This window comes from Mirounga leonina, unplaced genomic scaffold (assembly GCF_011800145.1).
Source record: "Mirounga leonina isolate KUSES-001 unplaced genomic scaffold, KU_Mleo_1.0 Mir_488, whole genome shotgun sequence".
Taxonomy (NCBI): domain Eukaryota; kingdom Metazoa; phylum Chordata; class Mammalia; order Carnivora; family Phocidae; genus Mirounga; species Mirounga leonina.
Window position 1 is genome coordinate 12541336 of NW_023270777.1, and position 70035 is coordinate 12611370.

The 70035-nt window shown below is 57.2% G+C and overlaps 1 protein-coding gene across 6 annotated transcripts; it reads left to right on the forward strand.

Annotated features, from left to right (window-relative positions):
• Positions 1–14258: 14258 nt before the first annotated feature.
• KCNJ12 (potassium inwardly rectifying channel subfamily J member 12) lies at positions 14259–58250 on the forward strand. Of its 6 annotated transcripts, XM_034989789.1 has the most exons (4): positions 14259–14599; positions 47009–47130; positions 52954–53043; positions 53156–58250. In XM_034989789.1, exons 3-4 carry the CDS (start codon positions 53025–53027, stop codon positions 54496–54498), a joined length of 1362 nt encoding a protein of 453 aa, XP_034845680.1. In that variant the 5' UTR covers positions 14259–14599; positions 47009–47130; positions 52954–53024; the 3' UTR covers positions 54499–58250. The 6 variants fall into 6 exon arrangements, with proteins under 6 accessions (XP_034845680.1, XP_034845683.1, XP_034845682.1 ...); XM_034989792.1 differs by lacking the exon at positions 52954–53043; XM_034989791.1 differs by lacking the exon at positions 47009–47130.
• The last annotated feature ends 11785 nt before the right edge of the window (positions 58251–70035 follow it).

Genomic DNA, 70035 nt, shown 5'->3' on the forward strand with positions numbered 1-70035 from the left:
GGGGACAATGGGACAGAAACAGGCTCTGCCCTTAAGCCCCTTCAGTCAGCTTGGGGAAGCAGACACCTTCCAGAATTAATCCACGATTACAGCCACCAGCCACCCCAGGGTCTTGGGGGAGGAGCGAATGGGGCTTGCTGGGCAGGCTCACTTATTTGCTCCAGAGGCCTCTCCTGGCTCCCTTTTGAAACCTAAGTCGGCTCAGGTCACCTCCCTGTTCAAAACCTTCCCATGGCTCCCCTGCTCTAGGAGAGAAAGACAAAAGTCTCCCAAAGGCCTCAAGGCTCCCCATGACCCCCTGACATGAGCTTCCATCCCTCTTGCCTTTGCTTTCTCTGCTCAACTACATGGGCTTCTCCTGGAACTCACTAATTAAGTCCTACCTCAGGGCCTTTGTACATGCTGTTGCTGCTGCCCGGACCACTGTTTCTCCAGATATCCTCATGGCTCCTTCTTCACCCGCCTCAGGTCTTTTCTCAGTGAAACTTTTGTGGCCCAACCAAAAATTGCACCCCCCCATCCCACCCCTTCACCCTGGTTTATTTTTCTCCATAACACCTGATATTCTGATTCCCCACTTAGCTTGTTTATTCCATCTCCTGCGCTAGGCCCCAGCTGCACAAGGGCAAGGATGCTGTCTGTTTTGTTGACTGCTCTGTTTCTGCAGGTGGGGCAGTGACTGGCACACGGGGGGCGCCCGACACATATTACCCGACTGAATGAGTGATTCACTGGTTGCCTGCAGGGCACTGTGCTCCCATGTTGCCAGTCTAGGCTCTGCTGGAGAGGAGCGGGAAGGGGTGAGGGTGGGCAGCTGCCCTCCTCTTCCAGCACATGAGCCCCAAGGACTCTGCTGGGTCCAGTGTAGAGGGTGAAGACCCAGCTAAGTTGGAAGCTGGGGTCTGACTCTGTCAGCAGCGGGAGGCAGCGCGAGGGTTTGTACTGGGAAGGTTGGGGTCAGATGCTAGAAAAATCTCTGGAGATGAGAGATGAGGGAAAATGTTGATGCTATAAATAGTGTAGAAAGGAAACAGTTGGGTAGAAGGATGAACGAGGAGGCAGATGGATGGAAGGATGATGGAGGGATGGATGGATGGATGGATGGATGGCGGGTGGATCAGTGGACAGATGGGTGGGCAGGTGGGAAGCGAGCTGATGCAGGGATGGAGCCATGGGTCAGTCCCTGGGGGATGGACGGCTGGCACGACAGTGCTGTGCTGCTGTGGCTGAGGGCTGAGTGCTTGCCCTGCGCGTACCGAGTGCTCCCGGCGTGCTCCGCCTGCGCATCATGGAATCAATCTCATTTCATTCCTGTTACCACCAAATGAGCGGAGCATTTATGTCCCCATTTAACAGAGGGAAAAACTGAGTTTCAGGGACATGAAATGAGTTACTAAGGCCTCACTGCTGAGGAGAGGTTGAAGCCAGATTTGTACCCAGATCAGCATAGGCTTCAGGGCACCCCTGTTGTTCAGGACGAGGTTCCCACCACATGAGGGGGCACCCTCTGGGAGCAGGCAAACCCTCTGTTGCATCTCTGAAGATCCCACCGGCTGGCCTCTGGAGAAGGAGGTTTCTGTGAAGATCTGTTGGGTCCCGTCTGATGTTTATAGATATGTTGGGCCCCAGAGAAGTGAGGACAAGAGCAGCTCACCCAAGGTCCTCCACACGCCACTGGCGCCCGGCAGCCCCGCTATGGGGCAGGGGTCTGGGTGGGAGGCAGGCTGGCATGACTCATTGCAGACAAAGGGGGCCCGTTCCAGCCAGCACCATGAACCCCAGGCCTATGGTCCGGCCAGCTCTGCAGACCCAGGCCTCACTGCTCCGGGTCTTGGTGCCTGATAGGGGAGATGGGGATCCTCATCCCCAGAGAGATGATGAATGTGAAGTGCTTGGCACATGGCAGGGTAGGTAGCTTCTGTTGATGATATTCCAACCAGGTCTGCCTTGTCCCTACGGGGTCACTGCTCTGAGCCTCAGTTCCCTTCTCTTTAAGTAGGCTTCATGCCCAGCACGGAGCCCAATCTGGGGCCCGAACTCATGACCCTGAGATCAAGATCTGAGCTGAGATCGAGAGTCAGACGCCTAACTGGCTGAGTCACCCCGGCACCCCAGTTCCCTTCTCTTTGAAATGGGAAAGCAGATGCCTACCTTGCAGCTTTGCTAGAGAGATTCTATTCTTCAAACAAAGATTTATTTTCCCGGGCACGGTATATGCGCTAGGGAGACAGCAGTGCGAGAAACTGGCAAACAGTCCTGTCTTCGGGGAGAGACAATTAACATAACAAATAAGTAAATTACAGACCCTAGCAAGTGAAGAGAAGTGATAGAAAAGTAAATCTGGGAAAGGATGGACAAGAGGGGGGTACAATTTAAAGTAAGGTGCCCAGAAAAGCGTATCCCTGAGAAGAGATCTTTGAACAAACACCTGAGGTTAGTGACAAAGTGAGCCTTGCAGAGATCTGGGGGAAGAGCATTCCAGCAAAGGGAGAGGCAAGTGCAAGCACCCTGGGGTGGGTAGGACCTGGTGTGTTTGAGGAATAGCAAGGAGGCTGAGGAGAGGGATGGGAGATAAGGTGAGAGGTGATGGGGGGGCCTTGAGGCTGTGGCTCAGCGGGAGGCATGGGAGGGTTTAGAGCAGAGGGTTTTAACAGGCTCCCCAAACTGTGATGGGGGAGGAAGGGGCACATTTGTTTTTCTCCCCAGGGGAGCAGCCCCTCTCCTGGGCCCTTAGTGACTGAGCCCTGCCCCCCCACTCTTCTCCCTCTCCCGCGCCCCCCCACCCGGGGCCCCTGTGGAGACTGCAGGGAGCCGGCGCTTCCGTGTACCAGGCCTCAGGCCAGAGCTGCATTAGGAGCCCAGGGGCACGTGGGGGGCCAGCTGGCAGACAGTGTCTCTGTCAGCACCCAGCTTGGGACCTGACACCCCACACCTGGGCTCCGAGTTCCAAAGCAAGAGGGCTACTGAGGGTGCATCCAAGGCACGTGCCAGGAAGTGCGTCCACAGCCGCACCAAGCCGCCAGCACGGCCGACGTCACTTTTAGAGACTTTCTCGTTTCCATCTGGAAGCGGGCTGTGGTCTAAGTTTTCCCCAAGGCGGAAACCCTGTGCACAGCATACCCTGACGTCAACTGAAATCGTTTCAAAAGCAAAATGATGAAAGTCCTTTGTCAGCCTCCCGCTGCCCTCCCCAAACAATGCTGGGGGGTCGCAGTGTGTCCAACCTTCAGAGCCCCTGAGACGGGAGAGGTTGAGAGGGGGCCGCCCTGGGATGGGGGGCCTGGGCGGGAGGGGTGGCGCCTGCCTCACCCAGCAACAGCTATGTGCTGACACAAAGCCCCGAATTCCCCATCTTGCTTCCCTCACTGCACCCATTTTGTGCCTAAGCCCTGGCTAGGCCGAAGGCCCAGGAGGGATCCCGGGACAATGGTGCCCCAGCTCCGGGCACTGACCTCGGGGCCATGCCTGGACGGGCCTGATCTCTGGCACACCCCCCCCCCACCTCACACACCCAGGACAAGCTGACCAGAGCCCCTGCCCAGACATCCCAGGCCTGCTACCCAGGAACAGACGCGTTCTGGTACTTGGACACCTCTTGCGATGTGGTGCTCACTACCTTCCAGGGCCGCTGGGTTTGGCTTTGAGCTGCCGGAACGGTAGGAAAAGTTATTTTTTCTTCTGCACCAGTGCAGAAAGAGGCTGACCTTTGGCCTCCAAGAGACCTCGGTTCCACTGGCCACACACACCCCTGGTCCCTCCCCCAGCCCTTTGTCTTTGCGGCGCCCCCTGCCCTGAATGCCCTCCCTGCCCCCATGCTTACTGTAATGTGGACCGTTAGGCGCCAGAGATCTAGGAGGAACTTGAACCCAGAAACTGCTTTCCCCCGGGGAAGGGAGCACAGCGCCGCGGTTACGAGAGTCAGCCACTTCGTGGCTATGTGACCTTGGACCAAGTTCTGTGACTCTTTTTCCTTCACCTGTAAAATGGCAAAAAATGGTCTAACGGGTACGGACATGTGGGTAGAGAGGACGCCTAGGGACTTGAGTGCGTCGGTCCCGGGGATGAGCTGAAACACGCTGAGGTCTTTAAGAGCCTGGGGGCGCCGGGGCCCCGTGTTCAGCCGAGCTACCAGCTCGGGGATGCGAGGAATGGCCGCTTTCTCCACAAGACCTGCGTTGCCCGTGGGAGAGCCCCGTGCTGTGGACAGCCTGGCCCCGCCCCGCCCTGCCCTTCCAGCCTCCTCCCAGCCAGCTCTTGCTGTCACCTCCTCCCCATCTTCTGCGTGACAGTTGCAGAGGTCAGAGAGATCAGGGGCCCGCAGGGGCCTCTTGGTTGGCCAGAGGCAGTGGGAGGCTGAGCCAGGATTCTGGGGAGGGACTGAGGCCTGCAGATGGCAGGGACAGGACCCTCCAGGCAGATGTGGAAATCACAGCTCCAGGGGGAATGTATGCGGCCTCTCGGGGCACACGGGGAGGGGCCCCCAACTACAATACCCCTTTTCAGACCCCTGGCCCAGAGCTGACACACCCCCTTCTTGGTCTGCGCCCCCCGAAGTGTTGTAAGACACCAGAGCTCATGCACACAGATGTGCAAGGCCCCAAGCGAGGAAGAGCTGCTGTGGGGACGCATGGCAGGTGCTGACAGGACGCTGACAGGTGCTGGGGTCCTGGGGTCTCTGCAGGAGGGGGCCGTGGGTCGGTGGGCCTAGCACCACGATGGTGTCATCCCTCTAGGGGCCTCTGGCCCTTTTCTGTGCCTTGCACCCTTCCTCCGAATTCTGGTCTTCCATGCATCCAGTAACACACAGGACCCCAAAGGGGCCACTTACCACAATAGTTAGAAAGCACTTCTGTGATTTGGTAAATATGTGCTTCCTTAGGAATATGCATTGATGATAAAGTTGAATGGCTCCTTTAATCCCAACCATACTTTCAGGCCAGAGATGAGCATCTCTGATATTGGGAATGGTCTGCAAGCCCGGGAGAGGGATTTGAACAAATCTGTGGCTTTCCTTGGGGGCAAAAATCGCAGGCGCTACGGATTCCAGGGTTTGCCGCCTCAATGTCCAGTTGCAGGAAACACTACATTTCAGCTGGAGGTTGGAGAAAATAGTGAGACTTCCCCCATTCACATACACGAATGGGGAGTTCCTCCTCATTTCATCTGCTCCTGCATTCCCTGGCAGGACAAGTAAGAGCAGCGACACCAATTCGAGTTCAGTGAATAACGGTGACAAATGACCATCAGTGCTCTTTATGGAGGCTTGGCACCGTGCTAGACACGGGGTGACAACTTTCCCCATATCTGATCCTTACACAGCCCTGCAAGGCAGGCACTAGTGCGGTTCCCATTGTGCAGGGAATAAACTGAGGCACAGAGAAGGTAAGTAGTTTGCTCCAAGTCACACAGCACCTGAGTGTTGGTGTCAGGATTTGAACCCAAGTCTGTCTGACCCCAGAGCTTGCGCTGTCCACCCCCGCACCCAGTAGAAGGCCTGGCATACACTTGGGGGTTCGTAGATGTTTGGCTCATTTGAAGGGTCGTTGTTGAATCCTCTGTGATCAGGAGGGACATTCCCTGGGGCTAGGCTTGGTTCTCTGGATTTACAATTGGTTCTATATTTATCATCCCCATCCCTAGGCAGGTTAATGGATTTTAAATGCAGTCAGTACTAATTGCCCCCATGCTGTGGATAGGCCTGCCCAGGGGGGAGAGTCTCCTCCAGCTCTAGGACCAAATTCCTTGACATAGAATAGCACCAGACCTATAGTGAGGATTTAAATAGGCCAAAATGGGAGCAGGGAGGGCACCCAGGGCCAAGGAAACAGCGTGGACAAAGGCATGGTGGCAGGACTCTCTACACCTCCAGGGGAACCAGGCAGGCCTCTCATTCCAGCAGGTCCTCCCGGTCCACGGGCACAAGGTGAGGCCGTCCCCGAGGAGCTTCTGTGAGATTCAGGTCATCATGGAGTGTTTATTAATCACCACAGACAGGATAGGGTCAGGCAGCTCCACGGGGAGTCCAGAGCAAGAAGGAATTGGTCAGCATGGAAAAATTGAAGGGAGCCATTCAGGACAGCTTTCTGGACCAGGCTTCCAGGGCAATGGGGAGCCCCAGAAGAGGAAAGTCTCCCTTTTCCCTCAGCTTTGGGCTATCTTAAAAATTAGTGACTCTGGGGAGGGACATTGGAATCCTTGAACATGGTATAAAGATACAACAGAGTTACAGAGAACGATCCACCTCCTTCCTGCCCCCCCAACCCCCAGGTCTCCTCCCAATAGCCAGTTTCTGGTGTCTCTTTCCAGAACATTCTACCAAACACTCCTGTGCATGCATGTGTGTGTGTGTGTGTGTGTGTGTGTATCTACTAAAAAAAAAAATCTCGGTGATTACATCCATCCCCTCTCTTCTACATCATGCTTTCTCACTCTGTCTTAAAGAACTTTCCCCATTAGATTCATTCGACAAATATTTCTGGAGCTAAGTGCTCTCATGTGGCCAACCAGGCCAGACCCTTGTCCTCATGGGGTCTGGGTCCTTGCTTTCCCATAGCCATGCACTGCCCTGCCACACTCATGTGCTATGTTGGGTTTTTTTCCCTGGGGATGCCACGAAGCCTGTCACTATTGCAAGGTGAGCAACTTTGGACATACATCTTGGTACCCGGGTGCAAGCAGATCAGAGGGATACATTCCTAGATGTGGAATTCCTAGGATAAAGGGATGTATCTTCTTAACTTGGCCATCTATCACCAGATTGTGGTTGAAATGTCAGGGTCTCACTTGCAGGCAGGAAAGTGGTGCTGATGTGGATAGAGAGGGAGACTCGGGAGCCAGAGGTGGGATGTGCTTGGGGAGGGAGAGGAGAGAAGCCCGCTCTGCCTTCAAGGAGCCCCCAATTTGAGGGAGAGGCAGGATTGGTGAGGCACAAGGGTCCAGGAGAGCTGTGATGGGGAAGCCCGGGAGGTTGTGGGTACCTCAAGGAGGCGTAGGACCCGGCCTCAGAGCGTGGGGCGTCCAGGGAGGAGGTCTTTTCACTGAGCACCTGCTGTGTGTCTGTTGCTGTGCTGGGCCCTTTCGGGGAGCTATCCCCCCAGAGAGCTACCTCATCCATCACTCATCCAACGAATAACCAGCGGACCTCCTAGGTGCTGGGTACGGTATTACGGGAGCGTCATGCCCTTTCTACAGCTGAGGAAACTGAGGCTCAGGGGGAGGAGGCAAGAGCTGAAGCTCCAGGAATGCAGTCTCACGACCCTTCTCCGCCCTGTCCCAGAGAACTGCCCAGGTTGTAGGTGCTCTTTAAATAGGAGCATCTGGGGCACTGGGGTGGCTCAGTTGGTTAGGCTACTGCCTTCGGCTCAGGTCATGATCCTGGAGTCCCAGGATCGAGTCCCGCATCAGGCTCCCTGCTCAGCGGGGAGTCCGCTTCTCCCTCTGACCCTCCCCTCTCTTGTGCTCTCTCTCTTTCGTTCTCTCTCTCAAATAAATAAATAAAATCTTTAAAAATAAATAAATAAATAAATAAATAGGAGCATCTGGGCCCGGCTGATTCCCGGGAAAGGACCTCAGGACCCCAGGAATGTTGTCCACCCTGTGGCTGGGTTGTCAGGCTTTATTACATTGATGAGATAATTTAACTTAAAAAAAAATGCTTTCTGTACAAAATTTGAACAAAACAGACCCGATGTCGTCCAATGAGCCCACGTGTCACACACGTGCAACCTACTCTCATTCCTCAGAATGGAGGCTGAGCTCCTGCTGAGGGGCAGGGACCCCGCCAGGTGGGCCTGAGTCCAGAGCACTCGGGAAGCAGGTATAGACATTTGCCTCCACACGAAAGTGAATGAGGAACAAGGCCCCCTCCTCACAGGGCACCCCACCAGCAGTTTCACCAGATTTTTTGCTTTGCAAATGCAGAAGTATCTGTAGTTTTTCTTAACATAAATAGGATCTTCTGCCTCTTGATTCCTTTTGTGGCAGGGCGGCGAGGGGAGAGAGTGTGGCATGGCCAGTGAGCTCCCCATCGTCAGGCCCTACAGATCTCTTTCGGTTTCGGAGTCAAGCCCAATTCAGAGAAGAGGAAACTGAGTTCCTGGGCTCAAGTCCTGCTCCCTTGCTGAGGGCAAGGGGGCTGGTCATGGGGGCAGGGAGTAATGGCCCCACGTGGGGACTGCAATGGGGGGGGGCGGCGCACAGGGAAGAGGCAGACAGTGCCCACCAGGGTGGAGGGGCCGGGTAATTGGCTGGATTATCCCAGCAGGGAGGCCTCCTTGGGGGAAGCTATTTTTAACTCTGAGAGCCTGAAGAGACTTCCCTCCCTCCCTTTCTTGCCCTTTATTCTTGTCATACGGGGCCTGCAGGCCTTGCCCGCCTTCCTGTCCCTTTGGGGGAAGGGAGGGAGAAAACAGTGTGCCTCCACCTGCGTGCTTGTCCCCCACGTGGTTCTGCCAGGTGACTCTCAAGCACCCTGCGTTAGAGAGGAGGAAAGAGGTTCAGAAGGTTCGAGGGACATTTTGGAGGCCTTGTTGGTCTTTCAACCCACCACCTCCACCAGCAGCCCCTTGAGGCCATGGAGAAGAGTATTAGAATCCATCTCAAAAATCTCTCAAGTGACGAAAGGGATTATTTCAAAACCAATTCAGAACTCAAAAGTCCAGGGGTGGATGTAAAGGCCCCAGAGGAGCATGTCTGGAATCTTTTCTCTCAAGAGCTCAGCTCTGCCTTCCTCTGGGCGGGTCTCCTTTCAGGTGGCTCGCCCATGCAGGGGCAAAGTGGCCCCGAGGAGGTCCTGGGAACCGGGGCTCCTTGTCCAGCTTAGCCAGCCAAAGTCCTAGGGCCAGTTCTCATTGGTTGACGTTGATCACATGTCTGTCCTCAACCAATCACAGTAAAGCTCCCAGTCAGGGCTGGGTCACTGGCTCACCTTGGGCCCCGGGGACGGTCTCAGCCTCCGAGAAGCACGTGGTAGAGGGTATGGGGCGTGGGTGGGTGGGTGGCTCCCCGAAGAGAACGGTTCCCAGAAGAGGGGCCCAAACCGTGGGAGGACGTGGACCGCGGATGCCTCTAAAGTCTCGTCGCCAGGACGGAAACCGCCCGATGCCCGGCAGATGCGGGAGGAGCGTGGCCCGGAGTCCAGGCGCTGTCTCCCTGGCCTTCATTAGCGCATCCTCCCGACAGCTGCAGCTCCAGGGGAGGCCGGGAGGAGGGGCCGGGGGGGTGGCCAGGGCGAGTGTCGTCAGAGCCTGTGCAGGAGGGGAATAAGTCAGCCAGGCCGAGCGGATCAATGCCTGCTTCCTGATGGCTGGGACGGACTCAGTGTCTTGTTTCCAGGGCCGCCATCGGTTCCTGAAGTTCTGCTTTCCTCAGATCAATGCTGCGGGGTCAGCCCGGGGCCTGCGGGTGCCTGGGGACTGCGAGGGCGCAGGGGAGTCACTTCCTCGACCTCTCTGACAGGCACCATCACCCCTCCCCAGCCCCCCCCCCCCCAACGGGCCGTGGCCTGCATGCCTCCGGGCTGAGCAGCTCACAGCCACCCCAAGCAATGCCTTCCTCCGACCTGTCTGGGCGTCATTTCTGCATCTACCAGCTGGAGGGGGTGGGGGCATCTATCTGCCCATCGATGGGGTAATAACGACATGGTCCTTCATAGTAAGTCCGTGCACGTGGGCATTTAACCCACAGCGTGGCCCAGGCTAAGAGTATAATCAGTGGCAGCCATCGTCACCATCATTGTTATTATCACGGTGATGTCTTAGGGACTAAGGCACTGAGGGAGGAGCCTGGGTTGAAGACAGGACTCCCAGGTCCTGGCTCTGCCCTGCTGCTCACTGCCTGAGTGGTCGGGGGCCTCTCCTTCTCCCACGGCTCTGGCAGAATGCAATCCTGTGCTTCTTGACCTCCAGCCAGGGCCTTGTGCATCCCACAAGAAATGTAGATACTGGACCGGCTAGGCCCTGGTCTCTCCGCCTTCTCAGGGGTTGCCGTGGGAGGCAGGATGAGCCCAGGGCCCTGGCCACCTGCCTGGAGGAGGAGGCAAGGCTTCTGCTGAGAGCCATCCTGTGATCGTCTGGGTCTCTCCATCCTGTGTCCCTTCGTTCTCCTTTTGCAGACCTTTACTATACACCCACTCTGTGCCAGGCCCTGGGCTCTGAACATGCCAGGGAGACATTGTCCCTGTCCTCATGAAATGACAAACCTCGGAGGAGGCCCGTAGTAAACAAGATGTCTCAGACAGCAGCCAGACAGGATGAAGGTAAATGGGGGATGGTAGTAAAGAGGAGATGAGGGACTCTGGTGGGCCTCCCCAGGAGGTACCGCCTGAGCTGCCCCTGGAGGAAGAGTAGTATGGGGAGGGAGCCCAGTGAGAGAATCAAGCTGGTGGCATCTAAGAGCTCGGATGGCTGGCCAGTGTGTCTGGAACAGGGAGGCCGAGGGGCGTGGGTGAGGTGGGGTGGCAGGTCCTGGGCCTTTGGGACGTTGGTCCTCACACCTGCTCTAAGGGAGGGACTAAACTGGCCATACAATGAGTCCATTTTATATTTCAGGGGTCTCCTGACTTGGGGGTTGGGGCTGGGCCAAATTCTAGGTGGGGCAGGAGAAAGCCGGGCAGGCTTCTGGGAGGAGGCAACCCTCAGGAGGCAAAGATGCTAGGAGGATTCTGGGGAGCACTGGTGCTGCTGCCCTGCTGAGGGACAGTCTAGTTTTCACATCTCAGTTGATAATCAATTTATGACGGACTCAAATGCATCAGCGTTGTTAGATTAAGACGTGAATATCACAAGACCTGGCAGCCCTGAGCCTGCTGCCCACCCGGACCAGTAAACCCCAGCCAGTGGGGTGCTTCCTGCTCCTGTCACCCCCTCCCATGGCTTTGTGGCTTTGGATTCAACCTCGCCTCTGCGGGCCTCACCTTCCTCAAATGAAGGAGTGATTGTAAATGTGTCGAGGGGCTCTTTGGCCTCTGGCCTGTGGCTCCCAGGATGCCCCGGTGAGCAAATATGTGTTGAACGGCTACTATATGGCACGTCCAGGGCTGGGAGGGCCTGCCCCACCTGCCGGAAAGAAAGAATTTCAGATTAAGGCAAAGCGGGACATGTTCAAAGGGCGTTGCCCATGTTGCCCGAAGTCCTACTGTGTGCAGGGCACCGATCTCCCATTCATCTCATTGGCTTCTCTCACGGCCACGTGAAAGGGGGTTATGTTACGGAGACCTCAGCAAGGGATGTGTCCACAGTCCCTCTACGCAGCCCTGCTTGGCCCCCTTCGACGCCAGAGGGAGGCATGGCATGATCCGCGACCCCTCCTGCAACATACTGCCCCGGCTATGGGCGGTGCCCTGGTAGGGCCAGGAGCCGCTCTGCCCACAGACAAGGAAGCTCTGGGGTAGGTGTGTGAGCTGCTTAGAGAGGAGATACCCCCCCATATGCCCCTGTTCTTCTGTGCCTCAGTCCGGGCATCTGGATCATGGTTGTGTGCACCGTAAGGAGGCTGAGGCCCCACGTTGCCCAGCAAAGGCCTGGGTGTCAGGGGGCATAACAGCGGCTTCTCGGATATGATTAAGAACTGAAGTCCAGGGCGCCTGGGTGGCTCAGTCGTTAAGCGTCTGCCTTCGGCTCAGGTCATGATCCCAGGGTCCTGGGATCGAGTCCCACACCGGGCTCCCTGTTCCGCGGGAAGCCTGCTTCTCCCTCTCCCATTCCCCCTGCTTGTGTTCCTGCTCTCGCTATGTCTCTCTCTGTCAAATAAATAAATAAAATCTTTAAAAAAAGAAAAGAACTGAAGTCCATTCCAGCAGGTAGGTGGGGAGGGTGGGATACGGACCCTAAAAGCAGTGGCCTGGGGAGTCAGGCTTTCGCCTTTGTCGGACGTTCTCTCCTGGATGACCCTGCGGAAAAGACACTTGCTGTCTCTGTGAAATGGGTCTGATAATGGCTCTGGGCAAGGCTTGGGATCCAGGGACAAGACCCCACTTGGTCAGCATCTAGGTGGGGACTGTGTGTGGAGGGAGCCTTCTAGGGTTGAGGATGCTCTGGTGGTAATCCTTGTCCCAGGAACTGTCAGAATCCTCGACACAGAGGTGCCCCAAGATGTTCCCATCCATCCCCTAGCCAAGATCTTTTGCTGGAACTGTCTCCCAGCTGAGGGGCATCCCGGCTCCTCTGTGGGCCCACGGTGGAGCCTCATGGGAGGAGTGCCTTGGGGCCCATTCCTCCCGGGGTGGAACTGTGGCCTCTCCTCTGGGAAACTGGGCAGGGGACAGTGGGGAGCTTTAAGGGAGAAGGAGGAAAAGTTTCCTGAGCGATTTTGGTCCTCTGGGAGGCTGGTCTCCGAGGAGGAGGCGAAAACCAGGACACTGTGTCCAAGTGAGGGCAGGGCGGGGCGTTGGGCCGGCATCTCCTGGGCTGGTCCTTCTCTCCACAGCAGCCCTTAGCAGCCGTCAAGGCGAGGGGGCAACGGCTCTCGTTCTGGGGACGGGTCTGGCTCTGAGTCCTGGCTCTACCTTCATGAAAGCCCTGTGACAAACAAGTGACCTCTCTGTGCCTCAGCTCCTTCACCTGTGAAATAGGGCCTGTGAGTGTACGCACCCCATCGTTGCGGTGACAACGAAATCATTCGAGCTGGGTCCTCAGCACAGAGCCCCCCGCATCGTGACTTCTCAATGACTGGTGGTTGGTTTCCCAAGCCAGAAGCTGCACTAAGGGCTTGAGGTAGACTTGTATCCATTTAATCGTCACTGCAGCTCCATGAGGTAGGAATTGCTACTATCCGCATTTGATGACGTGACCGGGAGAGCAAGGCCCAGAGAGGCGCAATGACCTGCCTCCACAGCTGGTCAGTACAGTTGGTGGATTTCAAACCCTAGACGGCCTGAGGTCGGTGAGTTTTCTGGGTGGCTTAGACCAGGCGGCACCTACCAGCTGCCAGGGGCCCGGAGCCTGGGGCCGCGAGCCTGGGGCTGGTGGGGCCTGCAGACCGCTCTGTCTGAGCCGCCAGCAATCTGGGCGGTGGCCAGAGAGCCATCCTCCTTGGTTAGAATCCTGCAGCCAGTCTCCCTGCTGTGCAGACACATAATTATATTTCACATTAAAGGGGAAGCTGGAAGCCAAGGGGGCCAGGGAGCCCTTTGAGGCTTGTGCTCTGGGCACAGACCTGCCTCCTTGGCCCTATTCTGTGGCCCCAAGGCTGAGCAAGGGGTCAGACTGGTGATAAAATGGGGTCTTCCTGGGCCAAGGCCCAGCCAGGCAGGTCTGTCTGCCAGGATGAAAGGCCTGGGCCTGGCGGGAGGCTGAGAGATCTGAGGCCCAGACAATAGGCCCCAGGAGGCTGGGAGGGTAGGGCGAGTGGGGACAGGCTAGGAAGAAAGCCTGAGCCTTGCAGGGGTGGCAAGAGAAGAGGGTCACATGGGGGTCAAGTCAGCAGAGAGAGAGAGAGAGAGAAAGAGAGAGGGGGGGAGAGAGAGAGAGAGAGAGAGAGGAGGGGGGGGGAGCACAGAGGAGAAAGCAGGAGATGGGAGAAGCCAAACAGAGCACAAGATGGGGAGGAGAGAGATGCTATTAAAGAGGGGGAAATGATGTATGTATACGAGTGTGCATGCCTGGCGTGCAAAGAGAGGGGATTCCATGGGAGTGATGTACACGCCAGGATGTGCGTGCACATACGCGCACGTGCAGATACGGCCCCGCACGCACCCATAGCAGTGTGTATGCACCTGTGCACCTGCGACCGTCATGCCCGGCAGGGGATCATCACCTCGCCTGCTTGTGTGCCGACGCCTGAGCATGTGTACCCGGCTGTGTGCACGCGTGTGTGCAAGATTCCCTTGCTTGTGTGTGCGCCGGCCACGCACCTGTGTGTGCGCGTGTCCCTGGAGGACATGCCTCTGTGTGTGAGTCTGTGTGTGCGCGCGCGCGCCCCATTGCGCAAGTGGCTGGCGGTGGGGGGGGGGGCGGCCCGGGGCTGGGGGCGCTCTGGGCCAGGCTAGGGCCCGGGTGGGCGGGGGCAGCGGCGGCGCGGCGCGGGGCGGGCGTGCTCTCGGCGGAGAGTTAGAGGAGTTGCCGAGCCGGGTTCTGGTGGCAGCGGGGCGCGGAGCTGGGTGCGCGCCGAGCTTCTGCCTCCAGCCGCCTCCTCGCCCTCCATTCCTCTCTCCCCGCCTTCCCCGGGGCCTTGCCGCCGCCACCGCCTGCCTGGGAACGGTAGCCGGGGGCGAGGGGCTGGCGCGGCCGGAGCGGGCGGGGAGGCGCGGGGCGCCGGGGCGTACAGGGGAGCGCGCCCGGCCCTGCCCGGGATCGGATAACAGCCGGCGGGGGAGGGGGTGGGCCGGCCGCGCTCCCAGCCGGACGGAGGGACGGACGCCAGCCGCGCCGGCCGGAGCGAGCGCCCCGCGGCCGGGGGCGCCGTCCAGGCGCGCGCCCCCGACCCGTGGCTGAACTGGAGAGATCGGCGCCCCAGACCCACGCGCCCCTCGGCATGGAGCGCCCCCGGGGGCTGCCCTGAGGCGGCGGCGGCGATGCAGCCAGCGCGGCGGCTGCCGGGGCCAGGAGCGGCCGCCCGGAGCTCGGAGGACGCGGAGCGCGCCGCGCCCGGGGCACTGACCGAGGTAAGTGCGCGGCCGCCGGGCGCCCGGCCCCCCGGGGGCCCGACTCCGGCTCCCCGAAGGCCTCTCCCCGGCCCGGAGCGAGCACGAGGTGGTGCTGCAACAGGGAAGGTGGGGCGGGAGGGTTTTTTCTTCCTCTCGTTTTCTGGGGTTTTTTTTTTTTTTTTTTCCTCCCTTGGTGAGCCATCGGAGGAAATGCTGACTGCGAGCTTTTCTTCCCCTGCCATGTCTCCGGCTACTGCCACCAGGGAACTTTGCTCCTTGCTAACCTTCGTCCTGGGGGCGCTCCGGGAAACTTTGAGGCGCCCTCGGTCCCCCTCTGGCCGACTAGCACATGGGGGTCGGGAGGGAGCGTGGGGAGGCACTTTCGCGCGCGGCATCAGTCCTACGCGTGACCTTCCCGGAGACCCCAGGATTAGACTGGGGGTGCAGAGGGGGGCTCAGTCTAGGAGCGGCCCCGAAACTGCCCCCAGGCCCCAGATCTCCGGGTCTTTGGAGCCGTTTCTCTTTCCCACCTCCTGTGCTCTAATGGAGTAAAAATATTCTGGAAATGGTGTTTTCCGCTAGCCAGCGAGCCTGCAACTCCGGCCGCACCTTTTTGCTTTTAGAAGTCGGCCTTGATCGCGGAGGGGATGACCCCTCAGCTGAGAAGCCCCCAGGGTTTCAGGGCAGAAGTCCCCTCTACATGCTCACCTCTGCTCTGGATGGCCTATGGGAAAGCGGGGTGGGGAACCAGGGGGCTCAGTGGAGTGGCACCTCGGGTGGGGAGCTGCTGGGGGGGTGATGCTTCGCATGGGAGTTGAGGCCCCAGCGCATATCTGTGCTGCCTGTTCTGATCGAGTGTGCACTGGTCATGTGAATATTTTAAAACCTGTCACAGCAAAGTGTGTCTTTGGAGGTGGTCTTCTGTTCTGAGAGGTTCTCCGGCCCCCTCACAGCCTGGAGTTGCTGGGACTTGGGGCCATCCTGTCACCCAGTTCCTAGGGGGTGTACCCATCTAGGAGCTCTGCACTGCCTGTGACCGTTTCTATTTTATCCTTTGCTCCCTGTGCCCAGGTTGGAGCCCTGGGATAAAGTGCTGGGGACCTCGTGCCCCCCATATGCACCTCCCGGAACCCAGGTTCACAGGCTCTGTCTCCCAGGAGCGTGGAGGCGCCCACATGCCGCCGCTGAAATCAGCAGCCGCCTCCTCGAAGGTAGAACCCAGAAGGCGTTAGCCTCCGGCCTACCCCTCACTCCTCCCTTAGGTGCCAAAGTACGTCGCCGCGACCCCGGGCTCACTTTGTGCTAGGTTGCTTCTTTGTGGCCCCTCACTGGGGCCTCCTCCATGGGCCACTGCCAGAGGGCCAGAGAGGGCCAGGGAGGAGATGCCAATCCTGGGCCCACTGGAGGCTTATGGTCTTGTGTGTGTGTGTGTGTGTGTGTGTGTGGAATACACTCTCCCCTCTTCTGAGAAAATCACCTCCCTCCTCATGCTGGGACCCCAAAGAGAATCCTCAGAGAAGTCTGCCCTCGGCCTTCTGGTGGTCCCTTCCCTCCAGCCAAGGGACTGGAGGCTGGCAGCTCTAAGAAGGGGACCGTGGAAGGGCTCCCTTCAGGTGGGGTCAAGACTCCTTAGGGAGAGTAGGGTGCAAAGGGGAGGGACTTGCTTGAGCACTCCCGGGGACCAGCACGGGTGCTCGGGTGTGCCAGACGGCAGTGGGGTGCACCGCTGAAGAGGGGGTACTCTGTAAATGCTAGGGGTTGGCACAGCTCTGATGTCCCTGGACCCCCCCTCCCCACCATGCCCAGCTGCCACATCAGACCACCCTAGGGCTTCCAGGTTGCTCAGGAGGGAGACATGGTGCGCGTCGGTGCCTGGTGGAGGGATGTCCGGTGAGCTGTGCTGTGCTGGAAGAAAGATATGCCCAGAGAGGGGCAGGGTCTTGCCCAAAGCCACACAGCTAGTCGGGGGTTTGAGCAGAGCCCTCCGTCTCGCTCTTCGCAACCCAGAGGCTGCCCCTGTCAGGCCTCTTGTCCCAGGGCCACGGTGTCTGCCTGAGGCCGAACAGGGTAGCGTTGGTGGCCCTGCGGCAGGGAGATAGTAGGGACAGCAGTGAGGAGAGCAGTAACAGTAAGGGCGACAGCAGTGCCCTGTGGGTATGCAGGACTGGGCCTGACTCTGCCTGCGGGCACTCTCGGCGGGCCGGCCAGCCCTCCGGGGCCCCGGGCCACAGTTCGCAGCACCAGGCATGGCACCCGGGGGCCTTGGCGCACGTCCGGGGCAGAAGCCACTGCGTCGTCAGTCCTGGCAACGTCTGTGGTCCTTGCCCAGCCCCGGGCTTCAGGCTGCCGGTGCCCCCTCGGAGCCCACCTGATGCCCACTCTTAGTCTCGCCGCTCCCAGGCCTGGCTCGGGGCCGGACCGGCCTTCTGACAGGTGCACCTGGTATGTGTTGCTGGGCCCCCGCCAGGGCTTTGCCGTGAGTGACATGCGGGCACACCTGCCCCTCCTGTGGGGCCTGCAACTGGAGCCCTGCCACAGGCTGGCAGAGAGGAGGCCGGGAGGGAGGCAGCTCAGGGGCAGCAGGAGGGGTGGAGGCTGGGCTGGCCACTCGAAGGTGCGGTGGCTGTGGGCTCATTCCCCAGGCCGGCTGCACCAGGGGAATTGGCTGCGTGATAGGAAGACAGCAAAGGCCGAAGATAAAAGAAAGCAAGCCGGCTGGAAACTGGGCCGCAGGCAGGGCAGGGAGGTTGGAGGCTTCAGAGGAGGCTTGGGGGTGGGGGTGGGGGGCTGGGCTGAGGCAGGCGGATTTTCTAGAGGAGCTGGGGCCGCAGGCAGGACTGGAGCCCTCAGTGGGCACTGGCTGAGGGCCCAGCGCTCTGCCACCTGATTTAATTTCCTAATGGGCTGCCAGTGCAGAGGGTAACATTAGCTCCATTGTACAGACAGGAGATCTGAGGCCCAGGGAGGCACTGGGAGGGACTGGAGCCTGTGTCCCTCGGATCGTGAGCCCTGGCGCTCTCCTGGGGACAGGGCTGCGCCTTCCCTCGCTCCACAGACACCCTGCCCGGCTGCCTCCGTGTGCCAGGCTGGCCGTCCCCGTGCCCTGGGATGTGTGCCACTGTCTCCCTGGGACCTAGTGAAGGCCTGGGCCTGCAGTAGGTGCTCAGGAAATGCTTGGTGGCTCTGTGTCTGGGCTGCTTTCTCTGGCCGCAGAGAAAGGCCAGGGGGGCGTCAGGGGGACTCTCTCCTCGCTGTGGTGCCCTGAGCTGTGGCAGGCTCTGAGCTCTAGGGGTGGAGACCCTGGCTGGGGCCCCGATGTGGTGTCTGGCATACAGAAGGTGCTTAATAAACTGGTGTTGGATAGAGGCAGACCCGGCCCCTGGTCTCGAGAATCTCACTGTTTGGGAGGAGCCAAGGTGAGTGAGGCCTGTGGTGTGACCGTGGCTGAGTCCCTTCTCTTCGTGTTCAGTTGATCATCTGTCAAGTGGGACCAAAGCCTCAGCTGGGGAGTCTCCTGAGGAACACCTGGGAGGGGACAGTAGAAATGGGAGCTTCTGGGTGGAGGGGGGATCTGAGCAGAAATGGGAGTGTGGAAAGGGAACTCCACGAAGGGGGGGGAATGTGAGCATTTGTGGTGCCAGAGTCTTGAGAATCTGTCATTCCGGGGTGGCCTTTCCTTGGACGTGTGGGGAGCTGAGGCCTAGGGAGGGCTGCAGCAGGAGAGGGCCTCAGACACCGGCCTCCTGCTCGTGCTGTGTGCCCCTCCCCCCTTCGCTCCCCGCACCCCCACTGATGTGCCACAGCTCGGGTCTTCCTGCCCAGGGCTGAAGTGGCAGCTGCGGAGGCAGCGTGAGGCTGAGGGGACCCGGGGGGACCCCTGGTCCAGCCCCCTCATTGGCCTTCAGCCCTGTAACACCAGACAGAGTACCGTTTGCATGGCCAGATAGGAGCGGGAGCCCCTTTCTCAGTGATCCCAGGGAGCAGGTTTGCCCTGGCCCTGCACTGATGCTGCCCCGGAGTCAGTGGGAGCAGCCTCCTGGCTCCTGCCAAGGCCCTGTCCCCCTCAACCAGCCTGGACAGAGCTCTCCCACGCCCTTGGGCAGCTGAAGCCTCCCCCTCCTTCACTCTCCTGTGGTCTGGATCTCTTTAGAGGACTCAGGCTTGGAGAGGATCTAGGGAATGAGAAATCAAGCCTTCAGAGTGGCCATGGCTGCTTGAACACCTACTGTGGACTTGATACAATCTGGGGGGTTTCGTCTCCACATTGGGCTCAGGATCCTCCCGTGGTCCTTTCCCTCCCCGCCCCAGCTCAGAATAAAAGCTGCACTCCTCACTGTGGCCCACAGGGGCCCGCACAGTCTGATCTTCGGTACTACTCTTCCCACCACTGCCTTCCTCTCCTCAGGCCACCCTGCCTTTCTCCATGCTGCGCCTCCAACACAGGACCTGCTCCTGCCCCAGGGCCTTTGCACGTGCCGCTCCCTCTGCTTGAAACACTCTTCCCCAGATTGCCACACAGCCTCCTCCCTCACCACCTTCCGGTCTTGTCCAAGTGCCACCCCTTCCATGAAGCCTCTCCTGGATAACACTGTGGCCTCCGTCTACCCACAAGCCCTCCCCTGCTTTTTTCCTCCGTAGAATTTAACGCCACCTGCCACATTATGTTTTATTTGCTTATCTTGTTTATTGCCTGTCTCCCCCACTGGGATGTAAGCTCCTTGGCTTCAGTTTGTTCACAACTGTGTCCCCCGTGCCTCCAGCAGCACTCAGTGAGGAGTAGATGCTTGGCAAACATGTGGGCAGTGAATGCGTTGGTTCAGTCATGCATGGTGCTTGATACACCGTGGTGCTCTGCAGTAGTGGGAGCCGGAATTATTGGCCCATTCTGCAGATAAGAAAACCGAGCCTCGGAGAGGTGTGACATCACTGGCCCGGAATTGTGGGGCTCGTGAGGGGCAAGCCAGTTTTCAGACCTTTTCTCTGAGCCCTTGGCCTACCATCTGTCTGTGTGGGGGGAGGGAGTTGGAATGTATTTCGGGCCCCGACTCTGCATTGAGCTCTTTTTGTCTCACCTTACCCGCTTCGAGCTCTGAACCTTGCTGTGTCCCCAGCCCTGGGCTTGCTTCCAGCCTAGGAGGTCTCCCACCCCAACTCCGTGAGGGGCAGAAGCCCATTGCAGATCTAAGCAAACTGAGGTGCAGAGAGTCGGGGCCACTCGGTCCAGCGCTTCTCTTTTCGTTTGTGCATCTTCGAGCCTTCCTTCCGTAAGATGTGTGGCGGGCGGCCGGCTGCAGGGGCTGGGGGCGGCCGACTGCAGGGGCTGGGGGTGGCCGAGGGGACAGTGTCTCCATTTCTTGCCCAGTTGAGCATTTTCACACGCCCGTTGGCTGTTCGTGTTTTGTGTCTGTGTTTTACCTCCTTCGCCCCGTCTCTGAGCACAACACCCAGGTTTAAAAATTTCTTTCTTTTCTTTATGTTTCAAGATTTGCCACTATCAACTTTAGCAGCTTCCCAGTTGTAAAAAGAACCTACAAGCGTTGTAGTTGGCAAAGCGCAGCTCCTTCCGTTCCCCCGGATCGTCCCGCTGCCTCTGCCAAGCTCGGGCTTCCATCCCTTCCGAGGACGAGCAGACAGGTTCCTCCGACGGGCTGGGCCTCGGCCAGGGCTGCTTAGCTCCACCAGGCGCCCACCAGGCTGTTGGGCCAGATGTGCCCCGGGCGGGGCGCTGTCTCCCGACACCCACCCTCTGGGGCAGGAAAGGGATCAGGTCCTAAGGAGCAGCCGAGCTATCTCCAGATTGCCTGTGACTGTCAACAGCCTCTGACCTGCCCCCCCACCCGGCCCTGCGAGTGGGTGTCCTAGGGAAAGGGTGCAAGAGGACCTCCCCGGGGAGTGGGCAGGCTGAGGCCCAGAGGGGGACAGCCCCAGCCTGAGGTGCTACAGCTCCTTAGAAGCAAGGTGGGGGGTAGTGATCGAGACTCTCTGTCCCCCAAAGCCTCCTTGCAGCTGTTTGGAGACACTGAGGAGAGCTGGGGGCCAGGAGGAGGGAGCGTGTGGAGATGGGGAGGTGCTGAGCTGTGCGTGAGTGTGTGTGCGTGTGTGTGCACGCGTGTGCATGTCTGATGGAGAGGCGGAGAGGCTGAGAGGCTGAGGGCAAGAGAGGTCAGGGAGGGGCTGTGCAGCCCCCACCTCCTGCCCACCTCCCTCTCCTTCCAGCTGCAGCCTGAGCCCCCCGAGCCGGCGGCTCCAGCCCTGCAATTCTCCAGCACTTAAAGCAAAAATACATCACCGCCAGCAGCTGGCGTTCTGGGTGGTAGCAGCCGCCTCCCTCCTGCCCCCGACCCTGCGCCTCTGGGCTCTTGGTTCCAGGCCAAGGCCAGACCGGGCTTCCTTTCAGGCCTGTGGGGGCCTGCCGAGGACTGGAGGGCGCCGAGGGGAGCAGGCCCCATCCCTTCACAGGACTAGAGCTTGCAAGGCGCAGAGAGCGTGGGGCCTGTCTGGGTCACATGGAGGGCAGAGGTGCGGGCGCTGTCGGGGCTCCCAGGGGTGCGGGGCGCTGGGGGCAGGTGGGGAGCTCCGGGCTGGGGCTTCCTAGAGGCCTTGGCCGTGGCTTGTGGAGGCAGGGTGTGGGCAGGGCCCGGGAAGCCCCCTTATGGGCCGCCCCCAGGACCGGCCCCTGGCGTCCCTTCCGTTCCCTTCCCTGAGAGGTCTCGCCGCTCGGATGTGAGTGCGCGGGCTTGGGCCGGACGGACTCTGGGCGCCACTCATGCTCTGCACATCTCGCTCCTGAGCGAGTACGGAGCACTGCGCCCCGTGTCTGCGATGGCGGCTGATGTCTGGGTGGGTGGAAGGACCATAAAAGAAACCAGCGAACAAACACGGGAGGCACCGTAGACTGTGTCCTCTTTTCTCATTAATCGTTATGGTTGTTAATTACCTGAGTGTCAGAGGCTCGTGGCAAAGCATGAAACCCGCGGAAGGGTGGAAAGTGAGTTCCTCCTTCCCAAACCCTGTCTCCGCCTCACCCCACCCACCCCACCCCACAGCTTTATGTTCTTGAGGTGACCATTATTAGAGAACTTTCTGGATTGTCTGAGTGCTTACGCAAACATGCGAAGGTAGTTATATAAACATGCCGACATCTACAGTTCCCTTTCTTCCTTTCCTCCTGTCTTGCTTTCTGTTTTTTTTTTCCCGTGGGATCATTCCATACCTGCTGTCCCTGCTGGTGCCCCAGCGCTCCAGACCCAGAGATTTCGTCCTCTCTCCTTTGATGGGCTTTGGGTTGAGGGCTGAGTCACAGAGTCTCCAGATCATAGAGTCTTAGCTGTGGAGTCTTTGAATGTACAGAGCCACCCAAGTGCATGGGTCACGGGTTCTTTGAGTTGTGAAGTTGTAGCCTCTTTGAGACAGAGAACCTAGAATTGCAGAATTGGTGCATCTTAGCCCTGGGAGAGGTGCCGAATCCTCGATGGGGTACCTCCTTCCTCAGAACTCTCTGGGAGCACTGGGAGAATCCAGATCTCCTGGCTCCAGCCCCAGAAATTCTGGTTCGGAGGGTCTGGGGTGGAGCCTGGGAATCTGCACTTTCCAATCTCCCTGAAGGCGCAGCCCCCAGCCCAGCCCCCCGCGGGGAAGTCACTGTGCTGCAGTGAAACTCCCAGACCCGGGGTAGAGTCCACCTGCTCGGGGTCCTAGGGACCATTGCGCCGACCCAGCTCTCGCTCAGCACAGCCTGAACAGCATGGGGAGGGTGCTCGCTGCCATCACTTGCTTCTTCACGGTCCTCATGGCGAGGGCGGGGCAGGGGGGGGGCCTCTGTTCAGGGAATTAGTCACCCCTGATTCATCTCCGAGCTGCTCCATCTCGGGTGTCCACCATCTGCTTGGCCAGCCCTGTCATTCCCCTAACCTGGTTTGAGCCCACATCTGAAGGACAGCACCTGCCTTATTCCACTGAGGGCCCCTGGTAGGGAGGATCTGCTAGCCCAAGTCCAAGAGAGGTGTGAATCACCCCTGCTGCTCTTCTACCCGAAGCCTCAGTTTCCCCATTTACAGAATGGGCATGAATGCCATGACCACATCTGGGCATCCACTTTTTCACCCCCTCTTGGGTTTGGCTCTGTGGTCAAGGCAGGGCAGCTTCTGCCGTCACCCCCCTCCACCCCCCCAGCCGCCCCGCCCGCTTGCCTTTTGCCGTTCGGGCCGGAGACTCAGCCATGCCCATTTTCTTGGCCTGCTGAGCTTCAAGCTGTCGGCAGCACCTGCCTGGCTGGGGTGGCCAGGCCCCCTGCCAGGCCCTGCGAGCCTTCAGGACCACTGGAGGGGGTGTCCGCAGCAGTACGTGGGGAAGCTGCAGAGTGGTCCTGCCCTTCCCTGGGGCCTGCATAGTAAAGAGACCCTGGCCGCCCTCTTCCTTTCCTCTGCTGACCCTGCCAGCCACAGCCTCACGGGCACCCATGGGGCCTGGCCCTAATCCTGCAGCAGATGCTCTAGCCCTGAAGCTCCAGGCCCAGGTGACCAGGCTTCGGGCCCCATCCTGACCCAGCTACCTTCCTGGTGGTCGCAGGACCAGCCATGGGTGAGCGGGCTCCAGGGGTCCTCTGGAGCTGTGACCCAAACCAGTGGGTTCAGTTTCTTCATCTGTGAAATGGGAACACTAGGGGAAATGGTTGAATGGATCCATATACTTGCAATTGTGTCTGGCTTGTGGAAGGAGCGCAGAGGCAGCAGTCCAGAGGGGACAATTGGCCAGGTCCAGAAAAGAGAATAGACCCGGGGGCAGTGGGGAGCAGATTGCACCTTGTATTAGTTTCCCGTGGCTGCCATAACAAACTACCCCAGGCAGAGTGGCTTACAATGACACAGACTTATTATATCCCAATTCTGGAGGCCAGAAGTCGGAAATCAAGATGTCGGCCAACTTGCTTCCTACTGGAGGCTCCGAGGGAGAATTCTTCCAGGCCTCTCCCAGCTTCCGTAGCTGCTAGCAAGCCTCGGGGTTCTTTGCCTTTTAGATACATCCCTCTGATCTCTGCCTGGGTCTGGTCTTGTCATGTCTTCTCTTCTAAAGACACTTGTTGTTGGATTTAGAGCCCATCCTAATCTAGAATGATCTCATTTCCAGATCCTTAATTTAATTATGTTTGCAAAAATTATCTAAAGAAGGTCACATTCACAGGTTCTGGATGGACATATCTTTCGGGGGGGCTGTCATTCAACCCACTACACATGGCCAACCGGGATACGCTATCCTGTATCTTGATTTTTTCTTTTTTAAGAAAAATACTCTATTTTAGCTGTGTATTTTGGAGTCACAGAGCATTGGGGTAACCTGCTTGGTCTCTGCTACTTACCAGCTGTGTGTCCCTGGGCAAATTTTACTCGACTGTTCTGTGTCTCAGTTTGTTCACCTGCAAAATGGGCATATTAATGGTCCTTCCTCCCATCAGGCTGTTGGGAGCAGTCAGAGGAAACACGCAGCCCTGGGATGGGGTGGGTGTGGTAGATGACACCTTTTGTTAGTACGTCAGTCATTGAAATGGTTATGAAATCTAACTGTCATTCCCCACGTGAGGCTGAATTTCCATTTAGTTAGCCTGCCTCATTCTGATGCACGTCTGTCTCCGCCCAACGCCGGGAGTAGGGGGGGTGGGGTGGGGGGTGGGGGGCTGTTACTGCCAGAGCGAAACCCAGATACTTAGCTCCTCATGCCTGGGTTGTCCAAAAGTTCCAAAAATAGCTCTGTGGGGTCCGAGGGCCTGTGCCTTTGTGACTTTGAGAGCTATCACTGCTGGGCCCTCCACCCGGTCATCCCAGTGCCCCCAGGTCTCAGCAGAGTTGAGTGTGTCACCAGCGTCGCCTGTCACCCAGACCCTGCCGGTCCTGGCCGTGAAGAGTGCAGCTTCCTCCCCAGCTGCTCCATTTGTCTTCTGCGTGTTCTAGAGCCAGGTGGAGCAGTTTTCACGTCAAAACACCTTCCCGGCTCAGGTCATGATCCCAGGGTCCTGGGATCGAGCCCCGCATGGGGCTCCCTGCTCGGCGGGAAGCCTGCTTCTCCCTCTCCCTCTCTCCCCCTGCTTGTGTTCCTTCTCTCACTGTGTCTCTTTCTATCAAATAAATAAATAAAATCTTTAAAAAAAAAAAAACACCTTCCCGTAGGTTTGCTGGGCTCTACCTGCTCCTGCAAAGAGGTTATATTCCTGCGCCTCTTCCTTCCGCCAGGCTGAGGTCCCTGGGAGTCAGGTGGAGTGCCCGTGCCGTGCCGGGAGCCCTGTCTCATCCCCGCGGCTCTTCAGGGCTAACCCCAGGGACAGGAGGCGGTTGCCTCACTTCACAGATGGCAGAATTGAGGCTCAGAGCACAGCCCCTCATGGCTCTGACCACCCAGTCTGTGCCTGGAGCCTGAGCGGGGGCTCCTCAGGGTCCCCAGCCCCTGAGGGCCTGAAGTGGCCGGAGGGAGGGGGCTGCGCTCCATTCCTGCCGCCCCCCCACCCCCACCGCGGGCCACCAAGCGGTGTCCCTGTGGAGATGGCCCTGGTGCTGACGAAGCGCTGCAGTGCGTGGTCCGGTGCCACGTGGCCCGCAGAGCCTGGGTGTCCTCAGCCCCTTCCCTTGGCTTCTGGTGGCCGTCAGGGTATTTTGGGGGCTTTAGCAAAACGCCTGCCCTGGTGGTGAAAGCAGCAGTCCATGGTGTCACCAGGAAGTGGCGTGACGTTTCGCCGAGACTTGGCACCCAAAAATCATAATGAAAATGACTGCTTACCGGGTGTCTTCTGGTGCCAGGTGCTGTGCTCAGTGCTTTCCCGAACATTATCTCATTTAATTCTTAAAATGTCCTGGCCAGGCGGGGGGAGTAGGGCTTGAGAGATGAGCCACTGAGGGATGTAGATGGCCAAACAGCATTTGAATGCAGCCCGAGATGTCCTATGAGTGGGCCTCAGTTTCTCTCCAAGGGCATGAAGTCTTTTAGGGATGCCACAGGTCCTCCCGGGCTCTCCCCTGAGGGGGCGGAGATGCCCTGGGCCAACGATCCGGGAAATGCAATGTTGGGCATGCGCCAGGTTGGCCTGGATTCAAATGGGGCTGTCCCCTTCTGCTAGCTGTGTGTCTCGAGGCAAGCAGCTTCACCTCTCTGAGCCTCAGTCCCTTACGCTGAGAAATGGGGCTAAGTCTACTCCGTTTAAACTGTGATTATGTGTGCCAAATATTAGAACTATTCCAGAGTTCTAGAAGATCGAGGGTTCTCAGAGTTCTGTCCGTTTTGCAGGTGGAGAAATCAAGGCCCCAAGAGGGAGAGGGACTGGCAGAGCTGAGCCCACACTGAATGACCTGCTGTCCTCCATCCCCTGTGACCTCAGCCACAGAACATGGGGCTGGTCCAGTCTCCTTTGTTGTTCGTCCCCACGAGACTAGAAGAGAAAGATCATTGCTTGAGCACCTACTGTGTGTTGGGAGGCTCCTGCAGGGGAAAGATTTAGGTCAAGGTTTTGCTACAGCTCTCAGAGTGGGGGTCCCTCCCCTTTATCCGTTTCTTAGATAGAGATGGGAGCCCCCACCCCGCCCGCGGAGGGTGGGCGCATCAGGCTGTCCACAGACTTCTCCACAAATATTGTTTGATGCCCCAGGATGGGATGGCAGCAATTTTACCACTTGTGCAGATGAAGGGAGCGGTTGATCACTCACTCATTCATTCATTCACCCATTTAACTGTGGATTTAAAGTGAACTTAATCCATGTGGCCTGAGTAGAAGTTTCTGCAGAGGGTGGGGACGCTGGGGGTGGCAGAGCAGAGCAGGCACCCCGGGGAGGGCGTCTGTAGCCCCCGGCCCCACAGGAGACTGCTGTGGCACCAGGGCCATCCACGGTGAGTTTCCAGCCAGTGGAGACTTTAGAGAGCCCTTCAGAGCCATCCCTGCGGCCCCAGGCAGGGGCGAGGGCAGAGAGGTCTCTTGCCACCTGCCTCCTGAGTGCACCGTAACCTTCCTAGACACACAGGGAGAAAGACTGAAAGGACACGAGGCCCTGAGTCCAGTTGCGGCCCACTGTTGCTTGGGGTGCCGATTAGCCTCACAGGCCCCTCTCACTCCAGGTCCTGCTTCTGAGCTTGGGCTGCTGGGCCCAGACCTATCCCCATCCTCTCTGTTCCAGAACCTTTCTCCTCAGTTCTGGGACCCTGCCTTCCACTCCAAGGTCCTGGAGCCTTAGCTGACAGCGTGGCCTCCTCTTTCACTGAAAAAATCAAAGAAGAGAACCTCTACCTTCTCCCTGCACAGCTACCTATGTCCTGGCCCCCGTGCCCCTCAGCGAGCCCTCCTCTCTTTCCTGTGGATGGAACGTTATCCTGCCTTGTCCACGGGGCCCCCACCCCTCTCGCCTACTCACCTAAGATCATTCCTGTGGCGAGTCTCCCTCTCTCCGCTAGACACTTTTCTACACTCTGCACCTGCTTCTTCCAAAGCCAGTCATTAATGACCCGTCATAGGCCAGCACTTTCTTCAAGTACCAGGACACTCCAGGGGACAAAACAAAGCCCTGACAACACCCATTTATGGTACAAACTCTCAGCAAACTAAGAATAGACGGGAACTTTCTCGACTTGATAAAAACTAGATACAAAAAAAACCTATAGCTAAGGTCATATTTAACGATGAGAAACTGTAAGCTTTTCCACTGAGGTCAGGTACAAGGCAAGGATGTCCCTCTCACCACTCCTTGTTAGCATCGTGCTGCAAGTGCTTGCTAATGCTATTAGGTGAGAAAAGGAAATAAAAGGTATACAAATTGGGAAGAAAGACACAACTGTGTTTGTTCACAGATGACATGATTGTCTATTTAGAAAATCTGAAAGAATAGGGAAAAAACTGGAATATGCAGTTTTAGCTACGTTGCAGGATACAAGGTTAACATACAAAAGTCAATTGCTTTCTTATATACCAGCAATGAGCAAGTGGAATTTGAGATAAAACACAATACCATTGGGGTGCCTGGGTGGCTCAGTCGGTTAAGTGTCTGACTCTTGATCTCAGTTCAGGTCTTGATCTCAGGGTCGTGAGTTCAAGCCCCGCATTGGGCTCCATGCTGGGTGTGGAGCCTACATAAAAAAAAAAAAAGGCAACAACAACCCCCCCAATACCGTTCATATTAGCCCTCCCCAGAATGAAGTACATAGATATATGTCTAACAAGATATATACAAGATCTTTAAGAGGGAAACTACAACACTCTGATGAAGGAAACCAAAGAAGAACAAAATAAATGGAGAGATATTCCGTGTCTCAATATTGTCAGGATGTCCGTTCTCCCCCGTCTGATCTATAGATTCAGTGCCATCCCAATCAACATACCACGTTAATTTATGGATAGCAACAAATGGATTACAGTTATATGGAGACCCAGATGGGGCAACATAATATTGAAGAACAGAGTTGGAGGCCTGACACGACATGACTTCAAGACTTGCTGTAAAGCTACAGGTATCAAGAAAGTGTGGCATTAAACATGGAAAGAGCCAAGATGTCCATCGACAGATGAATGGATAAAGAAGATGTGATACACACACACACACACACACACACACACACACACACACAATGGAATATTATGCAGCCATCAAAAGGAATGAGATCTTGCCATTCGCAATGACGTGGATGGAACTGGAGGGTATTATGCTGAGCGAAATAAGTCAATCAGAGAAAGACATGTATCATATGACCTCACTGATAGGAGGAATTCTTAATCTCAGGAAACAAACTGAGGGTTGCTGGAGTGGGGGGTGGGGTGGGAGGGATGGGGTGACTGGGTGATAGACACTGGGGAGGGTATGTGCTCTGGTGAGCGCTGTGAATTGTGTGAGACTGATGAATCACAGACCTGTACCTCTGAAACAAATAATACATTATATGTTAAAAAAAAAAGAAAAAAGATAGTAGGAAGGGAAAAATGAAGGGGGGGAAATCGGAGGGGGAGATGAAGCATGAGAGACTATGGACTCTGAGAAACAAACTGAGGGTTCTAGGGTGGGTAGGGGGATGTGTTAGCCTGGTGATGGGTATTAAGGAGGGCACGTATTGAATGGAGCACTGGGTGTTATATGCAAACAATGAATCCTGGAACACTACATCAAAAACTAATGATGTACTGTATGGTGACTAACATAACATAATAAAATTTTTAAAAAGTATGGCATTGACTCAAGAACAGACAAGTGGATCAATGGAACAGATTAGGGAACCCAGAAATAGACCCCCTGTCAGTATTGTCAATCTATCTTTGACAAAGTAGCAAAGACAATACCATGGAGCAAAGATAGTCTTTTTAATAAATGTTGGTGAAATAACTGGATCCATAAGCAAAAAAATATATGAATCTAGACACAGACCTTACACCCTTCACAAAAATTAACTCAATTTGGATCATAGATCTAAATGCAAAAGGCAAAACTATCAAACTCTTGGCCAATAACGTAGGAGAAAACCTAGATGGCCTTGGGTCTGGTGATGCCTTTTTAGGTACACGATCCATGAGAGAAATGATCGACAAGCTGGACTTCATTAAAAGTAAAAACTTATGCTCTGGGAAAGACCGTCAAGAGAATTAAAAGATAAGCCATGGACTGGGAAAAAAATCTTTGCAAAAGACACATTTGGTAAGGGGCTCTTATCCAAAAAATACAAAAAGTCTTAGAACTCGACAACAGGAAACAAACAAACTAACGAAAAAATGGGCCAAAGACCTGAACGGACACTTCAGCAAAGAAGACCTACGGATGGTAAGCAGACATATGAAAAGACTCTGGACGTCATATGTCATCAGGGAAATACAGACTGAAACAACGAGACGCCACCACACACCTATGAGACTGGCCCAAATCCAGGACTCTGACCACACCAGACGCAGACGAGGATGAGGAGAAACAGGGATGTTAATCTCTGGTGGGAATACAAAATGGCACAGCCTCTTCGGAAGACGGTTGGCTGCTTTCTTAAAAACTGAACACGCTATCATCATACCATACTTTTTGGTATTTACCCACCAAAGCTGAAGACTTACATTCACAAAAAACCCTGCATGCAGATGTTTATAGCAGCTTTATTCATGATTGCCCGAACTTGGAAGCAACCAAGATGTTCTTCAATAGGTGAATGGATAGATAAACTCTGGTCCATCCGGACACTAGAATATTATTCAGGAATAAAAAGAAATGAGCTCTCAAGCCATGAAAAGACTTGGAGGAACTTTAAGTGCAGATGACTGAGTGGAAGAAGCCAGTCTGAAGAAGGCTACGTGCTGTCTGATTCCAACTATATGACATTCCGGAAAAGGCAAGTGGTTGCCTTCTCCGGGGTAGAGAAGAGGATATGAATAGGCACAGCAGAGAGGATTTTTAGGCCAGTGCAACTATTCTGTATGATACCATGCTGATGGATACAAGTCATTATACCTCTGTCCAAACCCATAGGAAGTACAACAGCAGGAATTAACCTGAAGGTAAACTGTGCACTTTGGATGATTATGATGTGTATGTAACAAATGTCCCATTCTGGAGAGTGATGTTGATAATGGGGAGGCCGTGCATGTGTGGGTACAGGGGGTAGATGGGAAATCTCTGTACCTTCCCCTCAATTTTGTCGTAAACCTAAAACTTCTCTAAAAAATAGTCTTGGAAGATAGTCGCAGATGTCGGATCCTTGCCCTCACATGTCAATGGGCAACTGAGCATGGGCCGTGGAACATACGAGAGGAAAGGGGACATGTGATCAGAGAGCTTCCTGGAGTCAGGGAGGAGCCAGGAGGAGATCAGAGAGAGGCCAAAGGTGGCTGGTGCTTACGGGGTTCAAGAACCCGCATGGAGAACGGATGTCGGGGCTGGAAGAGCGCGAGTAAGGAGGGGGCCTTGTGGATGGCCTGGAGGCCATGCAGAGTTCTGGTATTGTTTCTTTCTTTCTGAGGACAGCAAGTGTTTGTTTCTTTCTCGCTCCCTGGGCCGTGGCCATGGCCCTGCTGAGTGAGTGCAAGGAGTTAGGCGTGCATCTGTCAGGCTTTGGTTGGGTTCAAATCTCTTTCACGTGACTCCTCAGAAAACATTTTTTTTTTTTTTTGAGGCAAAATTCACATGAAAGAAAATGAACCATTTAAAGCAAACCATTCCCTGGCATCTAGTACATTCTCAGTGTTGGGCAATTAGTCCCTCATCTTGTTCCAAAACATTTTCATCGCAAGAGGAAGCCCCGTGCCCATTGAGTAGTCATTCCCCAATCTCCAACCCCGGCTCCGCAGCCCCCCAGCCCCTGGCAACCACCAATCTACTTTCTGTCTCTATGTATTTACTGACTCGGGACGTTCATATACACCGAATCATACACGCCTTCGTGTCTGGCTTCTTTCACTTAGCAAAATGTTTCTGAGGTTCATCCACATGGTTGTGGGGTCGGTACTTGATTCATTTTATGGCTGAATGATATTCCATTGATGAATGTACCACATATTTTGTGTCTTTTAGCGGCTGATGAGCATTTGGGCTGTTTCTACCTTTGGCTATTGTGAGTCATGCTGCTGAGAACAGTCGTGTTTTGTACGAACACTGGTTTTCAGGCCCCTTGGGTGAATACCTAGGAGTGGAATGGCTGGGTCAGATGGCAACCCTGTGTTTAAGTTTCTGAGGTTATATTATCCTCCCATATTTAAAACACCCTCTCTTGCCTCCCTGCCCCCTCGGCTTCTGCAAATCTCTCTGCTCTCTCTAACCACAGAATTCCTCACAGGGTATGTCCCCAGTTGCTTTCCCCAATTTTGCCTCTTGGCCTTCGTCCCTGATCTTTATAGCTATGATGGCAGTGAACACTGTTCAGGTCCGGGTCACCTGTGTCCCCCAGTGACCCGGTCGCCTCCAGTGTTCGTCCTGCTCACCATCAGCACCGTGTGGGTCCAGAACCCTCGCGTCCCCCGGGAAGGCCTGTGTGGCTCCACACCCACCCCAGTGCCCCGAAGTCCGCTTGCCAGGGTGCCCTCTCCTTCCACCCATGAGCCTCAGCCATCCCCTCAGCCAGCTCCCAGGCTCGTTGCTAGTCCAGGTCTGCCTTCCACTTCCAGGATCGGCCACCTCCCTGCTCAGCGGCATCTCCCCTGCGTGTCTGGGGGCACCTCCGACTCTCCGAGCGCCTACCTTCTGCTGACCCTCTGCCCCCTCCCCGGCCCCTCCCCAGGCTGCGGGTGCCCCCCCACGCCTCGCAGCAGGGCTGGTGGTGGCCGACAGGTGGGGAGGGCCAGCTGCGGCTCCGCCTCCTGGCAGGACTGCTTCCTGGCTCCGGCGCTGTGCTCTGGGCGCCTCATCTGAGCGGCAGGTGCATCCCGGTCTCTGCCTCCTAGGGCTGTCCTTACGGTGAACCTGGGCAGTCGGTGGAGAGAGCCAGGTGTGTGGCCGGCACCGGGGAGCTCCGAAGCACTTTCTCGTCCCCTCTTCCTGAGCCACGGCAACATCTGCAGGAAGCAGTCTAGGCACGCCAGAGAGCTTTTCTGAGCCTCAGTTTCCCTGTGTGTAACATGGGAATAAAAAAGCTACCCACTAGAGGTCCTAGCAGGGTCCTGTGTCCCGGAGTTCCCACAGGCCTGGCACCCAGTAGGGACTCAGCCTGTGTCTACTCGGGGGTCACGGACATGTGTGTGCTCAGCTGTGCCCCGTCCGGCAGGCAGGCCTCCCGAGGGAAGGGTGGCTCGGCCTCCTACACTGGGCATGGAAAGGCAGTAGGAGACAGAGCCACCTCCCGATAGGAGCCCCCTCCGTCGGCCTCCCCCCCGGGCTGCAGCTGCTGAGACAGGAGGCACAGGCCCAGCTGATCGCCCACCCCCTAATCAGCCAGTCAGCACTGAGGACCCGGCAGGAGCCCCCCACCAGGGCTGTGCCTGGAGGCTGGATTTGGAGGGCGTCCCAGCCACCTGGCTCCCCTTGGCCTGCGGATGCTGGTACTGTTGGGAGCGGGGAGTTTCATGGACCCCGACCCTCCTCTCTGCTTTCCCTCCTCACAACCCAGCGTCCTCAGCAAGTGGAGCCCAGACCAGTGGGTTCAGACTGTGGGGCCTGGGACCAACCGTGGAGCCAGGGTCAGGCTGTCCGAATGGCAGACGGTATAGATGGTTGTGGCCCATGGTGATGGGGCCGGTTTGGGGGCAGGACAGACAGATGTGGACTGTAGGGACGGGTGGAAAGCCTGAAGGTGGGTGTGGGCAATGGAGATGGGGGAGGTGTGTGCTGTGACCAGTGAGGAGGGTGTGACCTGATGGCATGGGCGGGTGTGGGTAGTGTACCTGGGCTGGGCGCCCCACTTCCCCATGCTCTGACCCTCAGGAACTTCTGCCTCTCTGGCCCAGCGCCCCACTCTGGGGAGGAGCTGAGGCCGCTTCCAGGCCAGGGCTGGGGTTTTGAGTCACTTGTCTTTTACTTTGTCCCGTGCCATCTCTTTGCCACTGCTCCCCATACCGTGGCACCTGCGTCGCCCCGACTCCAGGTTCTTTGGCTCACCTGTTGCCCACGCTCCCCCGCAGCTGGAGGGAAAGTGCAGGCTCCTGGGTCTCTGGAAAGGACGTTTACTGGAAGCTTCAGCTGCTTCACAGCTTTATGGGTGTTGACACGCTTTCACACGATAATCCTGGAAAATGCCTTCCTCTTGTCATCCCCATTTACAGATGAGGACGTGAGGCTCAGGGAGGGTGAAGGGAATTTCGGGGCCCCCAGGTGCTCCTCTGAGCCCCAGTCTTGGGGTGGGGCTGATGGAGCAGCCCTCAGAAGCCCAGCTGCAGGGTCCCGAGCAGTCTGTCCTTATGCTGCCGGCAGTTCATGGGGCTGGGCCTGCTTGTCCCCGCCCGATGCCCTTCCCTGTGCACGCAGAGCCTGTGGAGCTCCTTGCCTGCGTGCAAGGGCTCGGGTGTTTTCCTAGCTCACAGGACCAGCACTGTCTGCAGGCCGTCGATCTGGTGTTGGGGGCCTTTCATGCCCTTCTGGGGGCCTTGGACTCCCGTCTGGGTTGCCCTCACCGGCAGGGACCAGCACGTCCTGGGCCGTGAGGGCCCGTCCACCGTTTCCTTCAACAGCCGATCGCCGAGCGCCCACTCTGCGTCATGTGCCAGACTTATCTCCGTGTCCCCACTTTACAGATGAGGCCACCGAAGCCTGGAATGTATAGTTCAGTCTCACAAGTCTGAAGCCAGCCCCTGTGCCCCTACTCCTCCTCCGTCCTGCCCCCGCACTGAGTACTGAGAGCCCTTCCTCGGCAGGAGGATGCTTCTCCCAGCTCAGGGGCGCTGCTAGGGAGCACTGCTGGTCACTAGGGCTGACCTCTCTTGCCACCCCATGGGCTGGAGCAGAGAGGGGAGTCTGGATCTGGGCTGTGGCCCACATTATGTCTCCAGGGTTCTCAGGCCTATGTCCCCAGGCCTCAGTTTCTCCTCTGTAACATAATAGTTCCTACCTCATAAGACTCTTGTGTGGCTTAAATGAAAGAATGTCGTCCTTGGGGACAAGGTGTGGTGTATAGGACGTGCTCAGTACACATAAGCTTGCATTGTAGATCGTTGTTCTGAACGCAGACACAGAGCCCTTGCTCTGTGCCTGGCCCCGTGCTGGGTGGTTCTGCAGATGGATCAGGGACTAGAAGGCCAGCTTGAGGCTGGGGGCACTGGGGGTGCCTGGTGTGGTCAGGGCTGTCTCAGAGAGAAACCCCTGGGCTGCAGAGGGTTAGGGGAGGCCCCAAACCCAGCCTGGGAGCCTGAAGGACAAGCCGGAGGTTGGCCAGGAGGTGGACACCCTGGGGGTTAGGGGGACAGCCGGGGCAAAGGCATATGGAGCTGGGACCTGCTGGGAGTTCAGTGTGGCCAGAGATAAACTGTCAGGAAATGTCAAGTCATTTTCTTTCCAGAAACTCTTTCCTGGCCCTGCTGGGGCCATAGGAAAGGGGTTCCTGAAAGTGCTCGAGGCCCCCTGGAGCCGGCTGGCCTGGACAGAGACCACGAACACACAGTGTGGTCAGTGCAGGGACCCGTGGGTCTCTTCCCTCTGTACCCGCAGTGCCTGGCACAGAAATGCTGTTCCTGCGAGTCACAGTGATAGTGCGAATAATATTTGAGTATGCCAGGCGCGGTTCTAAGTTTTCATGAACTCATTCATCATCACGGCCATCACCTTTTATTACACCTGTGTTATAGATGGGGAAACTGAGGTCCGGAGTCCTGAAGTAACCTGCCCAAGAGCTACAGTGTGCATGAGGCTGGTGCTGAGGCAGGTGCTGCGGGCGGGTCCAGGGAGAGGGGAAGGGGGTTCTGGCTCCGGTTCAGGCAGGGTGACTGGGCGGGATGCTCCCGGGCTGGTCCCGTGTGTGGCCCCTGTTGTCCTGTGTGCAGCCCATGCACAGCCTGCCCTCTCTGGGCCCTGAACCTCTGCGGCCAGCCTGGGACTCCTTCCGCTCCCCAGTTGGGCCACAGTCTTGCTGTCCTAAGGTCCCTGGCAGGCCTGGCGTGGTGCCCTCTCGGGGTCCCCAGCAGGCAGATACCGGCCGGGGGGTGCTCAGAGGTGCCGCTGCCCTGACCTTGGAGTTGAAATGGGAGTGAGGGGCTGGTTGGTTCTCAAGTGCTTGCTGAGGTCAGAGATGAGTCCTGTCACACTCGGGCCTACTTTGTTCCCCCAGTCCTATGGGGCAGGAGTGACATCCTCATCTGACAGGCAGGGAAACCGAGGCTCAGAGAGGGGCAGGTGCCCGAGATATACAGCCAGGGAGTCACAGAGCCGGAACTTGAACCCAAAGCTGGCCCACTGCAGAGCTCGTGCAGGCTGGATTCAAGCAGAGGCACTCCTCGGGCTTTGCAGATAAGGTGAATGCACAGTGGCCCCGCCTGTGTGATCACGGCATGCAGGCCCCATGCTGTCTACCAAGTCCTCACATGCCTGCCCCAGCCCTCAGAGGCACTGTCAGGGCCCATCTTAGAGATGAGGACACTGAGGCCCAAGGAGGGGGCCAATCTGTTTGGTGGGATTTGGGGTTCTAGCCGGTTCTGCTACTAGGTGTCTCAGGGAAAGCCAGGGGTTAAGGGATGCCCTGGGAGTGGGCAGGGGGTTTTCAGAATTCCCCAGCCCAATGTTGATGAGCCCCGGCCTGTCCAGCTATGTGAGGGGTCCCATCTCTGTGAGGGCGATGACAAGAAGGGCTGTGATTTGAGTGCCCTTCCCATCAGTGGGGTCACCCAGGGCATGGATTCGCGCACATTATCGGTCAAGGTCACCTGCCGGGCTTCCATTCCTGGCTATGTGACCCTGAGCAAGTCACTTCGCTTCTCTGAGCCCTGGTGTCCTTATCTGTATAACAGGGATCAAGAGAGTACCTACGTCACAGGGCCACGCGGGGACTCAGGGAGGCCAGATGCTGGGGGCTCTGGGGCTGCCCGCCACCGTTAGATCCCACTCTGCCTCTGACAGACAGTGTGGCCTTAGGTAAGCACCTTCACCGCTCAGGTTCCTCCTCTGTCAAATGAGGATAATAGCAGACTCTGTCCTGTAGGGCCTTGTCAAGACACAGTGAAGCGGTCAGGGGAAAGCCCCAGTAAATGTGAGCGGTGGTCCTGCTACAGGCTCTCGGGCCTGGGCCACCCTGGAAGAGTGAAGGAAACGTCGGACATCTCCAGCCCGAGGGCCGGAGGTCACTTCCCGGAGGCCACCCCTGTGGGGGGTCCAGCTCCTGGCGGCCTGCAGGGAGCAGATCACCAGCGGTTTCAGCCCCGTGCACTCGGTCTGATGAAATATTTATAGCAGGCAGTGTTTTTGAGCGAGGCTAGGGAAGCGTCTGTGGGTTGTCCCTCCCGGCATAGGCCGTGAGGCTGAGGAGCTGGCCATGGGGATGAGAAGAGGTAGGAGCTCGTGAATAAATCATCGCAGGATCTGGGCTAATGGCCTGACTGTGGGGCAGCGCGTGCAATTAGTGCGCTAATTGTCCAGACAGGGTGACTTCGGTGTGGGCAAGGCCCAGTGTCCCCGGGTTTGCAAAGTGTCTGGTGTCTGGGGCGCCCTCTGCTGGGGCGCAGTGAATCTGGGAGTGGGCTCTCCCGGTATCTGGCGGTCAGGGCCCAGGGCGCCCACCTCATCCCTGCTTGCTGTCCTCTGAGGGGGGCTCCCGGGATTCTGAAGGGGAAACCCAGCAAGCTGGGCCAGATGTGGGACCTTGGACCAGCGTCTCAGCTCCGGGCAGCGCTCAGCTAGCTCAGGGACTGGGCCTCCGACCCGGTGGGGGTGGGGTAGCTGTGAGCAGAACCGGGGGGTACGGGGCTGAGCCTTGCCCCCTCCCAGCCCTCCAGCTCCTTTTCTTTTCCCAGCCTCTTTGGTTTCAGTGATTTGGTTTTTTTTTTTTTTTTCCTTTGAACCAAGACTGTCCCAGCTTAGCTCGCTCCTGCCCCGTTGCCAAGGTGACCAGACCATCTCTGCCATCCCATGGCCACTGCCAACCAGCGTTGGGCGAGGGTGAGGGACTATAGTGCATGCACGTGCACCTACCCTGAGCACACACCCATGTGTGTGCCACGCCTCGTAAAGCTTAAACATATACACACACGCGTGCAAGAGCCGATACGCAGAGACCTCCGCCACGGTGTCCAACCGCGGCCCAAACGTAGGCACAGAGCCGTCCTTGGGAAGCTCGGGCCCATGTCTGTGCGTGGACTGCCCACGCAGTAGACCGCACGGCACCCCTGTGTTCCTGCAAAGGAGCAGGGACACACAGATTGTGCACACGATGCACATATGTGCGCTGTCCCGTGGGAGACGCAAGCGGGCGGGGCCGTCCACTCCACACCTCCCACTTCTACCCACACCCTAACTCTCAGCATGAGCGCCTCCTCTGGTCCCCGGAGCTGCGTGCAGGTGCAACCTGGGGATGAACACCTCCTAACCCCCGCCTCCCAGGCCCTGTACCCCTTGGCGGGGTGGACAGCCTCAGGCCATTGCAACCCCAGCCTCCCACAGCACCACGGACCACTCCGGGGACTTCCTTGCCCCTTGGGGGGATAATCAAGGCTCGAGTTCTAGGCACCAGAGGGCTGGAACCGAGGCGCTCTTGGCAGGGGCTCATTCAGCAGCACCCCTGTGACTTGCTGCCATCCTTCTCCTGTTTTTCCCCTACTCCTAGAACCACCTCCCAAATAAACTTCCCGCTCCCAAATCCTTCCCTCAAGGTCTGTTTCTATATAGGGTCAGGTGCCTACACATCACTGACACTTCTAGAAAAACATGTACCCACACCCCAGACCTTACGTCCATGCAAGGCTGTGCCCACACGTGAGCACCTACTGTGTGCTGGACCCCGATCTGGGCACTTTGCAGAGATTAACTCTGTTAATTCCCCAACAGCTGTACCAGGCAGGCAGTAAAATTAGGCCTGTTTAACCGATGTGGAAATTGAGGCAAGGATTAATCCTATAATTGTGTGTCTTCCTGGCAGAGGCAGGGCAAGCTGGAGTAGGCAGGGCCGTGACCAGTGTGGGGAGAATCTCTAGCGCCCCAGTATCTCCCTCTGGCTGGCAGATGCTGGTGTGAGAATGGGAGTAGGAAGCAGCCTCCTTCCTCCTCCTAGCTGCTGCCCAAGCACCCCAGCCCCTGGACCCAAACGACCTCTCCAGAATACCTCACCTGAGGAGGAGACAGTCCTCCAGCACTGAAGGGCCTGTGGCTTTGGCGTGCGGGGGTCTCTCTCGGACCCTGGTTCTTCTTCTGGGGACATGACATGTGGGCAGTGGTCCCTAGGCTTGTTGAGAGACACACGCAGTAGGTGCTACATAAAAGCTTCGGGCATGAGAAAAATTTTCCTGGGGTTCTCAGTGGCTGTCCCACCTGCTCTCGGGACAGAGACCTGCTGCTCACGCCCCCTGTTCCAGGACAAATGTCCCCAAACCTACCTTATCCTCTTGGACGCAGGCTCGGAGGGGGCCAATGGCTCAAGGTCACACAACAGGAGCCAGACAGGGTTCCGACACCAGTCCCCTGCTTCCCCACAGCACCAGTTAGCTGTGAGGGCAGGTAGACAGCGGCGCACAGCCAGGGAAGCCTCCCTGTAAGAGGCCGTCCTGAGACACCTGGAGACACTGTGGTTTCTCCTAGAGACATTAGCGCTAGGCTTGGGTGGTCAGGGACAGGGTCTATGTTCCCATCGCCCTGGAAGTCCTGGATTCCCATGCCCTCTGCTGTGGAGCAGCTGTGTGGCCCTGGGCAGGGTGCTCACCCTCTCTGAGCCCGTCTCTGGCCTCTGTCAAGAGGAATGACACCGTGAACCAAAGTAGCATATGTCAGTGCTGGGCATGCCTGATGCCCTGTGGGGGTGCCGCTCCCGTTTGTCGGGGCTGGAAAAGCGTGTGTGATGGTGAAGTCGGGGTCAGGCAGCTATGGGGGCAGAACGTCGGTTGCCCTCTAGCTATGGGTCCCTTTCCACCCTGAGCTTCAGTCTCATTGTGACATTGGGCCAAGAAGAGCCTGCACCTCACCCAGGACTAGACAAGGGAATGCATGGAAGACGATGCTGTCAGTACTCTTCCCTGTTCCTGGCCTGGACCCCGGAAGGACTCCCAGGTGACTCTGGGCTTGACATGGGACATCATAGGTGGGTCACAGGCCGAGGCCCCGCCCAGGTCCTCTCAGGCCTCATCTTGCCCCCTTCCCTCTAGCTGACCCCCCTCCATCGGCCAGTAGCTCCTTCTCGCCTCTGGCCTGTGCATTTGCTGTTCCCCGTGGAGGCCTGGCTTTCTCCCCGGCGGCCAGACCGCACCTCCCCACGTGGCTGGACAGCCCTTGGTGCGGCCTGAACGGTCTTCATTTGTTCCTTTTCTTCTGAAATGTCTGTCTCTCATCCTGCCCGTGATGAACGGACCCGGGGGGCAGGGGCTTTTCACCCCGTTCACACCACACCTTGTACGGGGCCTCTCTGGAGTCGGTGCTCCCTGCAGACCTGGCTGTGGAATGGACGGATGACTGAGCGAACGAGATGGCCCAGGCCACCCCAGCATGTCACACGGGATGCCCCAGGCCCGCGCCGGCTGGCTGGGGATGCCTTTGATGTCCTCGAGAGCTCGGGATGATATTTTTGAACGCATGACAGAGCCCACAGAGGACCGCAAAGGAAAGCAGACACGGGACCGTTCATGGACACGTGCTGTTAGAATGTGCAGCGCGGTCATCAGCACGCTCTGGCTTCATGACGCCTTCCGTAGAGAGAGCTCTGGGGGCCCCAGGACCGACCGCGCCGAGCACCCCGCTGCTGGCCTTCACTGCCTCCACCTGTGGCCGAGGGAGCGGTACATTTTGCAGAGAGAAAAGGGAACGTTCATGTGTTTTTCCCATCGAGTTCAGAGAGCCCTGGATTTCATTTTTGGGCCCCAGGGTAGGACCTGCTGGAACGTGCTAAGGGGAGGCAGGCATGGGGATGTTTCCCAGCTGGGGGGACCCCCCAACACCCCGAGGCTTGGCCCGGAGCCCCCCTGCTGCCATGGCAGAAAGCGGACATTTCCGGCTCTGTGGGCTTGCCCAGAGCTCAGAGGGGGCTCTGATGAAGAGAGCCCGATCCCTGCTCTCTGCGGGACCGCACAGCTGTGAGCAGTTAGCAGGGGAAGGAGGTGCGAGACCCCTGTTCAGGCCACAGCCTTCTCCCTGAGACAAAGTGAATAAGACTCAGAAGAACCTCTCATTGGGCCGATAGGGAAACTGAGGCCCAGAGAGGGCAAGGTCTCATGATGAGTTGAGACTGAAGCGGTCTTGTGGTGCGGGCCTCAAGGGTACTCCTGGGTCACAGGGGCAGATTCGGGGGATGCCTTCTGAGGCTCAGTCCTCATTGCCCTCCTTAGTCTCTTCCAGAACCCAGCCCCATGCTCGGGGCAGTCAGACCCAAGCCTTGGCCTCACGGGGCTCCTGGCCTGGCGGGGAGACAGGGAGGGATAGGTAGTGGTCTGGACAGGATGGTCTGATCAAGGACAGAGGGAAGCCCTAGGGTGGGGGCTTGGAAGTGGGTGTTGAAGGATGCATAGGAGTTTGAGGGAGAATGAGGAAGAAAGGGCATTGGGCAGGGGGTCTGGCGTGTGGCAAGGCAAGGAGATGGGAAGCATTTGCTCTGAGCACCACTTCTGGGGCATGGGTTATTACTGCCACTGGCAGATGAGGAAGAAGCCCAAGTGCTCCCATCTATCCAGCTGCCTGTGGGTCCCCGGCCGAGTCCTCTCTCCTTCTGAGCTGTTTCTGTCCCCTCTCACTGCCTTTCTTCTCCCTGGCACACTCAGCTCCCACCCTCTTTCCCTCCCTCCAGTTCCTTGAACGCGTGGAGCAAAATTCCAGCCTCAGGGTCTTCATTCTTTTTTTTTTTTTTTTTAAAGATTTTATTTATTTATTTGAGACAGAGAGAATGAGAGAGAGCACATGAGAGGGGGGAGGGTCAGCGGGAGAAGCAGACTCCCCGCCGAGCAGGGAGCCCGATGCGGGACTCGATCCCGGGACTCCAGGATCATGACCTGAGCCTAAGGCAGTCGCTTAACCAACTGAGCCACGCAGGCGCCCAGGGTCTTCATTCTTGCTGTTCCCACTTCAGGAACACTGTCCCACGTTCTCTCCTTGTGTTGCTCTCAAGTTAAATGTCACCATTTTCTGAAAGACCTCTAGAACAGTGCCCACCTTGCCTCGATTTACTTGCTGTCCCCCCACAACATGTTTTTTTGTCTGTCTTACTCCACGTGAATGTTGGCCCCAAGCACCCTGTCTGCACACAGTGCAGGCTCAGTACATACCTGCTGAGTGAGTGAGTAAATGTTAAGTGTGATTCTGGTAAGCAGATGAAGGCCCAGGGCCTTGGCAGTGCTCCCAGACCTGAGCTAGGGTGAAGGCACGGTTCTTCTAGAAAGCCCCCTCTATTTTCCTGGACTCCTGATCTTTGAGCTCAGCCTCCTGTCCATGCCAGCAGGAACCGCAGGCCCCTCAGAGGTCTGCCAGGCCCTCCCAGTGCATTTTTTGTTCCCCAAATAAAGCCAGATTTACCAAATGAGGAGGCAAAGAAAGGGAAGAGAACCAGCTGTCCCTCTGTCCCCCCAGCAGAGCGCTGGTCACGGGGGGACTGGGGACAGGGGCTCAGGCTCTGATCCTGCCCAGCCTTATCCTAGACAGGCCCCACATGGGGCCCAGCCTGTTATGAAGAAATGCAAGACAGGTCTGGAGGGCTCTGGAGGGAGGAGGTGCCTGGAGCACAGAGAGACCAGAGGAAGGACACCGGGCTCCTAGACTCAGCTCATAGATGAGTAACCCTGGACATGGCCATGCTCCTCTCTGTGCCTTATTTACTCCTCTGTCAAAAATGCTTGTGTATGACACCTGGAACATTCTTTAATGGTACGCAGCCAAAGCCAGGCACTCTGTTCCAGGGCCCAAGACATGTGAGGACTCGGCAAGGAGCAACAGGGGACCCAGGGAAATCTTGGAAGGCTTTATAGAGGAGGTATCCTTCGTAATTGAAGGATGCTTTGAGTTCTGGAAGGCAGCTGAAAGCATTCCACTGTGAGGGGCCATCTCATGCTGAGGCTCTGAGGCATGGACGTTCCTGAGTCATCACTTGCTGGGGGTCACATGATCTTCAGTGGAGAGCCCACCTCTAGCACTATGTTCATTCCTATCATGTCCTTTTCTGTTGTTGATTTATAAGCACTCTTTATATATTAAGCACACCAATCTTTTTTATAAGAAATGTTTTCATTTACTGTTTTGGCTTATGATGGATTTTGGTAAATTTTCCTGCCTTGTCTTTCATGGTCTTCCTTGTCCCAGGCTGTTCTTGTCACTTTATCTCAGGTCTTTGCTCTCCTGTGAACATGCTGGGTGCTTAGGAAATGTCTGAGACTCCAATTAAGTTGAAGCTTGAAAAATTACAGCTTTAAGAAAAATAGAGGCCACGGTGCCTTTGCTCACTGTGTACCTCCCCCTGGGGTTCCTTCCCATTCTTTCCATCTGTTCATTCCTTCCTGCCTGGAGTGAGGTCCAGCCCAGGCCCTCTAGGGACCTATTGCCCCCTCTCTAGAGTGAGTCGGGGCTCAGATATGTGATGATGGGAGGCGGTGGGGGACCAGGAAATCTCCAGCTGGGCAATCTCCACGTATTAACTTGATGAAACCCCATGAGATGGATACCATTACTAATCCCATTTTACAGGTCAGAAAATGGGCTCAGAGAGGTTATATGACTTGGCCAAGGTCACACAGGAAGGGACAGAGATAGGATTTAAACCCAGGCCATTTTGCCCCAGAGCTCATACTTTCAGATTTCCTTCTGGCACCTCATTGCCGTTGGGATCAAGTCTAAGTTCGTTAGTATGATATTCGGTGCCTCTCAGGTCCTCAGTTTCTTCATCTGTCAAGGTCACGCCTTGGCCCCAGAGCCTATGCACACAGGCACTTCTCTGTTAGTAGGGTGATGAAGTGTGTCCCCGCCTGTCTCTCTACACCCTCCTCAGCCCCAAATCCCTTAGGATCCTGGAATGCTGGGTTTGGAAAGGCCAGCCCTGGGGTTGTAGATAGGAACAGGGAGGCTCAGAGGCGGGGAGAGCCGTGCCCAAGGCCCAGTGTGTGAGGAGCAAAGTCCGATGAGCATCCCGATCCATGGGACTCTAGGTGCCCCTCATGGCACTGCGGTCCGTCTCAGGCTGGGCTTTCTCCTGCTGCTCCCTCCAGGAAGCCCCCCTGAGCCCTGACTGTGTTAGACGTCTCCCCTGGGCTCTGAGGGCTCTGACTGTGGCTCTGATCCAGCCTTGTTGTGATTGCTGGTTTACTCACTGTCTCCCTTGCTTGGCAGGGTGCCCCACGGGGGCAGACATTTGCCGGTCTATCCAAGTCACTGGTGCCCAGCTGAGCCCGGCACGAGCAGACCTTCAGGAAAGGTTGACTGCAAGAGGGAGGCCCAGAGAGGGACAGACCCCTGCCCCAGGTCACACAGTGAGTGAGAGCTCTCACTGGGGCAGAGCTGGGAGCCCATGAAACCCCTAAGACCCTTTAGGTCCATGTGCTCCTGGGCCGGGAGATTAGGGACGGAGCAGTGTGTATAATGGCCACTCTAGTGGAGAGCTCCCAGGGGCCTCTGTCCTCGGCTACTCCCACAGGCCTGGGGCCAAGGACACCCTGTGTCCCTCCTGTCCCCACCTGCTCTAGAAGGATGTTCTCAAGATAAAAATACCCTCTGAAACATTCCCCAGTGTCTGGCATGAGCTGTCGTCCATCCTGGGGGCCAGAACCTCCTGCCCCGGCTTCACCTTGGGGCTCAGAAGGCAGATGTCCACTTCCCCTGGCCATTTGGCCCAGCCTGTCCCTGGGATCAGGGTGCCCAGCCCCAGCCCCTGGACCGTGAGGGGCCTGCGGGCTGCCGGCGGCGGCTGCAGCCAGCGTCTGCTGGGCCCTGCCTGCCGGCCAGAGCCGTCGAAGCACAGAAGAAGGAGGCAGCCAGGCTCCTGCTTCTCCTGCTTCCTTGCCTCTTGGGGTGCACTTGGAGAGGGCCCCACGGGACTGCGTGGGAGGGCCAGGGATACACATGCCACCTTTCCATCCTGTCGGGAATCCCCACGTCTGCTCTCAGAGCCGGAAAGAGAACCCTCCAGAGAACCCAGGAGGGGCCGGCCCTTACCCTGGCTCTGCACCGGGGACAGGGCTTCCCTTTACTCCCCTGACAGTGTCCTGAGGTCGGTGGGGTCTACCTCTTTTGCAGATGAGGAGACCGAGGCCCAGGAAGGGCCCTTCGTGAGCGGGGGTCAGCCGGGCCTTGGATTAGGGAGTCGGGGCTCGCGGGCCCCCTGGGGCCCGACCCCAGCGGAGGCCTGCGGGCCGTGAGCATGACAGCTACCTCCTCCCAGAGCGTGGCTGTTCCAGGCCCCGTGCCCAGAGCGCACCTCCCTCAGCACGCTGAGTGGCACGGCACATCCGCTGGGCAGGCGTCATCGGCCCATTTTGTGGAGAAGGAAGCTGGGCCTCAGGAAGGGGAAATGCCTTGCCCTGTCCCCGGGCAGTTCCAACGCCAGCCTTGGCCAACACACTGGCCCCGGCGGGGGAGGGGCGCAGCTTCAGTGTCCGTCCGGGCCCTGCCCTCGCTGGCTGGGAGTCTGAGGGCCAGTCTGGCCTGTCTGGGCTCGGGCTGCTCCCATGTTATGTGCAAGCTCCGCCCCGCCCCCCAACCTCTCCTATCTGGGCCCGTGCCCACGACCCGGGAAAGCATTTGGAGAACTTCAGAGGTTTGAATTCCCATCATGGGCTGCTGTGGCCACCCCAGAGTGGCAAGGGGGAGCACCTGACAGGGTGTCCAGAGACCTGGGTTCCTGTCTCCAAACTGCCACTCACTCAGTGGCTTTGTGACCTTGGGCCAATCACTTTTCTGCTCTGAGCCTCCGTTTCCCTGTAGAATGGAGCTAATTTGTGCCCCCCTCACAGGTGAGAACACATGTGATTGGATTTGTGGGTCTGGAGAAAGCCCCTTTAGGACCCGGGGCATCAGAAACCAGGCTGAGAGAGCCTGGGGCAGGCAAGTGACCAAGAGGAAGTAGGGTGGGGCAGACTGTCTCGCATCCTTCTCCCTAAACTTCTTTGGCTCCCGTTGCCCTGCGACATCTCCTTTTTTGGAGTTCCAGCTCCAGGTGACCCAGGGCAAGTGACTTAGCCTCTGTGAGCCCCAATTTCTGTGTCTGTCTGGCCGGGAGAAGCATCGTTCCCTCAAGGTGAGGCTGTGAAGGTTGCAATAACTGAAGTCAGGAGCTGAGCCCTCAGGGCCAGGCACAGTGTAGGGCCATTCAGGGGGAAGGGCAGAGATCAGGGACTTGGGCACTAGTCCTTGCCATGGAGATTCCCAGCCGTGTGATGTGGGTCTACAATGGAGCCTCCCTGAGCCTCAGTTTCCCCATCACTTCGAGAGTGTCAGGGCTAAGAGAGGAACCCTGCAGACCCATAGCTGCTGCTCAGGGAATGATGAAGGATGGGGAAGCAGGGGGCTGAGGACTGGGAGTCTTGAGGTAAGAGCCTGGAAGGAGAAGAGGGACCAGCAGGACATTCCCTTATGGAGTAAGCAGAGGCCCAGAAAGGGGAAGTGAGTCACCCAAGGTCTCACAGCTTGTGACTGGCAGAGGATTTGAACCCCGGTCTGTGTGCCTCTAAACCCACCGCTGTCACCTGCCCCAGGAGGCTTATGATGTGGCGGTGACTCACCCACAGTTCCCTTGATCCCAGCCAGAGAAGCCAGTGCGACAATGGATGGCAGCCAGCTCAGCTGTGAAGGGGTGGGACTCTGTGGCCTCAGTGGCCGAGAGGTGGGGGAAGGTGAGAAGGGCCTCTCAAGTCGGCTTGCCTCTGGAAACTCACGGAGCACCTTCCTGCCACACTGTCCTCCGATCCCCACAGCACGCTGGGGAGAAAAGCAGGGGCCCCTTTGACAGTGGGAAAAGTGAGGCTTATGGGTTGCTGGGACCACATAGGATGCGTGTATGCCCAAGGCAAGTGTCTGACAAGTTACCGACGTGCACCCATCCACACACACATTTATCCACCCGTCTACTCATCTGTCTATTCATCTATCCCGTTCACCCAACTGCTTCGTCCATCCACCCATCCGTTCGTTCACTTGCTCATCTCCCCACCCACTCATCCATCTGCCTGTCACCCACCCATCCAGACACCCACCCATCCATCCGTCCATCTATAATCCACCCACTCACCCACCCATAATCTACCCACCCATCCATCCATCATCCAGCCATCCAGCCGTCCACACACCCACCTACCTAACCATAATTCATCCATCTATCCATGATCCTTCCATCCGTCTGTCCTTCTGTCCATCCACACTTGAACCCCGTGGTTGGCATTGGGAAGGCTCTGCAGGTGGTGGCTAGGAGCCTAGGTTAGGGACCTGAGTTCCTCTGTGACCTTAGGAACATTCCCAAACTGCCTACCTCTCTGGACTGAGAACAGCAATAGTTCCAACCTTGGGGGGTTGTTGTGAGGATTACATGAGCTCATGTAAGGATGGTGGTAGGTAAGATTCACTTTGGCTGTGATTTGGGGGTCAGACCACATGGAGCATAGGGGTACCACAGAGGGGTAGGTAAGGAAGGTCCGTGGAACACCTACCGCAGTGTCTGTAATCAGTAGGCACTCCGTAATTATCAGCTGTTATTTTCTCTGGGGACCCATCTTGTTCTGCCCTTCTTTGCTTCTGAATGGTTTTATAGACAGACTCACAAGCTGCGCACGCGTAGGCCTCAGGGGTTTGGGCTGGAGGCCTCTTCCACCTCCCACGGGACCCCGAGGGAAGCAGCAGAAATGTGGGTTTAGGTGGAAATTTCCGACTTTGGAGCCCTTGTGAGGAGAGCAGCCTCATCTACAGTAACTTGGCTTTGCTCTGTTAACTTTAGGGTCTTCTAGCGACCGATTCCTCTCCAGCTGGGGTCTGGGAAATGGCAACCACTGCTGACACAGCCTTGAAGACAGCCACTTGCCCGCTCAGCACCGTTACTTAGAAGATAGCATTCAAGAGGTAAGATGAAGGTCACTGATGTACATCTATCCATCTAGTCATCCATGCAACCAAACACTTATCTGTCTACTTACCTATCCACTCACCTCTCCAGCCTCTCAGTCACCCATCGTCCACCCACTAGCTCCACACATCCCCCCAACCATCTGCCATCCGCTTATCTGTCCAGTCCCCTACCCAATGCATCCAGCCATCTTTCCTTCCACGTATTCACCCATTTCCCAACCATTCACCCACCATCCCAGCCATTCATCCATGCACCCAAATACCCACCTGTCCTTCCATCCACATCCATCCATCTAGTCATCCATCTGTCTGCCCACTGACCCATCCATCCATCTATCCATCTCTTCATCCACCTACTAATCCATCCACCCAATTCATCGAATTATTTTCTATCCACCTAACCCATTCATCTTTCTGGCTGCCACCCATCCACGCATCCATCCATCAGTCCCATTTACTCATCGTGCGCTCAACCACCCACCTATGCATACATCTCTCACCTCATACATCAATCCATCGTGTTCCTCATCCATCTCCTACTCCGCTGCATATTCCCTCATCCTTTTGTCTGGTCAGTGAGCATTTCTTGGGTGTTCCCTCTGTGCCAGGCCTGTACCAGCCTCTCTGGACCTCTGAGGTTGGCCAGAGATGGGGCCTGGGCAAGCTCAACTCTTACTTAAGGTAGAAGGTAGCTTCTGGCCATAACAGGAAAAGCCCAGGGCCAGAGGATCCCAAAGGGTTCTGTGGGAGTGGTGGCCTTCAGCTGATCCCTGACAGATGGGAGGATTATAAAGATGCACTTTGGCTGTGATTTGGGGGCCAGACCACATGGGGCAGAGGGGTACCACAGCACAACCCAGTAGAGGCCTGTTGGTGTGTCCAGACAGGAGTGGCCTGGACAGGAGGGAGGACATAGGTCAGGAAATGGTGGACAGCTTTGAGAAATCAGGAGTCAAACCACACAGGACCTGGTGAGGGAGTGGATATGGAGGCTGAAGGAGAGAGAGAGGAGACCAGGCTTCTGGCTCAGGCAACTGGGGAAGTGGTCAGGTTGCCAAATGGCTCTATGAGGAGGGACAAGAGGGGAGGCTGAGGATGAGGAGGGACAGGAGGGGAGGGTGAGGATGAGGAGGGGCAGGAGGAGGGGGATGGGAGGACGGAGAAGGAAGAAAGGAGAAAGAGGAGGGGGAGGAGGGGGAGGAAGGAGAGGGGAATGGGCGGAGGGCTGAGGTTTGGGAGAAGAGGAGGAGCCATACTGACCACGTGGTGCTGCGGGACATCCGGGAGAGGAGGCTCGGGTCTGGGGAGGCAGCACAGACCAGGCCTGTCGGGTGGGGGCTGCCCCTCAAGGAAAGCTGCTCTGGGGCATTGGTTCCCTGGCCTGGGTGCTGCGTGAGCCGAGTGCGAGCCGGCGGCCGGAGAGAGCTGTGGGGCGGAAAGACTAGGGTTAGTGGCGGGAAATGGAGCGGGCGGGCCTTGAGGCGGGGAGGGCTGGGGGCACATCTGCGGCCTCCTACTACTGTGTCCTGGCTGTTTCTCTCCTTGCGCCCAGCATGGGCTTGGCACAGAAAACCTGCACTGTGTTGACCCCGGCTGTGTGTAGGCCACGGTGTGGGCAAAGGGCGTCTGCACACTGGGGAGGGGAGGTTGGCGTGGAAGGGGCAAAGGGGATTGTCATCTTCTTCCCCATTGTGAGAATGGAAATAGTGCCCCCAGCCCTCCATCTCCGCTCCACGCCAACTCTTGGCCTCCTCTCGGGCCTGTGGTGCGCCAACATGTTGGGCAACCCCCACCCTGGCTGTCTGTCTGTCTGTCTTATCGCCACGCGGTGCTGCCAGGGCCTGAAGGACTGAGACGGGCACTCAGTCTCAGGCCTGCGGTCTGGCCCTGGGGCCTGGGGGTGATGGGGGTTGGTTTCTCTCCCACCCTCTAGACTGGGAACTTGCGGCTTAGTGGCCGTGTGACCCTGGGCCAGTGACTCAGTCTTCCTGAGCTTCAGTTTCCTCATCTGGAAAATGGGGATAATAGTCATAAGGTTGCTGAAGGGATTCAATGAGATTATTGGAGCTCTTAGACCCCGGCTGGGCATGGAGTGAGCACGCAGCGGGGATTGATCACTCTACTCCTGACTCTGAAAGCACTGTGGCCGGCGGAAAGGCCAGGGCGGCGGGGGGGGGGGAGGCTTGAACCCCTCCCACTCTTGTAGTTAGTGTTTTCTTGACATCTGAGACTGAGGGCCCCCGCCTTGCCCTCTTTCCCTCCCGGATGTCACTGAAACCTGAGGTGCCCAGAGCCTCGGGACGGGCCATGCGGTGTCCTGCTCCATCCGGAGGCACCTCCCGGTGACTTTTGGGCCCCACCGTTGGGTCATGTGGTAGCTGCCTCTCTAAAAGCTCCCAGTCCGGGCCCTGTCATGCCCTGAACGCCCTGGTGGCCTGGAGTCTGTCTGTGTCCACAGAGCTGTGGCCGGCAGGGAAGTGGGCTCAAGAGACAGCAGGGCTGGGGACAGCTTCTCCATCTCTCGGAGGCGTGTGGGTCTGTGCTCTCCACCACCCCTTCTCTGTCTGCTGGACTTGCTTCACTCCCCGCCTTCAGTGTCGAAGTCACCTCGTCTAGCTCAGGTAGCGCACCCCGGAGCCTCCCTCCTGGTCCCCTCCAGACAACACCTGGGATCCCCACTGGCCGACCTGGGCATCTGCCAACAGTGATACCAACTGTTGACTTTACTGTCTCATCCAAGCCCCCGAGTTACTTTGTGACCTGGGACAAGTCTCAAATCTATGAAATGGGGAGCCGGCCTCCTTACTTGCTGAGGGCTCTTCTAGCAAAACGAATCTATAGCATTTCTTATCTGATCTAACTATACGCATCCATTGAGCAAGAGTCAAACAGGCCTGCATATCCCTGGTTGAGGATATTGTCCCACATTTCTTCAGTCGAGTCTTTACAGACTCCAGAGCTGCATGACCTTCTTGCCACCCCTGTGTTTGTGTCCACGGAGTGCGCTTGGGATGTTTGGCAAGTTTGCGGTGCTGGGGTTTCTATTCATGGGTCCTCTTCTGGATCTTTCTTTGTGGTGATGCATTCACCAAGAGCCTGGGAGAGGCTCCCCACACCCCTGACATCACACACACACACATGCACACACAGGGCAGAATGGGGCCACAGGAAGCTGAGGACTGGACTGATACCTGGAGCTCCACCTCTTATCTCTAATCCTTAGTTTCTGGGTCACTTTGGACAGTGACTCTGCTCATACTCTCAGTTTCTAGCGGAGAAACGGGAGCAAGGTGTGAACATGACCTTGTTGATTTTTTCTGTGTGGTTTGGGGAGGAACATCAGCAGAAGAGGGGTTTCCCAAGCCTGTGTGACACAGTCTGGGCGGGTCCCAGGTACCCAGCCCAGGCAGACACACCAGGAGTCACTGTAGCTCCCTTACTGGCCTGGGAGCTGGCCGGGTGCGAGGCTCCCCAGCTGGTGGGAGCAGCATGCCAGGCTGGGCTCTCCGGCCTTCGAGTCTTCCGATTCTGTCCCTTGCAGGCCTCGAGCTGCTCAGAGCCCCAGCTGGAGCAGCCATGACCTGCTGGACGTCCCTCAAGGCCTCCGGGCCACGTAAACCCGCCCTCTGCGGTCCGGTGGCCTCCCGCCGGCATCTAAGTACCCGGGGTCCTGGCCACCTCTGCCTGGAGGGTCCAGGAATCTGGGGCTGAGCCATCTTCTTGGCGCAGTATTCGGGGCCCCCACAACCGCCGGCTCCCTGCCTCCTGGCCTGGGCGGAAGCAGCGTCCACCATGACAGCCCCAGGCCTCGGCACCTCAGACCCATGGTGAGGTGGTCAGCTGGAGTAGCGGTGGGGGGAGGATGGCAGTGTGAAAAGAGGCCCCCGCAGAGCCTGAAGTCCCCAAGGCAGGAGACCTCGCATTAGACAAACCGGTTCGAATTTCAGCTCTCCTGCTTACTGGCTGTGTGGCTTTGGGGAAGTCACTTAACCTCTCGGAATCTCCGTTCAGAGTAGAGGTAATGACAGTAGCCACCTTCTTGGGGTTTTGAGCGGAGAATCTAAGACCGTTTGCTGATGTGTGTGGCCTGCTCTCTCTGCACTTTGAGGAGTGGGCAGGAAGAGCCATGACTGTTATATACGTGCCAGCTCTGGGGATCCAGAAGCACCTGGCAACGGAGACAGACCCCAGGAGGGGTTTGCAGCCTGGCTGCTCATGCGGACTTCTCCCGCACCTGTCTCCCAGGTGTTTGAAGCAGAGGTCAGATGTCATGCTCCCTCCGAGGCCCTGGCTGCACCTGGTCACACAGACCGGGGCTAAATCCCAGTGTTGCCTCCTCCTGGCTGTGTCACTTCCAGTGTCTGCGTCTCTGGTGGGTGCCCAGCCACCTGCCTCTCTGCCTCTGGCCCGGCTGCCCTGGGACCTCCTTACCTGGGGCTTCATTGTCTTCTGGGCACTCAAGGGCTCCCAGCCTCGTCTAACACTGGCCTCCTAGTGTGACCAGGTGGGTATTAAGGGTGGATGGGGCCCTCATTGGTGGGGAGGAATATGCCCAATTCGTCAGCGCCCTGGCCAGGCCTGCCGGCCGGGGGTTGTCCCCCTCCTTCCAGCCCAACCCCGCTGAGCCAGGCTGAGGGCCTGAGCACTTGCAGGCCTGATGCTAATGGCCAGATGGCCTCAGTGCCATAGGGCCAGGCGGCACCATGGCCTCCGGCCTGTAGATGCCTCAGCCTGGCACCAACAGGCCAGGCCGGAGCCAGCGGGGCACTGGGGGAGGGGCAGCTGCCGGCCTGTCTGGGGGCTGAACCTGTGCTATGGGCCAGGAGAACAGTGTTTGTCCGGCTGTGGGTGTTACGCCGTGGGACATGCCTGAGACTGCTTGGTGTGTGTGAGTGCGTGCGTGCGTGCGTGCACCAAGCCCACCGAGTGCTCCCCTGGCTGGGCCAAGGACGGAGACGCTCCTGAGTGCCCCCTACGTGCTGTCATTACAGGTGAGAAAGGCAGCGAGGGGGAGGTCCCTGGGCTGGGGTCAGTCAGTGATCCCTCTGGGCCCTGAATCGTGGAACCCCTCCGAGCTACCGATGGGGAGGCAGGGGGCGTGGTGTGTGGGTGCTGAGAGTGGGTGCCTCGGGGCGGAGCGCTTGAGCATCTGCAGGGTGTCTTCGGGGCCAGGCTCTGTTCGAAGCCCTGGGGGTGAGACAGCAGTGAACCAAACAGGGAACTCACAGGGCTCTGGTGACCAGTGGTCTCATGGTGGGAACAGCGGGTGAGCGCAGCCCCGTGCATGGCCTTCCCATTACTATTACCACATTGTTAGGTCAGAAGTCGGTGCTTTGGGGTTACAGTGACGACCTGGGGGAGGGGTTACAGTCTCCCATGGGTGCAGGAAGATGCTTCTGTGGCATGGAGGCCAAGGACTGAAGGAGGTGATGCAGTGGGAGGATGTCCGGGTGGAGAGTGTGCGGGACAGTCCTGAGGAACAGCGCGGAGGCTGGGAGCTGCAGCGGGGCGAGCGAGGAGGAGCCTGGAGGTGACATCCGAGGGGCCCCGGACTCCACTCACGCAGGCCTCACAGGTGCCAGCAGAGACCGGCTTTGAGCAGAGGATGGACAGGCTCCCCCTGGCTGCCTCTGGACTGGGGTGGGGGCAGGAGCACGGAGGTTGGCGAGGCGGCCACCATGCTGGTCCAGGTGGGTGATGATGGGGACTCAGGCCATGAGGGTGGGAGAAGAGGTAGGATCCTAAATATACTTCGGAAGCAGAGGCTTTGGGGTAGGGCTAAGATGGGTTGAGGATGAATCCAAGGTTTTTGGCCAGATCTCCTGGGAGGATCGAGTGTCAGTTTTCCAAGCCAAGAAGGAGGGTGAGCAGCTGGCTGAGGAGGGAAGATGGAGAGCTCGGTTGGGGGTGAGTGAGGGCGCAGGCGGCCGCCCGGCCACGTCCCAGGGCCCTGGGTGGGGGCAGAAGCCTGGGCCGGGGGTGGCCTGCTCCGCCAGCCCCCCTGTCTTCTCTGTTGCAGGAGCCGCCCCCTGCAGAGCCGGCCCAGGGGCGAGCCAGGGCCCCCCCATTCCCGGGATGACCTCGGCCGGCAGGACCAACCCCTACAGTATCGTGTCATCGGAGGAGGACGGGCTGCACCTGGTCACCATGTCGGGCGCCAACGGCTTCGGCAACGGCAAGGTGCACACGCGGCGCCGGGGCCGAAACCGCTTCGTCAAGAAGAACGGCCAGTGCAACATCGAGTTCGCCAACATGGACGAGAAGTCGCAGCGCTACCTGGCTGACATGTTCACCACCTGCGTGGACATCCGCTGGCGCTACATGCTGCTCATCTTCTCGCTGGCCTTCCTCGCCTCCTGGCTCCTGTTCGGTGTCATCTTCTGGGTCATCGCCGTGGCCCACGGCGACCTGGAGCCGGCCGAGGGCCGCGGCCGCACGCCCTGCGTGATGCAGGTGCACGGCTTCATGGCAGCCTTCCTCTTCTCCATCGAGACGCAGACCACCATCGGCTACGGGCTGCGCTGCGTGACGGAGGAGTGCCCGGTGGCCGTCTTCATGGTGGTGGCGCAGTCCATCGTGGGCTGCATCATCGACTCCTTCATGATCGGCGCCATCATGGCCAAGATGGCTCGGCCCAAGAAGCGGGCGCAGACCCTGCTGTTCAGTCACAACGCCGTGGTGGCCCTGCGCGACGGCAAGCTCTGCCTCATGTGGCGCGTGGGCAACCTGCGCAAGAGCCACATCGTGGAGGCCCACGTGCGGGCCCAGCTCATCAAGCCGCGGGTCACCGAGGAGGGCGAGTACATCCCACTGGACCAGATCGACATCGACGTGGGCTTCGACAAGGGCCTTGACCGCATCTTCCTCGTGTCCCCCATCACCATCCTGCATGAGATCGACGAGGCCAGCCCGCTGTTTGGCATCAGCCGGCAGGACCTGGAGACGGATGACTTCGAGATCGTGGTCATCCTAGAGGGCATGGTGGAGGCCACGGCCATGACCACGCAGGCCCGCAGCTCCTACCTGGCCAACGAGATCCTGTGGGGCCACCGCTTCGAGCCTGTCCTCTTCGAGGAGAAGAACCAGTACAAGATCGACTACTCCCACTTCCATAAGACCTACGAGGTGCCCTCCACACCCCGCTGCAGTGCTAAGGACCTGGTGGAGAACAAATTCCTGCTGCCCAGTGCCAACTCCTTCTGTTACGAGAACGAGCTGGCCTTCCTGAGCCGCGATGAGGAGGACGAGGCCGACGGAGACCAGGACGGCCGCAGCCCCCAGGCCCGGCATGACTTTGACAGACCCCAGGCCGCTGGCGGCGGCCTCGAGCAGCGGCCTTACAGACGGGAGTCGGAGATCTGAGCCTCCATGGGCCAAGGTGCAGCATCCGCCCCGCCAGGGAGAGGCCCGGCGTCCCGCGAGGGCCCTGGCTTGGAGCAGAACGGGCCAGGTGCCCCGGTTGCAGACTCAGTAGCGTTTTAGATGTTTTATGTTTCTTCACAGTGGCCTGGTAAGGTTGGCGGGAGAGTGGGCGGCCAAAGTGGGCCGCCCCTGGCCTCAGAGGCCGGAGCAGGTGCAGGGGCAGGGAGGGGGCCTCTTGGGGTCCGGGCCAGGAGCCAGGGGCTTCTGCCTGAGGATAGAACTGCAGCCTGCCCAGAGGTGGCTCCACAGCCATCCAGCCTCTGTGGGTGAAGGCTGGCCGGCTGCAGCGCATCTCGCTGGTTTTTAACTTGGGGAGAAACACCGGTTTTGGCTTTCTCAACCTTAGCTTGAGTAAGACTGTTTACAAAAAAAAAAAAAAAATTAACACATGATTGACAAAAAAAAAATTAATTTGTGGGGGTTATAAAACGGACAGTTAGAATTCCACTGGTCTGCCAAGGTGCAGGCTGTTCGACGGGGGCTCCACGAGGTTCCCCGAGGCTGGACAGGCCTGTCCTCTGTGAAGGCCGGGTGTGTGCCGGGTGACGCAGCTGTGCGTGCAAGCTCGGGGCTCATCCATGGTTCCTTCTGCTCACGGGCAGATTAGATGGTGTTTGTGATAGAGAAACCAAGACCATGTTAATGATCATAATAAAAGCTTTCCAGAGTCATAGAGGTGGGGGTAGGGGCTGGGAAAAAACTAGTTTGAACTTTTTGAGTTTGACTTTTTGTACCTTAGAGGTGCGTCTCAGGGCTGGATATGGGACCTGCCTGCCGCGGAGGGCCCGCTCACCACCCCCCCAAATGCACACCAGATTTTCCTGTTTTCCTTCTCTCTCCTTTTCTGCCCAATAGCCCCTTCTACAGTGAGGGACGCTTGGAAAATGTTGGAGTAGATGGCTCTGTGGGAAGGGAGGGCGGGTTCCCAGACAACCAGGGAAGCAGATCGGCCCCATTCCCACTGGACCCCAGTGTGAGTCGTGCCTTAGAGACCCCGGTGGGCCAGCCCCAGTTGTTTCTGTTTCTATCGGACTCGCCCGGCCTCCCAGCTGCCCCCGACTCCACCATGAAGTCCTCACCAGCCTGCGTGTCGCAGAGGCCGGGCGGTCCTGGTTCTGTCGGCCCCCGAGGCAGCACAGGCGAGTGCCGGTGGCTCCCAGCCGGGCTGCCCCAGCTGAATGGCAGAGGAAGGACCTTAGACGAGGTGTGCACTTGTCAGCCGAGGTGACCGCGAGTGGCACTTGCATCCAGGCACCCTCATCAGGAAGAAGGTTGGAGCTGTCGGCTCTGCTGGCCCGGAAGCAGGCCCCTGGACCACGAGCTGCCCCGTGTGGGCTTGTTCTTGGCACAGGCTGCAGCTGGCGGGCACGGAGCGCCAGGCCCTTCCCAGGACAGCTAAGAATTTTGTCCTCTCAAATGACCCGGCCTGTAAGGAAGTCCTTAAGTAGAAAGCCCACATGTGTCTCCCCAGCCTGCCGGCCTAGGCCACTCCGACCCGTGCCCTCCAAGACAGCTAGGCACCCAGGACTCTGGCCCAAGTGGGGAAACTGAGGCAGAGTGCAAGGTCACGCAGGGGGTGGGTGGGTCTTGGGAGGCAGGGAGAGGCCAGAGGCCTGGGGTGGGGGCTCTTGCCTCTCCCCTCCTCCTCCACCAACCCCCAGGGCAGCTGGAGACCTGGCCAGAGGTCAGAGGCCTTGGAGGGTCTGGGCATGAGCTCTCATACCCACAAACACCATGGTCCCATACTCCGAGGGATGTGTGACTGCCAGCATCCTGCCCCGGCCTCAGTTCTGGCTGGGATGGTTCGGACAGTGGAAGCAGCTCTTTCGTCTCAGGATCTGCTGGAGGGGCCTCAGCTCCTTCCCAGCCCAGGGCCTGCCTTCCAGTCCTCAGCCTGGTTGGCTCTCTCCGTTTTAGCTCTGAGGGAGCAAGGGTAGCGTTGATGCGGGAGGGCTGACCTGCCCACCCCCACCCAGATTGTCAGGCTGAGCCAGGGAGGGATGAGGCGGCCCCAGTGACCTGGGGCTGGCATAGGGGCCTGCGTTCCACTCTGCCCGGCAGCCGGAGATCCTTCCAGAGCTGGGTGGGCCAGGGCTCCACTGCCACCATCCAGAGCAGAGCCCAGGGACTCTGGGTCCCCCAAGGCCCATGCCGCCTCGGTGGCTTGGTGCACCTCCTCTCAGGCCTGTGTGCCCCCCAGGCCCGCACTGGATGGTTCAGCCCCAGACCCTGCGGGAGAGCACCCTGAGCTGCCTTTCATCTCTCGCCAAAGGCAGATGCTGCGTTTTCAAACTCTTCTGCCCTCTTTTTTTCCTTCCCTGTATTTATTTATTTATTTATTGCTTGTGCTAAAGACCAAAATAGTCTCCCTCTTTAGTGCACTTGAAACGGGAGGGTGGATGGGAGGAGCCGTGTGTGTGCAGACCAAGGAGTCTGTTGTCCCTGGGGAGTGTGTGCCGGATTGGGGGGGGGGGTTGCCCATGTATGTGCGTGCGTGCGCACGTGTATGTGCGCGTGCGGGTGTGTGTACCCATCTACTCCCACCCTCGCCTTCCCAGGCACTGGGATTTCCAAGAAGTTTCTTGACAGCCTGAACCAGGAGGTGTGGAGGTTGGAGTGGGCCAAGACCGTGGCCTCTGGGGCCGCCCTCCTCCCTGAGACACTGAGCTGCTTATGTGGGAAAGGGGCCGTGCTGGGGGTGTGTGCGTGTGGGTGTGTGAGCACCGAGTGTGTGGATTCACATGTGCAATCATCGTCATCCCTGTTCAAGCAAATGTGTGCAATTACGGCTTTGCCTGAGTGCACGAGCGTGTGGGTTCCCAGTTCGTGGGACTGTCGTACAGATGTGTGCCCGCCATGAGCTCCCTATGTGTGTGTGTCTGGGCTGATGAGATATATACGTGGCATGTACGTGTGTATATACACACACGTACTTCTATGTATTTTTGCCCAAAGGTGCGCGTGTGTGAGTGTGTGTTTTACACGCGGGCATTGGTGTAATGTTTGCCAGGCTCTCCGGCTGGGCACGCAGCACTCAGGACGGACACCGGCTGCGGCCATCGGCACAGCTGAACGCAGCAGTCTTGCTGGCCCTCTGCCCTGATTATGTCCACACGGGAATGCGTGCAACGTGTGTGCCGGCGTGAGGCTTTCGTGCCCGCGGGCACAAGGTGTGTGTGGGTGAGCGCTTGCATGTGGATGGCGTCTGCATGGGTGCGTGTGTCCCCGTGAACATGCAAGTGCATGGGGTACATTTGTGTGGCCGTGGTGCCGGGCTCTGCGAGCAGGGCTGGTTCCTGTCTGCTGCGGGCAGTGTGTATGGGCACGTGTGAGCGTGTGCAGGTCCCAGGGGTGTGTGCACACGAATGTCCGTGGAAGCGGTGTGTCCACGTGCGCGCCTGCGCATGGTGCTTGGGACATGGTGGCCACCCCCCCGTGCCCTGCTGGTGCTGTGCCCCCCCCCGGTCCCTGCCTGCCCGAGAGTCCCGGCGGGGGCCGGGGGGGCGGGAGCGGGGGCCTGATGGGAAGGAGGCCCCTGCACAGGGATGTCTGCCCTGCGTGAGGTCATAGAATGTCAAATCTATTTTAAATGGTGAAACTGGAGAATTTTCATGTTATTTTCAATACATAGCAGTATCTAAAGACATAGGCCACGAGACTAGACCACATTAAATGCATTTTGATCTCTTGGAGTGCCACCGTGTGGAGATGTGTGTTTGAAAGTCCCTGCCTGGCATGCTTGGGCTCCTTCAGCCCACTGTGACCTGGGGGCTGGGGGGCCGGGGTTGGGGGGGCCATGGTAGGAGCCCTGGGAGAGAGGACAGAGCCCCGCCCGCCCGCAGACCCCCGCGCGCTCTTCCAGCGGGCTCACGGCCCCGCAGTCCCCGGTGACCGCACACCCTGTCCCGCACGGGCCCCGGAATGTGCCCTCCCACCTCCTCACGCTGGATGTGACACTTCCCCAGCCGGGTGACCTGGGGCCACTGCCCTGTCCTCCCTGGGCCCACACCTCCCCACTTTTCTCCTTCCTTCTGCAGCCGTTCGGTGAGCGTGTCCACACACGGCCGTGTGCTGCATGCAGGAGAGCGGTAGCTCTTCTCTGGGACTCTGTCCCCGGGGAGGCCCCGCGAGCCTGCAGCCCTGGTTCTCACCACAGGACAGAAAGCTGCGGTGGGCAGGGGGGCCCGAGGACCCCTACTGCAGCCTGGCACGGTGACAGGGAGGACCTGGAGCCGTGATCTCCCGGAGGGCAGACGGGGGCCGCCGGCACGGGCAAGGGCACACGCAGGGAGGAAGACAGGCCAGGCCCATGTGGGGGAAAGGAGAGTTTTATCTGTACCAAGGGCTCGGTGTCTGGGATGTCAGTGGCCTTCTGGCAAGAGGCCCACAGGCAGAAAATTCTTCCCTTTGCCCCGACTAGTTCCCTCCCTGGAGAACTCCTCTGCATCAGTGAAGGACCCCAGGGAAGCTTTCATTCTGTGGGATTCAGGTGATGATTCCAGACCACAAGATAAGGGGCCCAGGCAGTGGTGACATGCAGGGATGAAGGACAGGAGGTCGGGAGCGGCCGGAGGCAGGGCATGAAGGGTTCTTGGAGGCTGTTCGTCTGGGTTGAACCTGGAGACAGGGAGTCCTTGAAGGTGGTTGGCTTGATCTGGGGGTGAGAGTGGGGCTCCCCTCCCCTAGCCCCAGAGCCCTCCTTGGTACCCCAATACTGGAATCTAAGCCAGTTGGGGCCAATGAGCTATGGCCTGCCCCAGTCCCCCAGGGCACTAGTTTCCACAGACGGGTATGGGGCCCCAGTCAGCGTCTGACAAATATCTATGACTCCAACTTGGTGGCGCTGGAGCTCAGCAGTCTTGAGACCTCAGGAAGGTACTCCCTGTCCCGCCTGTGACCCTCAGTCAGACCCCAGGCCACTCTCTTGCTTGGTGACCTGTATTGAATTCCTTTTCCCCTGTGGCCTCAGTCTCCCTGTCAAAAAAAAAGGGGGGGTGTTCATAATAAATGCTAGCTCGCACGCTTGTGGAAAGAACGAGAGGGAGCAAGAACGTTGACTTGGCAGCTGCCTTGCACGTACTGGGCACGGGCCCTTGAGGTGGCGCCGGCGCGTGGAGGGAGCAGGCAGCTCCTCGTGCCACAACACCAGGGTGTGTGTGGTGAGCCCGTAGCTTCCCTTGGGCTTTCCTGCCTCCCCGAGGATGAGATGAGTCCAACTCGGAATCTGCTTTAACAAAGGTAGAAAAGGGGTGGGGTTGGCTGAGCACTCCCTGACTTGACGTTTGAGGTCCCTGACGTGCCAAGTGTACCCGTTTTAGAGGAAATCAGTCCAGGGACACTAAGGGACTTTCCAGGGAGCTTAGTTACCGGAGCTGGGATCCTGCCCTGGACTCCGTTTATCCTTCCAAAAGTCCACCTCCGGCAGGGGAAGGCCCCAGTGACTCAGGAGGGAATCACACATGGGTTTCCCCTCAGTGTGGAGGGGCAGAGATCAGAGCTGTCTGTTTGCAACCTGGGGATAGCGGGGGCTTCGAAGGATATACACCATCCCACTAAGCCCACCGTCCACCCAGCACCAGAGTGGTCTTAAAGCCAGAATGAGACCTTGTAACCCCACTGCCTGCAGCTCTCCCAGCTTTCCTGCTGCACTGAAAATACAATCCTAACTGCTTCTCCAGCCTGTGAAGTCCTGTCCCATCTTGCCCTGACCTCACCCAGCTCATCCTCTTCTCCCTTTCCCCCTGCCCCTCTCCTCTAGGCACCCTGCCTCCTTTTGGTGCCTTGAGAACCCTGCATTTCTCTCTTCACCCCAGGACCTTTGCATATGCTATTCCTCTGCCCAGAGCACTTCCCCTTCAGATCTACCTCCTCATCCTTCCAGCCTAAGCCTTCCCTGGCCCAGGGTAAGAGAGATCCATGAAGGCAGGGATTGTCATCTCTTTCACTTGCTGCTGGGTCTCCAGTGCAGGGCGCAGTATGTGCTTCATATGTAATTGCCTCACGGATGGCTGGGTGGAAGGAGTACAGGTCCTGTGGGCCTCCCACCCAGAGAGAGGTCTGCGGGTCTCATCAGCGTAGAACCCTCACGTCTTCCCACTGACCCAGCTTGGACAGAGCCTACTGCACCAAGCAATGGTAATATGGAGCAATCCCTGAGTGGCAATGGGACACACGCAGAGTGCCATGAGAGGAAAAGCAAGGGGAGGCCTGGTTAGAGGGACCAAGGTGGGTCCCCCAAGGAAGTGACATTTCCTCTGAGATCTAAGGGATGAGTGTGCCTTTGCCAATCACGTGAGGAGTCCCCAGGGAGAGGGGCGGGCACAAGCAAAGACCCTGAGGTGGGAGAGCACAAGAAGAAGGAAAAGGAAGCAGCTGGGTGGGGGCGGGGGATGGGGAGGCCAGGGAAGACCATGGGGGGCCCGGCCCCTGTTCCTAGCACTCAGTCTCTCGGGCCCACGCCGCAGCCTCCCTGCATCTCCCTCCTGGAATGTGAGCCTCTGGAGAGCGGGCACTGTTGTTCTGCCAGGTTCACGGTCCGAGACCCGGACCCAGTAGGCGCTCAGTCAGTTGAGGAGGTGCTCAGTCAACCTCTGGCTCTCCCACAGCTGTGGAAGGACCACAGCAGTCAGAGGTCAGTAGAACTGTTACCAGCCTTATCCCTGTGCGAGCCAATCTCCAGCCCTGGGGTGTAGGGACCCGCTGCACACAGGCTTTGACAGTCTTCTGTGCTTTAAATAACATTTTATCCAGTAAAGTTTTGAAACGTGCAACATTAAACACATAGGGCTACATAGGAAACCCGTTTCACTGACTTGCAGTTATCACCATATGAGCAAATACATTTGGGTGTTTCCTCACCGACCGCCGCTCACCGAGACCCCCCCTTCACCCCGTCCAGCTGCCGTCTCCCCGGGGATGAGCACCACCAGGGGCTCCCAGCAGCACCGAGGGCAGGGCAATGCCCCCTGTTCGGCGGCTGGTACAACGGCCGCCGTTGGTTGCCTCCATCCTAAAAGGAAGAGAAAGCTAAATTTCTCTTTGAAGGCAAGCAACGTGGAGATGTAAAGTCTTCACATGCAAGTGCACGTGCCCTTAATGTTATCCACGGGCCCTTGAGGGTGTAGGGGCCCCAGCTCAGGGCCCTGCAGGTTCCGTTCGGGGACGGCTTGCTGCAGGGAGGCAGGGCAGGCAGACTCTGTCTGCGAAGGATGTGATAGTAGGTATTTCGGAAATCTGCAGGCCCCGAGGTCGCTGTGGAAGCTGCTGGCCCTGCTGCTGTGGGGCTAAAGCCGCCGTAGACCGTATATACACTAATGGCCTCCAGTAAAATCCATTAGCTATTAGGGACTGGGTTCCCGTAAAACCTCGTTTATGGACACTGACATTTGAGTTTCATATGATTTTCACATGACATGAAATATTACTCTCCTTTTGATGCGTCCACCACCGTTGAGAAATGCAGTAAGTACTCCCAGCCAGAGGGCCGTATGCAGGCAGGCCGTGGGCTGCGAGCTGCAGGTGGAGAAGCCTCCTTTTCTGACTCCGCAGGCCTGGGACAGGCCGGAAACGTCTCTAACAAGTTCCCAGATAAGGCTATGCTGTTGGGGGGGCTCCGCTTTGAGAACTGCTGTTCCTTATCCGGGGAGATAGCCTGTGGCGGCAGGTGGATGGAGCCCCAGACGTTGGGGAGTGAACCCCCTAACCTAGGCTCTCATCCGCCTTGCGGGTGGGAGATTAGGGGGCCTGGCAATCCCTACAGAGATACCCGTCGGCGATGTAGGAGAGGAAAAGTCTTCCTTCTGTCCTCTTAGGTTCTCTACCTGGTGCCCTGCAGATGAGATGGACAAAAGACGAGGAAGAAGAGCAACGCAAACAGACGTTCATTACCCCGCACATCGGACACACAGGGGAGAAGGCAGGGATGAGGAACTCAAAAGGACGCTGAGACAGCATCCCGGAAATGTTGTACAGATGGGGAACTGAGGTTCAAGGGGCAGAGGAGTGGGCCAGCAGCCTGCCCTGCGGCTCAAGCCAGATTTTTGATGCCCCTTTTCTCTCCTCACGCCCCGCTCTAGCGTCACATGCTGACCTGTCTGATCTCCACAGTTGGTTTAGCCCGACTATGATCTCTGTGCCACCGCTGCTGCCGGCTCCAGGCCACCATTGTCGCTTCTTGGATGACTTGTTGTGTCCTCTCTGGCCCCCGGGCCCCTCTTGCTCTTCTTCACCTGGGCAAGGCATGAGAGTGCCCCGGCTCTGGGCCTGGGGGACCTGGGCTCCCTGGCCCCCACAGGTCCCCTGAGGCACTGCGGGGAGGAGGCTCCGGCAGGCGGAGAGTTTGGCTGGACACAAAGGAGCAAATCGGTGACGAGGCGCCGGGTTCCCTCGTCCCTGACGCTGCCCGCTGCAGCCCCTCCCTGGGCCCCGTCTGCAATCTGACTTCAGGCAGTGATGCTTTCTCATGGCCCTGAGAGCTGGGCCGGCGCAGATGCCAGAGATCTTTCTTTTCCTTCCTGGATCAGTGCTGAGATCATTGCTAAGGCCTGGGGCCATTCTTGCTCCCTGCTGAGGCTTGGCACAGAGGTCGAGCTGGAACTGCGAGACGGCAGCCCCTGCCAGTGTCTGGAGCAGTCCAGTTGCACAGGTAGTATATGACACGCCACGAACAAGAACAGACTCCTGACGCCTGGAACAACGCGGACAATCCTCACTGCTACAATGTCAGATGAAAGGATCCAGACACAAAAGGACGCATGTTGTTCAAGTCCGTCCATATGAAATTCTAGGATAGGCACTAATCTTCGGTGCTAGACCTCGGGACACTGGGTGCCTACGGGGGCAGGTGGGCCAGGGACTGACTTCCCTGTTGGAGCAGGTGGCTGGATTGGGGCTCGGAGGACAGGCAGTTCCTGGATCGGGAGGAAGGGTCTGACAAGGGGAAGTCCCGTGTCCATGTGTCCTGCTCAGCAGACAGATTCGCGGCTGAAGTTTGGAGGTGACTGACTTGCCCAAGGTCACACTGTCCTGCCCTTGTCGCTGGCCACGGCTGGCAGCTGTGCCCCTGGGGGCAGAGCCTGCAAGGGACAGGCAGACAGAGGCCAGGAGGCTGGTGGATGGGTGGGCTGTGCGGGCCGCGGGTGGACGACACTGGGCTGGTGGCCACAGGGGTGAGTTGGGAGGGGCCCGCCCTGGTGAGCCCCGTGTTGAGGCGGGTGTGAGGAAGGGACACATGACACTCAAGACCCTCACTGTTCAGAGACACAGGCAGGCTGCTTGCCATGGGCTCTGGCCCTCCCAGGAATGGCTCAGCACAAACACGTGCCCGCATCCCCACCCCGGCCCTTCAGAGCCAGGCTCCACTTGCCCTGTCCCCAGCTGCTGGGGCCAGACGGGCAAGGGATGAAAGATGCATTAGTGAACTCTGCTGAACAGCCTTGTTTGGGGTTGGGGGGTGTGGTGAGTGAGCCCAGCTCCTGCCAGGGAGAGGCCCCTGGGTCCCAGTTCTGAGACAAGTACCCCAAATGACCATGAGGCCCCAGCCCAATCATAGAAGGTGGCCTGGGCTGGGCTCATTTCTTGAACCTTCTACCTCTGTCCCTCTGTCCGCCTAGCCAGGAGGCCCCATAGAGCTCTGGGAAAGTTCAGCTGGCTGTGACCTCTCCCCAGGACCCATTCAGAGGAAAGGATACTGAAGTGTGGCTTTTGTTCACTCAGAGGATGGGGCTCCTTCCGTGCTTGGCCTAGGAAGTGATAAATGCCAAAAGGAGGTTGCAAACCAAGTGGGTGGCAGAGACAAAGTGCAGTCCCTTGGAGAGGTGACCTTCACACCGGCCCTGAAATCGCCCAGAGTGTGAACGGGCTCTAAAGTCCAACTCCTGGGGGCGTGAACCTGGCTTTACCCCTCCCTCATTCTGTGCGCCCAGCCCAGGGAGCTAGTTTCTTTTGCCTCAGTTTTCTCCTCTGTAAGATGGGGCTGATAATCACAAAGTAGTGTGAGGATGAAATGAGCAAGAACCAACAGCACACAGAGGGGCCCCGTAAGTCTGGGCGCTGTCTCTCATCGCCATTATCTGGGGATGAGCACCCACGGGGTGGGGGGGGCATGGGCTGGAGGAGCAGTTAGAGCCAGGGGCCGAGTTTGAACAGGAGGAGGGATGGCCTGGGGTGGGGTCTGCTGACAGGGTCCAGGTGTGCTGGGAGCAAGAAGGGCCTGTGAAATGGGTATCTTCTTTTTTTTTTTTTTTAAGATTTTATTTATTTATTTGACAGAGACACAGTGAGAGAAGGAACACAAACAGGGGGAGCGGGAGAGGGAGAAGCAGGCTTCCCACCGAGCAGGGAGCCGACGCGGGGCTCGATCCCAGGACCCCGGGACCATGACCTGAGCCGAAGGCAGACGCTTAACGACTGAGCCACCCAGGTGCCCCGAAATGGGTATCTTCTTAAGAAGAGTCTCGAGCTGCCATGGAGGAAGTGGCACAGAGAGGCCAGGGTGGTGGCAAAACAGAGAGAAGGGGACTTGGGCCAGGCTGAGGAGGCTCCATGGCGGTTGGGCTGAGGGGCCCATGGGGACACTGAGGCACCCGGCTGACCCTGTGGGTTTTGGTGTGAGCCGCCAGGTGGATGGGGAGGAGCAAGGGCAGGAGGCTTGGGCCAGAGGGATGGCATCTCTGGACATGGTGAGATACCAGCAAATGGCACGGCGACTTTGGGAGGCAGTTTGGCAGTTTCTTATAACGTTAAACATACACTTAGTATAAGATCCAGCCATTCCCCTGGTACACGCTGCTCGAGAGAAATGAAAACTCATTTCACACGAAAACCTCTAAGTGGATGTTTATAACAGCTTTATTCGTAATTGCCCAAACCGGGAAGACACCCAAGTGTCGCTCACCTGTGTGTGAGTGACCACGCCATGGCCCGTCCCCAGGATGGAACCCTCCTGAGCAACGAGAAGGAACAGCTGTTCATCCATGGTGTGATATGATGCATCCCAAAGGCATGCTGCTGAGTGACAGAAGCCAGACTCAGAAGGATCCTATTTATCTGGCATTCTAGAAAAGCCCGAACTACAGGGATGGAGAACACACCAGTGGTTGCCAGGGCCTTGGAGGAGGGGGAGCATGTCAGGGACGCAGGGCTCTGAAGGGACGGGAGATGGTTTTGAGGGGTGACCAAAATGCTATATATCCTGAATGTAATGACGCCCATGGATATGTGCACTTTGTGAAGACTTGCAGGACTCCACACAACGAAAGATCAATGTAGGTTAATTATACCTTATTAAAAAAAATAAAGGCGAAGAAAAAGCAGTTGCCAACAAAACTTGCACACAGAGACATCAATGTGTCGGATTTCGGAGAAGAGATCGGGTCAGAAGGTCGAGACTGGGGACTCGCTGGCGTGTGGACGGGATTGAGTGATCACGAGATGGCAGAGACATGGATGATGCCGCAGGACGTGGTGGGAAGGAGGGAGACACTGAGAAGGATCGGGGCTTCTGCTGCATAGTAAGGCTCCAGGATGACGCCATCTTTGTGGCACCCCAAAGTCAGGAGAGGTGGTGCTGCCGGGGCTTCCTCCCCTGGCCCCAAAGGTGATGCTTCAGGAGCAAAATGGGCTCCAGTTACCTCGGCCAGGGCCAGGACCCTCCAGGACGTCTGGGCTTCCGGGAAGAGAGGCCAAGGAGCAGGGACTCCACTCCAGCCTAGAGTCCCCCAGGACACTTTGAAAGTGACTAAAAGTCAAGGGTGACCCATAATTTATTGCCCAAATCCAGACCCTTTTACAAATGGAAGGAGGCATGATTACTAATAATTACATGGGGCACATAGGAGTAAAATGGGGTGGTTTTGGGCAGACCAGCTGGATCCCACACAGAGGTTGTGAAGGCAGGGGTAGGGTGTCCTCAGCCTCACCCCTCTTCCTGCCACACCATCCCCCCCTCAAGGGACTGGACGTGAGCACAAAGGGAGAGGAGATTCCTATCACTTCAGCTCAGGGTTCAGTCCAGCCTTGGTGGTCCATCTATAGAGAGGTGGCCATTGGATCAAAGAGCTCAGAGACCTCCACAGGCTGGAGGTTTCAAAAGGAAGGCTTTTTTAAGGTGCCGTCACCCCCAGGCCATGCGTCCAGATGAGGTGCTCGCACACAGCATCTCACGCTCGCTCTGCTAAACAGAGTCTCTCGCGTGTGTCTCTGAACACAGTACCACACGTGTGTCAGTGAGCGCAGTTCGCCGCACGCACACCAGCGACTCAGCGCGGTCTCTCCCTGTCTCACACCCACAGCGACTCCAGCAAACACGGGGTCTCAAGCAAACACGTCACAGAGCACACCTCCTCACAAACACAGCATTACGGTGATAAACAGAAAAACACCCAGAGAGATACACATATGAACATAAGACAGACAGAGAGATGTTCAGATAGAGACAAAAAGACAAACAGATTTGGGGGCGCCTGGGTGGCTCAGTCGGTTAAGCGTCTGCCTTCGGCTCAGGTCATGGTCCCAGGGTCCTGGGATCGAGCCCTGCGTCGGGCTCCCTGCTCAGTGGGGAGTCTGCTTCTCCCTCTCCCTCTCCCCCTGCTTGTGTTCCCTCTCTCGCTGTGTCTCTCTGTCAAATAAATAAATAAAATCTTAAAAAAAAGATGAACAGATTTTATACATATGTATACACAGAGATAAACAGAGAGAAAAATATAGACAGAGAGACAGATAGGAAAACAGACAGATACAGAAGAAATAAGATAGATAAAGTGACAGATGGACCAAAAGACATAGCCTGGTAGGTGGATGAAGAGATATAACCAGAAAGATAGATGAGTTAACGGACAGATGGACAATACATGGACAGGAACATGAGTAGAGAGATACCTGTAGATGGACACCTATAGAGACAGACACACAAAATAGATAGGTAGACATACAAACATGCACATGTACATAGAATCAGACAGAGAAAATAGACAGATGCACAGCCATTCAAAGAGATAGATGTCGGTCTATCCATCATCTAACTATCATCTATCTATCGACTGAGGCAGAGGAAGATAGCCAGACATATAGATATATGGGTGGAAAGGCAGACTGACAGAAAGACAAGTAGACATACAGAAAAAGAGACAGATGTACAGACTGAAAGACAGACTGGGAGTCATACACCTAGGTAAGTAGGCTGCAGTAGATAGATTTATGGGAAGACGGTCAGATACACAGACTGACAGAAAGATTGGTAGGTGGGCAGATAGAGATGTAGTCAGAAATGTAGATGGAAACACAGAGAGACAGCGGGTGAAAATCAGATAGGCGGATGGATGGATGGATGGATGGGTGGGCAGATGGACAGAGACAGTCAAACAGAAAGATAGGCAGATAGATTATAGATTGACAAATGGACAGGTGAAGACATAGGCTGAGAGAGCGACAGATAGACAACATGTAGACAGACAAATATACAAAAAGAGGCAAATTGAAAGATTGACATACAGACAAATCCATATAGAAAGATAAGTGGATAGACAGAGAGTGAGACAGACAGAAAGACACATCTACAGACAGGTGGGTAGGTAGACAGAGAGAGAGACCTAAAGAGAGAGAAATAGACTGACAGAAAATGGACAGACACATATACAGAAACAAGTAGGCAGGCATACAGACAGATAGATGAGCAGACAGACACACAGAGAGACAGATAGATGAATATACTGATGAAGAGATAGGAAGGCAGACAGACACAAAGGCAGACATGCAAACAGATATACAAATATCTATAAAGGTAAGTAGTTATACAGATAGACACAAAGACAGGTAGAAGGATAGATAGACAAATAGACTTGGATGTAGACACATAAAAACACAGAGACAGACAGACGGAAAGGCTGGTAGAGAGACAGGTAAATATATAATATAGATAGATCAATGGAAAGACAGACAAATGGATATTGTATAGGCAGACAGGCAGAAAGATGGACAAATGGACAAGTTGACAGAAAGATTGGCAAACAGAGACAACCAGCTAAACAGAAAGATAGGCAGAGAAATGATCAGAAAGACAGAAAGGCAGGCAGACAGAGAGACAAACAGAAACAAACTGAGTGACAGGTAGATGGACAGATAGACATAAAGATAGAAAGGTAGATAAATAGAGAGCAAGGTAGACATAGAGGCAGACAGACAGAGGCACAGGACAGACAAGCAGGCAGCCAGAAGGGTGCAGAATGCATTAAAGCACCTTCTGACTTTCTCCAGCACTCTTCAGGATCCTGGATCTGTTTCAGCCCCTCCTACTATTGACTTGTCTCCTCTTTAGAGCCAGAGTCGACAGCCCAGAGGACCCCTCTAACTCATGACCTGCCCCCAATTCACCTGCAGTTGCTCCGGCAACTGCTGATCACGTTTCAGCAGAAATCCCTCTTGGAATGGACCAGGAAAGCAGGGTGGGCTGGTGGGCCCAGTGCCTCAGGCCGGACCCTAGCCCCCAAGGGCAAAGAACCCCGAGGCCCCTTTCCCTGAGCTGGAAGAGCGGCCCTTCCGGTGGGTGTGGATACGGATAAAATAAACCAGGAGGGACTTTTGAAATCCTGTCTGGCAGTATTATCTGGAGTGGGGCGTGTCTATGCGGGAGCCGAGTGGGTGACGACAGCAACAGTAGAGTATATGCGTCAAGCCTCGTAGGAGGAAGAAACGTGTGTGGATTACGAAGTAAGGCTTGTATTGACTGTATTTTCATCAAAATGCATAATTATTGAAAAAACTTAACTGGCAGGACTGCTGACTTAAGCGACATTTTGATTTCTGCTTGTTAAACTTTACCCTTGAGTTCCATAAAGCGAACTTGTCAGTAGTAGTCACTCCCCTCCCGGTCCCCTCATCAACTTCTAGAAGCTGTTGATTGGCTCTTGGCTGAGATGGCTCAAGGGGGATAACGCCTACATCTGTACTCATGGGCTTTGGGGAGACGGACCGGAAAGGACCTGGGCGTACTCTTATAGAGCAGAAGTAGGAATGTGCTTTTAAACAACAAATCAGGGCTTGGGTCGTGGGCCTGGGCGTCTCTCAGCAGCTCTGTATCCACTCACTGCTTTGGTGGCGCCTGGAAAATGAGGGTGAGCTGTGGGTCCCGAGCTCCATGACTAGCACATCTGCGTACAGACACCCCCACCCCACGGGGAAATAGCCAGGGTAGGAGAACATCCTGCCACACACACGAGAGAGAGAGAGAGAGGAACTCAGAGTCAATGCCACTTTGGTTGTTCAGCTGGAAACAAGTTATGTATTTGAGCTAGGAGTGAGTTCTGGGAGGGTGCGGGCTCCCTGGTCCAGCAGCTTCTGTGTCATCCTGTGTGTGTTTCTGTTGTGTGTTCTTGTGCATGTGCCCTCTGTGCGTGTGTTTTTGCCTGAACCAGCTGGAAATTCTCTGGTTCCAGGGATGAAAATCCCGGTGCCTACATGGACAAGATCACGTAACAAGCATTT